The sequence below is a fragment of the Equus przewalskii genome, chromosome 29 (genome assembly GCF_037783145.1).
Source record: "Equus przewalskii isolate Varuska chromosome 29, EquPr2, whole genome shotgun sequence".
NCBI lineage: Eukaryota > Metazoa > Chordata > Mammalia > Perissodactyla > Equidae > Equus > Equus przewalskii.
The window spans coordinates 46,001,408-46,069,379 of record NC_091859.1 but is presented as its reverse complement, the minus strand read 5'-3'; the positions used below and the strand labels follow the sequence as shown (position 1 = coordinate 46,069,379).

Sequence of the window (67,972 nt, the reverse complement as noted above, 5' to 3'; positions counted from 1 at the left end):
CCTCCGTCTTGGCCAGGGTGGCATCCACAGAGTTGCATTTCTTTCCCATGAACATATTCAGACCTCGCAGTCCCATTACTCCTTTGAGTCTGTTTCTGAACTGTTTAGTGTGGGCTCTGTGAGTGGTGGGCTCCAGTGACTCAGCAGCAGCACCTCTGTGCCTCAGGGGCAGGGCCACTGCCTCTCCTTCCATATGCAGAGCTGGCTCTGCGGCAACCTGCCTTCCAGGCAGGCCTTCTCGATTGCACACCTCTTTGTGTTTTGGCTGGAGAAAGGTCCCCGAGGGGAGGCAGCATGAGACCCCCGGCCTGGGGAGGGGCGACTGCTCTGGGCCCCTCAAGTCACAGCCTCACCTCAGTTCTCAAGGCCCTTGGGGGCTTTGATCCCTGGGGAGCATTTGTTTCTGCTTCACCTTCTCTGCCGAGAGGTGTGTCTTTGGTGTCTGGCCATCTTCCTCTGCTTTCCTTCCTTTCACTTGCGCTGGTCTTATGGGTGGTCCCTCTCCTCCTGACACGCGGTAGGGCCGCAGGCCGGACACCTTCCTTCACTTCCCTGGAGTTTTAGCCCCACAGCAACCTCCCGAGAGAGCCCTAGGGTTTGCCTGGGGGCCCCTGGAGTTCTGGGTCCCCCGGAAGCACCCACTAAGCACCTTCCCCTTCCTGGGCGCATTGTCCCCCTGGGGTTACTCCCTCCACCTGACGTATCACCAGGCCTGAATGCCATCTGTCACACCTGGGGACAAGCCATGACCCGGAGCACAGGAGGGAAGCTGGGCTGCTGGCTCCATGGGGCGCAGGGCTCCCCAGGGCTCAGTGGCTCGCATGGGGTCAACTCTTACTGGCCTGAAAGTCTCTACCTGCACACCTGGCCTAGTGAAGACAGCAAATACCTCTCAGCCCCCAGTGCCTGAAAGTGAGACCCCAGCTCCACCGACATCAGGCCAACTGCCCTGCGTGGCACTTAGTCCAGCCATAGTGGCCCGGGCCCTGACCAAGGCCCACCTGTGCCAGTGCAGCCACTTGCCTGTACAGAGCCCTGGGCTGCCATGACCTCAGGGTCATGCCCAGGGGCCCCCAGCGTGCCTTTTCTGTTGCTCATCTTTGAAGAGGGTGATGGGGCTGCTGGCTTGCCAGAGGAGGGGCTCCCCTGCCCCTTTGTTGGCCAGGTGGGACAGCAGCTGCCCACACTCAGGTGCAGCCTGCTCCCCTGACCTGGGCCCCACTCTTGACACCCAGCAGACAGTTCTGAATGTGGCTCAGCAGTGGGCCCACCACTCACCAGGGGGCTAGTTCCCTGACTGAACTGGGGCAAGATAGTGAGGACCCTTCCCCACACTGTGCAGCTCCAGAGAACCACCCCCGCCACGCGACCTCCCACAAAGCCTGACCCCGTGCCAGGGGACCCTGTGGCACTTGCCCTCCTTCCTCTCCCCAGGGAACATTTTCAGCAACTTCTGCCGGCAACCCCCCGCGTCCATGTCCAGGTCGGTCCTGGAGACCCTGACGCTCTCCACTGCCATGAAGTGTGCCCCCCGTAACGGCTGCTCCCTGCTCCTGCGCGTGCATGCCTCCCTCACGCTGCATGGTGAGAGGCGGCCTTGAGGGCCGGGCTGACCGTGATGGTGGTAACACCCAGGCAGTGGGGCGCTGGGCTCGGGGCTCCACAGCAACCTGGGAGGCTGGGCGGGATGGGGACCCTGCTAACTGCACTTGGAAGTGGGGGGGTGGATCTCATCACCATGGTCTGACTAGCCCTGCTGGCCCCTCCCTTCACCCAGAGAGCCTGCGGGGCCTAGAGGCCTGTTCCATGACCCTCGACACCCAGGAGATCCAGTGTCAGATCGTGCGGGTCTCCAGGGCCTCCCGCCAGATGCAGGTGGGGCAGCAGGTGAGGCCAGGGCCTGACTCACATCTGCTGGTCCAGCCCCAGGCTTTGCAGGGCAGCAGAAGCTGTCCCGGCCTGCTCCTCGCTGCCCTCACCTCCTGGCCACCTGCTTCACAGCCTGGCCTGGGGTTCTGCCATGCAAGCCCCAAGGAATGGGTGCCCCTCCTGCTCTGCCCCCAGACTCTGGGTTCCACCTGTGCAAGGTGGAGCTGGCCTGTCCAGGTGTGGGTGGGCAGTGGCCCCAGGTCCACCCGGCTCACACCTGTACCTGCCCAGCTCCAGGTGCACTTTGACTGCTTCGAGGTGAGCGTGGCCCAGAGCCTCTACGTCACCCTGAGGACTGTCCCCCACTTCTGCGGGGTCCAGCTAGACCAACAGTACCACGTGGAAGGTGGGAGCCCATGGAGCCATCCTGGGCACAGCTGCCATCCAGCCTCTAAGGACTGACTTGGGGTGGGACTTGCCCAAGGCAGGGGGCAGGAGGCAGGGCCCCGTACTGGACAGCTCCCAGCAAGCACATTTGGCTTAATTCAGGGTCACAGCCTCCCTGGAGAGGAGGAACTTCTGGAAACCACATGGACAGAGGCCCAGCTGTGGGGATAGCCCCTGGGGGTAGAGCAGGGTAGGTCCACCATTGTCTCTGTCATTTGCAGACTGCAGAGATGAGGACATGAGGAGGAACGTGCCAGACTGCTTTGGTGAGGCCCAGACCTGGGAAGACCCTCGGCTTGCTCCCACTGGGGTCTTCTGCCTCCACTTGGGAAATCTTGATAGGGTCCTCTAGTGGGAAATGCCTGGGTCTAGCAAAGGTCACCACCTGGAGAGTCTCACGTGGAGCCCTGTGTCCATGACCCTGTGTCCGGTGACCTCTAGTCCCACCTTGGCCCCCACTTGCCGCCCTCCTGCAGCCAGGAAGCTCTCCTACTGGGTGGACCGCAGCCGTAAGGTGGTTCTGGTGCAGGTGCCGGAAGCCCCTGGGGGTCCCGACTACTATGTGCGACTCTGCTTCAAGTGGTTCATCTGCGAGGATGCGGGCGCCCTGGTGCAGGTGAGCCCCACCCTAAACCGCGCCCCAAACCACGCCCCGCCCACCAGACGCCCCTTCCGCCCAGAGCGACGCCCACAGCCCCGCCCCCGGCCCAAACAAGCCTCGACCACGCCCCTAGCCCCGCCCACTCCCGTCCCAGGCCGTCAGCCCCAGACCAGGCCCCACGCCCCGCCCTCCGGGCCCCAGCCCCTAAACCCTCCGCTTCGCTGCAGGTGACAGCGAACAGCGTCTCCCAGACCATCTCTCTGCCCTACAGCCAAGAGCTGCCATGTCTGTGCCTTGAGGTCAGTGAGGGTGTGGCCTCGACTGCTGGGAGGGGACAAAGGAATGGGCAGGCCCTGCGCTGACCCCAGCCCCTCCTGCAGGGCTGGTCTGCCACCCCTGACGCAGTGCGGACCCAGACCTGCCCCTTTGAAGATGGCAAGTGCCTTGTGGTGCTGAGGGAAGGGGAGGAGGCAGGGAGGAGAGGAGTGGGAGATGCGCGGGTCAGAGTTGCCCACAGGATCTTCCCACCCAGTCTGTCTGGGAGGGCTGACACTGGGGGATGAGGCCTGGGGGCAGGCCCAGCCTCAACCCTTGAGCCTGCTGTGGACAGCATGCGGCCAAGGGTGTGTCCTGGGCAAACCCCTCCAGGTGGCAGAACCTGTGCATGGACCTGCGTGTGCACAAGTGTGTGCGTGTGTGTGCCTGGTGTACGTGCATGCACATGTGATGGCCTGGCTCACCTGGAAGACCCAAGTCTTGCTGAGCGGGGCTCTCTTAGGGGTACAAGAGAGACACACTGCACATGCACATGCTCGCACACACAGGTTGGGTCCAGGGCCCAGACGCCCATGGGAGAACTGCACCTGAGTCCCTGGACCTGGCCCAAGGGTCTCTCAAGCAGGTGTCAGGTCCTGTGGCCCACTGGCAGCTGAGGTAGGGCCCAGCTGACTAGAGCCTTGGGGGGAGGGTCCCTGCAGACACGGAGGCACTGTGGGATGCCATCCACTACGACCCAGGGAGCCAGGCACTGAGCTGGGAGCCCGCCTGTCCTGTGAGTGGCCATGTGAGTCTGTGCTGGCGCCCAGGGCCAGGGGTCCACTGCCACGAGCTGGAGCACTCGGGCCGGCCTGCACATGGTAGGGTGAGTGCCCGCCAAGGGGGGATGGGGGTGGGCATGGATGGCCAGGGCCCTGACTTGAGCCCCCCTCAGGTGCAGTACCCACTAGTGGACACACAGCCCCAGCTCTGCCTGAAGGTGAGTGGGCCGGGCCACAGCTGCCATGTGCACTACCTGAGCTTGGGTAGGGGGCGAGCAGGCACACAGAGGGGCATTGGGGCAGGGGGCTGTAGTCACACACCCCTATGCCTTGCCCGACCCTGGGGTCCAGCCTCCCAGTGGCCCCTCTAACCCCCTCCTGGTCTGAAGGTGGATAGAGCTAGGACTCAGGGTGGGGAAGCCTCACAGAGGGCAGCAAACAAGGCGCAGCTTATCCCAGCCCCCAACACCCCTACCCAGCCTCCACATGCATATGTCTCGTGGCCTCTCTGCAGTTCTCCACCAGCCTGGGCTCCTGGGTGAAGTGCCCTTTTGAACAGCAGCGCTTCCCAGGTGAGCTCTCCACGGGTCAGCGGGCAGGGGACTGGTTCGGTGCCTTTGCTGTGTGGATGCAACAAACAACGCCCTTTTCTTCGCGGTCAGGGAGTCAGGACAACGGGGTTCTGGGTGAGTGGGAGGGAGGAGGGGAGGCAGGTGGGGTGCTTGCCTCACCCCTCCATCTCTGCAGCCTGGAAGATGGCCGTCCAGCCAGCGTCCTCTCCGAGCCACCTCCGGATCACCTTCTTCTCACCCAGCCCCGCCCGCTTCCAGGTGCACCTGTGTCATGGAAGGAAGATGTGGCCGCCTGCCTGCCGCCCAGCACTCCCGGCCATCCCCCTCCCTCCAGCCTCTGTGAGAGCCGGGTGGGGTGGGCGCCATCCTGGGGAAAGGGCTGACCCCTCACTTCTCTGCAGTCCTCTTAACCTCCCTGGAGGCCGCCTGGCGGGGATGGTGCCAAGAGGGACATGGTATAGTCTGGTCTGCCCCTCCTGCTCCACCTGTGATAGATCCCTCTCCCGACCCAGGGTAACCTCACAGCTGACCCTGCAGTTGCCTTCGTGGACATTCCTGGGGACGAGGCCTGTGCACCTGACACCTGCATCCAGGTGGGGAGTGCTGCCCCACCCAGCACCCCAGCCCCCACCCACCTACTCCACTCTCAGACCTCAGCTTCTACACCCACCCCTTCCCGTCATCAGCCGCCAGGGGAGCTCCCACCTCCCTGAAGCTGCCCTAGGGCCCTGGCCTGCTCTGGGGGCCCCCTTGGCACAGCAGTCTCACTGGGCAGTCCCTCTGTGGGCTGCAGCAGGGTGCAGGAAGGGGCTGCAGGCCGTGCTGACCAAGCTGTCCCACGTCTGCAGGGCCGGAGGACCGATGTGCACTTCTCTGCCCCCCAGCAGCTGTGCGACCTCCAGTGCAGTGAGTGCTGGAGTTGGGCCTCGGGCTGGAGGGGTGCCGGGACAGGCAGGCACTCAGGGGCGGCGGGAGGCCAAGGGCTGGACCCCAACTTCTGCTCTGAGCCTGGCCCCTGGTGTCCCTGTCTCCCACTGTCAGGGTGGGTGTGGTGTGCACTGCACAGGAGACTGGGGGTAGGTGGGGGACAGAGGGGCCACCAGCCTCGGAGTTAGGCCAGGTCTCCAAGCCAAGGTGGAGGCAGGCCAGACAGGAGGCAGAGGCCTGGTCCCACCTCTGACACGGGGTCTTGGCCCCTCTGGCCTCCCCAGCACCCTTCCCTGGCCTCACTGTGTCAGTGGTGCTGTTTCCTGATCCCTGAGTGTCCACCACCCTGACCAGGGCTCTGGTTCTAACTGTCCAGGAACTCGGGATGTCATTCCATCCACCGTCACCCTGCCAGCCACTGAGGCCCAGACTCCTGGGGCCTTGGCTTGGCAGGAGACAGAACTAACCATGGGGGCCTGGGTGTGGGCCTGGGTGTGGACCAGGAGGGTGGCCTCTGCCTGGGAGCCCAGGAGGCCAGTGGGGTGTGAATGGGAGCAGGCGACCTCCCTTCTAATGCAGAAGCTCTCCTGGCTGCTGGGTGGAGGGTGGACTGCAGGAGCCAGGCAGGAGGGGCCGCGGGGTGAGGGGGGCAGCATCCAGGGCTTCTCATGGCCCTTCACTCTGATGGGTGCCAGGGTCTCAGAACCGCCTCGGGGCTCAGCTAGGTCACAGCACCTCCAGGCCAGCCCCAAGCCTACCCTTCCCCTAGAAATGCCCCAGGGCCTGCAGAGGGTCCAGCAGAGGGCCCAGCAGACCTGCACCCTCCATCTCCCCTCACCCCACAGCGGAGCTTTGCAGCCAAGTCTGGGTCCCATTCCCCAGCAAAGGTCACCTCCAGCAGCTCACAGGCCAAAGGGGTGAAGGTCATCCCTGGGGGCCTGGTGTCTGGAGCTCCACTACCTGCCACCCAGGTGACCACCCAGTAACCGGCCACTGCCCAAGCCCCACTGCCGCACTGGGCAAGTCCCAGGGTCCCAGGGACAGGCCTGTGAGCTATAGGAGAGGCTGGGCCCTGCTTAAGTGAGAGGCATCTGGGGGTGTACATACTCCTCTTGTGGTCTGGGCAGGCTGCCCCTGGAGACAGGACATGTGCCTGCTGCCATGGGCACTGGCTCTCCAGGACCAGGTGGCCAGGGAAGGGCCTGCCCAGTGAGCCCTGCATTGGGGTCAACAGCTCCCTGTCCTTCCTCTGGCCCCACAATGGTCCCGGGCTGGGTACAGGTGTGTCCCCAGACAAGGTCAGTACTGGGCCACAGAGCCAGCCTCCATCCTTCTCTTCCCAGCTGCCAGCCGGCGAACAGCAGACTGAGGCTGGGTGTTGTGTCAAGAACAAGCAAGCAACAGAGCTGGACTGCTGGGGTGCGGCAGGGGGCCAGCTCGCATCTGGGCACTCCAAGCTCTAACAGCAAAGGCCACACCTCAGGGCGTGGGAATGGTCTCACCTGGCCCCAGGTGTGGGGCCCAGGCACCTTCCAGTTCTTCAGAGGCGTGCAGCTCCACGGGAGCCCTCAGGCTGGGCCTGCAGCCCCTGCCTGAACCCCCTGGGTGGGGACCAACAGAATGGCTGGGCGGGATGCCCTCTGCCCCAGACAGCCCAGACCCTGACCTGCCCTGTCTCAGCTTGATCCAGGCTCCCTCTGGACAGCCCATGGTCACAGCCACCATCCCTAGCCCTGAGGTCCAGCACCTGGCCCTGCCCCCTGGGTGCGAGAGCTGTCCCCGGCCTCTGGAGTGCAGGTGTGACCCCATCCTTTCTGTAGGGGTCTCAGGACCGTCTCCAGCTCCTGCTTGAACACCCCCTTGCTGGTGGGGGTCCACAAGCTGGGCACTTCCTGCTGCCCAGGCTAGGCTTTCACCCAAACCCCACCTCACAAGGCCCCCAGCTCTCTCTCCACTGTCCCTTCAAGGACTCTGCTAAGAACCCGGGGCTGCCTGCCACCTGCAGCACCCACCCTGACCCAACCTCCCCAGAGGTCAGGCCACCTTCCACGCCCCAGCCCCCAACCTGGCCGGTTCAGTGAAAGCTGGCCACTTCCACTGGCCTCCAGGGCCACCTGCCAGGACATGCCATTCTCAGACATGTCACACTCACTGAAGGCCACCATGTGCCATCTGTGCTCAAGGACCACAGAGGGACCCTTGACCCTGCCGTGTGACTTTTGGACCCCAGGCCAGGGGTCACTAGAAGTTAGCCCACCAGCTCAGCCCTCACAGAACTCTCATGCCAGCTCACAAAGACCACCCAGCTGCCCGTCCAGAGTCTGGGCATCTCTCTACCTGTCTGCAAATGCACTCCTACCTCCAGGCCCTGGGTCACCTGTCCCTCCTTCAGCCGGCCACAGGCCACTGGGCCTCCGGTCCCTCCCTCATGGGCGCCTGCCCCGGCAGACGGGGGCGTGGGAAAGCCAGCTCGCCTGCTCACTCAGTAAACACCTGTCCACCTGGCTCACCTCTTCCCTTGAGGACAGAGAGGGGGTCTGCAGGGCAAGGTAGCCCCTCTGGGCATGTGGTGGGGAGGATTTCGGGGCCAGGTGTTAAAATGGAGCCAAGGTCGTGCCTGCCGCCAGGGGCGGGGGCGGAACCACAGACACCAGATGGAGCCTGCCTCCCCCTGACGTGGGAGCCCTCTAGGCTGTACCCAAGGACATCTGGGACCCCAACGCCCCCCCTACTGTGTGTGTGGGAAGGAGGGGGCGTCTGTCCACACAGAGGCCACCCCCTCCTGCTCAGCCCAAAGCCCCCCCCCCATGATTGATTGGGGGGGACCCGCCCCTTTCTGGAAGCCTTTCCCCTTTCTCCCTGCACCTGTGTGCCCATAAAGAGGCTGATGAGGGGCACTCTGGGTACCGAGGCCAGGGGCTGGAAAGCGAGGTGGGGCCGGAGCAGGGAGGCCGCACCCTCGGACATCAGGCGCCCCCACCCCTGCCCAGGTCAGGGTGGTGGGGCAGGCTGCGGCTCTGTGCTCTCCACGTGTCCTCATTGTGTGGGACAGGACGAGGTCCTCTGGAAGCCCCTGTCCACTCCTGGTGTCTCCTCTTCATCGAGGCACAGGGTCTGGTGGGGGACCAGAGTCCGGGCTCTGGTTGGGTCGCCCGCCTGGAGTTCCTGCTCCCACCCCTGTACCATCCTGGGGCAGCCTGGCCAGGCGTGTAGACCCCGCCCTGACCCAGAGCCACCCTGAATCTTGACCACTGGAGGTGGAGAGCGGGGACAATTTTCAGGAAGTGGTCACAGGAGCTGACCGCGTGCAGGCTCCTTCAAGACTTCAACACAGCCCTGGCCATCCACAGATGCAGGAAACTGAGGCCCCAACAGAAGCAATGACTTCCCTCCTTTCCAGGACTGAGGGTGTTCAGGGCTGTAGGCAATGGGGTGAGGAGGGGCATGCTTGGGCCCAGCTACCCACGTCTGCTGCCACCAAGTGGTGCTCAGTGCCCGGGTCTGATGACCTCCATCCCACCTCCGCTCAGGATCTGGGACCACACCCTGTGTCCCACAACAGACCCACTCACTTGGCCAGTAACTGCCCCCACCCCAGCCAGAGACTCCATCCCCATCTCAGGCCTTCCCTGCCCAGGAGAAAAGTGCTGGTGAACTGGGGCCCAGGATGGGGAGTGACTAAGGGAGGTGGCAAGGTGGCCCAGGCCAGGGTTCGAAGTTTGACTGACACTGTGTGCCTTGTTCACATTCATTCACTCAAGCAGGTGCTGAGCACCCACAGGTGCCGCACTGACCCGGCACCAGGACCAAACGCTGACGAAGATCCTGCCCCTGCAGCTGGGGACCGAGGCTGGGTGTGCTCGTGACTGAGTGGTTCCTGGGGTCAGGATTCCCAGCCCTAAAGCCAGGCACCTGGAGCTGACCTCTGCATGGGGGAGACAGGCCACAGACAGGCAAACACAGAAATTGTGTGGGGCGAGCAGGGCCGGTGTCAGGCTGGAAGAAGGGGGCTGGGAAAGCAAACAGGAAGTTGGGGGGGCCATGTAGAGCAGGGTGGTCCCCGCCTCTCGTGAACAGACTGCAGACTCAAGGGGCGGCAAGCTGTCTGGTTCTAACAGCATCTGAAGGTGAGAGGTGGGGTGTGGCAGGCAGGGGCCACAGGGTGACCCTGCACAGGTCGGAGCAAAACAGATGTTTTGGCCTCCGTGACTGGAGGATGGAGCTCCGCTGGCTGAGATGGGGATGCGGCAGCGGGAGCTGGGTTTGGATTTTGTAAGTTTGAGCCATCTGCTAGACGTTCATTCATCCAGTCACCAATGCTTACATAGTGCCTGCCGTGTACCTACTCCCTCAGTGATCAAAACAGATGCAGATCCCTGCCCGAAGCAGAGGACAGAGGCAGAAACATAAAAAATGAGTGAACTATCTAGGATGTATTCAGAAAGAAAAAGCGGAGCAGAGAAAGGGAAGGAGATGGTTGTGGGGCAGCACGGCAGGGTGGGTCCATGCAGGATGTGATAGGGATGTGGGAGTTAGTGGACACAAGTGGAAAAACAATTCAAAATAAAGATTCCTGCCAACCCAGTGAGTCCTCTCCACAAAGGTCGAAAAGAAACAGTTTTATTTTTGAATAAGCATTAAGAGATGGCAAAGACAGAAATCCCCCCCTTTCATACAAGCCAGGTGCAACCCGTTCCACATGTGATCTCAAGAGAAGTGATAGCTTGTCCTCAAGAGCACTTGACATAGAGCCTGTTTCGTGTGCGGATAGCATCTCCCAGCTCTCTCTGGTTACATTTGCAGAGAATGTCCTATTCCATCCTTTCAACCTCTTTGTGTCTTTGTATCTAAAGTGAGTCTCTTGTGCACAGCATGTAGATGGGTCGTGTTTTTTAATGCACTCTGCCTGTCTCTGCCTTTTAATTGGAGAGTTTAATCCATTTACATTTAAAGTGATCACTAGAAAGAAAGGATTTACTTCTATTTAGTCTCTTGTTTTCTCTATTTCTTATATAGTTTTTGTTCCTCAATTCCTCCATTACTGCCTTTTTTGGTATTTAGTTGATTTTTTGTAGTGTACCATTTTGATTTCCTTCTTTTTCTGTATATTTTTTCAGTATTTTCTTAATGGTTTCCTTGGGAGTTACAATTAAAATCTTAAACTTATAACAACCTAGTTTGAATAATACCAATTTAGTTTCGCTAGTATACAAACACTGCTCCTATACATTTCTATCTCTCCCCCATTGTCACAGATATGTCTTTATATACTGTGTGCCCGTTAACATAGATTTAGAACTGTTGTTTCATGCATTTGCCTTTTAAATCATATAGGAAACAGAAAGAGATGTTACAAACCAAAACTGCAATAGTACTGGCTTGCATATTTTCCTGTATAGTTACCTTTACCAGTGTTCTTTATTTCTTGATATGGCTTGGAGTTACTGTCTGTTGTCCTTTCATTTTAGGTTAAAGGACTCTCTTTAGCATTTCTCGTCGGGCAGCTCTACTTGTAATGAGCTCCATAAACTTTTATTTAGCTGGAAATATCTTACTTTCTCCATTTTTGAAAGATAGTTTTACTGGATATAGAATTTTGGGTTGACAGGTTTTTTTTCTTTCTTTCAGGACTTTAAAGCTGTCATCCCACTGCTTTCTGGTCTCCAAGGCTTCTAATGGGAAATCTGCTGAAAATCTTACTGAGGAGCTCTTGTATGTGACAACTCAGTCACTTCTCTCTTGCTGCTTTCAAGATTCTCTCTTGAGAATCTTGGCTTTTGACAGTTTGGCTATAACGTGTCTGGATGTGGATCTCTTTAACTTTATCCTACTTGGAGTTTGTTGAGATTCTTGGATATATAGATTCATGTAGTTCATCACATTCGGGAAGTTTAGGGCCATTATTCATTCAAATATTTGTATATCCCTTCTCTCCCCTCTTTCTAGGATTCATATGATGTGTATGCCAGTACTCTTGATGGTGTCCCATAGGTCTCTCTAGCTTTTCAATTTTTCTTCATTCTTTTTTATTTCTGCTCCTCAAACTGGGTAATTTCAATGGCCTTATCTTCAAATTTGCTGATCTTTTCTTCTGCCTGCTCAAATATGTTATAGAACCTCTCTAGTGAATTTTTCATTTTGGCTATCATACTCTTCAGCTCCCGATTTTCTATTTGGTTTCTTTCTAAAATTTTTCTTTATTGCTAGTCTCTATTTGTTTGTACTTTGTTCTCCTGATTTCCTTTAGCTCAATGAACATATTAAAGGCAGTTGATTTAACATCTTTGTCTATCAGTTCCAATGTCTGGACTTCTTCAGAGATGATTTCTGTAAAATTCTTTTTTTCCTGTGGGAAAAAAAGTTGAAGAAAAGGAAACACTTCCTAATTCATTCTACAAGGCCAGCATTACCCTGATTCCAAAGCCAGAATGACACTACCAGAAGAAAACTACCGTTCAATATCACTTATGAGTATAGATGCAAAAATCCTCAACAAAATACTGGCAAGCTGAATTCAGAAGCTTATTAAAAGGATTATGCACCATGACCAAGTGGGATTTATTCCAAGAATGCAAGGGTAGTTCAACATGCAGAAGTCAATCAGTGTAATACACACATTTATAGAATGAAGGAAAAAACCATATTGTCATCTCAATTGATATAGAAAAAGCATTTGACAAAATCCAACACCTTTCAAAATAAAAATGCTCAATAAAATAGGAATAGACAGGAACTTCTCTAACCTGATAAAGACCATATACGACAAGCCCACAACTGACATCATACTCAGTGGTGAAGGACTGAAAGCCTTACTCTTAAGATCAGGAACAAGACAAGGACGCCCACTTTCAACATTCAAAAGGGTACTGCACATTCCACTTGGGCGGCCCGGGGTTCGTTGGTTCGGATCCCGGGTGTGGACATGGCACCGCTTGGCACGCCATGCTGTGGCAGGCATCCCACATATAAAATGGGGGAAGATGGGCATGGATGTTAGCTCAGGGCCAGTCTTCCTCAGCAAAAAGAGGAGGATTGGCAGCAGATGTTAGCTCAGGGCTAATCTTCCTGAAAGAAAAAAAGGTACTGCAAGTGCTAGCCAGAGCTGTTAGACAAGAAATAGAAATAAAGGAGAATTATCTCTATTTGCAGATGACGTGATCTTATTTGTAGAAAACCCTAAAGAATCACATGAAAACACTTTTAGAGCTATCAAAACAAATTCAGCAAAATTGCAGGATACAAAACCAACACATAAAAGTCAATTGCATCTCTATACACTAGCAATGAACGATCCAAAAAGGAAATTAAGAAAAACATTCCATTTGCAAGATCATCAAAAAGAATAAAATACTTAGAAATAAATTTAACCAAAGGGGTGGAAGACTTGTACTCTGAAATGTGACTGAAAGAAATTAAAGAAGACCTAAATAAATGGAAAGACCTCTGTGTTCATGGGTTGGAAGCCTTAATGTTGTTAGGATGTCAATATTCCCCAAAATGATTTACAGACTCAGTGCAATCTCTATCAAAGCTCCAACGACATTTTTTGAAGAAATAGAAAAATCTATCCTAAAATTCATATGGAATTACAAGGGACCTGAATAGACAAAATAATCTTGAAAAAAAAAAGTTGGACTCACACTTCCTGATTTCAAGACTTACTACAAAGCTACAGTTATCAGGAGAGTGTGATTCTGGCAGAAAAATATAGCTCAATGGAAAAGGACTGAGACTCAAGAAATAAACTCTCATATATTTGGTCAATTGACTTTCAACAAGGTGAAAATACCATTTCAATGGAGAATAGTGTTTTGAGCAAATGGTGCTGGGAAAACTGGATATCCACGTGCAAAAGAACGAAGGTGGGCCCTCACCCAAGTGTCCATCAAGAGATAAACGGAATATGGTTTAGACACAATGGAATATTAACCAGCCATAAAAAGGAAAGAAGCACTAACACATTATAGTGTGGACAGACCTTGAAAACAGCAGGTAAAGTGAGATAAACCAGTTACCGCAGGACACATGGTCTATGATTCCACTTGTAGGAGCTTTCCAGAAGAAAAGTGATAGCCATGTGAAGTAGAGTAGAGGTTCCCATGGCCTGAGGGGTGAGGGAAAGGAAGTTATTGCTTCATGGATACAGAGTCTTTGGGATGATAAAAAAGTTCTGGACGCAGATAGTGTGATGGTTGCACAGCACTGTGAATATGCTTAATGTCACCAAATTGTACACTTAAAAATGGTTAAAATGGAAAATTTTGTCTTACGTATATTTTGCCACAATAAAAAAAATTTGAAGAGGACTTGACAGCGCCATGTATGATTTATAGTTCATCCTAAATTTACGTAATTGTGGTGGTCATTGTGTTGGCTATTTCTCTTTATTCAAAGGAAAAATTTTAAAATTCCCATATCTCTGTGACAAGCAGGAGTTATAGCTCGGCCAGGCCCTAGGTCACAGTCCCAAGACAAGGAGAGAGGGCGCCGTCTTCCTTGCTGCTTACATTTCAAAGAGACGGATCCCAGACTATGAATGAAAACATTCCTGGGTCGTAAAACTGGCAAGGGATATTTTAACTTTTCAGAAGGTTTACATACATCTCGAAGGGACAGAAAGAATTTTCAAATTTTCTAAAGGAAATGCTCTAAGAAAACGCAGGGTGGGGCGTCTCCATCTTGGATTTGCATTTACTCTTATAACACCTAGAGGAAAGGTGTCCTGGCCAGAGGGAAGAGCCGGCGCAAAGGCCCCGAGGTGGGTACCGTGGATTCACGTGAGAGGAGGGTCCGGCAGAGGGACAGAGAGCGGAGAGGTGGAGGGGGCCTCCTAGCCATTGAGAAGAAGTCGGCTTTTGGCCCCAGTGAGGTGAGGCCGAGGGAGAAGTCTGCGGCGAGGACGGGAGCGGGTGGAGGGCGGACGCGGTGAGAGCGGGTGGACGCTGCTGCGATAGCCCAGCGAGAGGCCGGCGGCAGCCTGGAGGTGGCGAGGCTGCTTGGGTTGGGCAGATATTCCAGAGGCAGGGCCCACGGGATCTCCCGGTGGAGCAGGCTAGCAGCGGAAGAGGAATAGGAGCTGGGCATAACCTCGGCCTTTGATCTGAGCACCTGGGAGCATGGCCCTGAGGCCGCCCGCGATGGGGAAGGGAACAGGGAGCGCCCTGGGGTGGGGCGCCCAGGAATTCTGTCCGGGGCACGGTCGGCTGCGTTTTCGTGAGGAGGCCAGAAGAGCTGTCGCGGCGGCAAGACCCCAGCGTGGGCCCCGTGGGCATCCCGCCGAGGTGCTGGGTGAGGCCACCGGGGAGGGAGGACGGCCAAGTTCCGGGCCACCAAGGACGAGCAGCCGGAGGTGGGGACGGGCCTTGACGAGATGAGCTCTGGGGGAGAAGCCTGACCCGAGAGGGTCTGGGGAGGGAGTGGACAGGGAGGGCGCGCAGACACCTCCGGGGTTAGCTGGGGAGGAACAAAGAAATGGTGGTGCCTCGGAGGTGATGCGCGATCAGAGGGTTTTGGGGTTGGGGTTTCTAGTTTGCAGGAATGACACGTGTACAAGCCGGCGGGCGGCCGCTGCGAACCGGGTTCTGCGGTGAGCGGGGCGCCGGGGCTCGGCCTGGGGCCACCTCCGCCTGGGGACGTCGTGGAGAAGCCGGGCTCCAGGGCCCCAGCCCCGGCCGCCAGGCGCCATCGCAGGCGGGGCAGGGAGCCGGGGGTCCCCGGCAGCGGCGCGCGGGCGTGGGCGGCCGCACCCCCTCCGGCCCGGGCCGCACGGCCGCCCGCACTTGCCCTCTGGCGGCGGAAGCGCGCAGCGCGTGTCGAGCAGGGAACCTGGACCCGTTCAGCTTCCGTAAGACCGCGATTATTTCAACGCTGGTTTTGAATCTCTGCTTGTTACTTTGAGACGACTGGATTTTCCCCTAAAACTCTCCATCGTGTAGATTTCAGCGTGCTGCTGTCTGGGTCTCCTTGGGCGCCGCGACGAACAGCGCGAGGACAGGACCCAGCAGACCGTGGGGCGCGTCGGGCAGCGGTGCGCGCCGTGCGGTGGGGACCCCGGGGAGCCGGGGCGCGATGAGGCGGCGGGCCCCGGGCCCGGGCGTGGGTGTGCGGGGAGCGCAGGGCGCTCATTCCCGGAGGCGCGAGGGAGGAAAACGGGCTGCGAGGTGCGAGAAAGAGTCACACGGACGTGGGGTGGGCGGCCGCGGGATGGGGAGATGCGGGAGGCCCAAGACCGTCGCCGGGCGTTCTGGTCACGGCTGGCTGGGCGGGGACCAGGCAGTGACCACTGGGGAGGGCGTGTGCCCCAGCCATTTGGGGAAGGGGTGCTGGGGGCAAACGAGCCGAGTGCTCAGGGCGGTGGGCACCTGTCTCTCCAGCGAAACCACCGTCACTCGGCGCCTTGGGAGAGCGTCCTCCTCGGTGGCTCCGACCCGCCCCGGCGCCCCAGGAGCAAGGGGGGTCTGGGGCAGGGGGCTCTGTTCCAACTGGAAGGGGCGGGACTGGGCGGGTCCGGGGGCGGGGCGACCGCGTGGTTACCCCCCCAACACCCCGCTTCTGCCCCCACGCCCGATTTCGAGGTCTGCTGTCCCCCAGGTCCCTGTGGGCGGGCTGGGGAGGGTCGCGGTTCCCCTTGGCGGTCGGCAGCGGGGACCCAGGTGCGGTAGTGAGGGGGAGCAGCTGCAGGGGCGGGCCCGGCGACCTCGAAGTCGGAGGAGGGAGCTGCCCCGGGGCACGGGGCTCGGGCTTGGCAGAGAGGCCCTGGAGGGCGAGGGGAAGGGGCCGCGTCTGCTGTGGGGAAGGGCGGCCCTGTGGCTGGAGGTTAGGGAGGGGTTGAGGAGCTTAGCGCCTCCTCCACCGGCAGGGCCAGGGAAGGGGCTCAAGGCCTCCGGCTCCCCTCCCCTCCCACTCCTTGCTTTGGCCTTTATTCGGGGGAAATTCTTTCAGGACACCTCCCTTGTCTTGGGCCCCCAGGTTCCCAGTGCAAGTGTCTTTTGCTGCTGACCGACCTCAGACCCGGCCCTCCTGGAGATCTCCTCTCCCTCGGGATCCCTGTGGCCTCCTACCCAGTTCCCACGTAGCCTGACCCACCAGGACCAGGTTGGGAGGTGAGGGGGGTGCATGCGCAAGGCTGTGCGCGGGTGGAGTCGGGAGACCACAGAGGAGGCGAGCGGGGGAACTCACCCCAGAGAGAAAGCTCGGGCAAACGCAAAAACTGCCTGAAATATATTTTTTGAAGTATTTTATTTATCTAATTTTTAATTATCATACAGTAAAGTTGACTTTTTTGTTTTGGTGTACAGCTTTATGAATTTTAACACGTTAGGATAGCCGTCACTACAACAGGATACAAAATGTTTCCATCGCCCCAAAAAACTCCCTCCTGCTGGGGCTTTATAGGCACAGCCCCCCGTCTGAGCCCCGGCAGCCACCGCTCTGCCCTCCGTCACCACAGCTCTACCTTTTGGAATGTCGTACAAATGGAACCAGACTGTGCGACCTTGGGGACCAGCTTCTTTCACTCAGCGCGATGTCTTCGAGATTCATCTGGGTGGTTGTGTGATCAATAGTTTGTGTCTTTCCGCAACTCCCCAGTGTTTCCTGGTGTAGATGGCCACAGTCTGTCTGCCCATTCATCCATGAAAACATATTTGGGTTCTTTCCAGCTCTTACAAATAAAGCTGCTGCCAGTATTCACTACAAGTCTTTGTGTGAACAGACATCTTCATTCCTCTAGGCTGAATGCCCAGGGGTGGGGTTGCGGCATCCTAGGATAAGCATGTAGCTGCAGTCATAGGAAACTGAGAAACCGGTTTCCAAAGCGCCTACCTCATGTTGCACTCCAAGCCTCAACATGTGAGGGTTCCAGTTGCTTCACGTCCTTGTCAGCACTTGGTATTATCAGTATTTCCTCTTTTAGTCATTCTGATGAGCGTGGTGATATCTCCTCAAGGTTCTAATTTGCATTTCCCTAGCGGCTAACTAACGGTGTTGAACACGTTTTCATATGCTTGTTTGCCATCTGTACATCCTCTCTGGTGAAGGGTCTGTCCAAGACCTTTGCTGTTTGTAAATTGTGTTGTCTTTCTTGTGTTGAGTTTCGAGAGCTCTTTTATGTTCTGCATACAAGTCCTTTTCAGATATTTGGTTTGCAAGTACTTTCTCCCAAACTGTCTCTTCTCCATCATTCTCTTGACAGTGTCTTTGGCTGTAAAAGGGTAAAAGTTTTTAGTTTTGATGAAATGTAATTTAGCTATTTTTTTTCTTTTATGGGTCATGCTTTTGGTGTCATTTCTACAAACTCTTTGATTAACCCCATGTCATGAAGATTTGCTCCTACTTTTCCTTGTGAAAGTTTTATAGTCCATGTTTGACATCGAGACCTGGACTCTCTCTGGGTTTGTCTTTACACAAGGTGGGAGGTCTAGGTCAAGGTTCATCTCTCTGAATGTGGATGACCAGTTGTTTCAGCACTGTTTACTGAAAACCCTTTTCTTTCTCCACTGAGTTGCACTTGCACAGTTGTCAGAGATTTTTGTGGGTCTCTTTCTGGACTATCTTCTGTTCCATTGATCTGTGTTTGCACCTGTCACTTCACCAACACTATGCTGTCTCAAGTCCCGTGGCTGTGCAGGAAGTGTTAAAATCAGGCAGCGAGATTCCTACGACTTTGTTCTTCTTCAAATTGTTTTAGTTATTCGAGTTCATTGCCCTTCCACAAAAATTTTAGAATTGGCTTGTCCACATCAACAAAAAAATCTTTCTGGAATTTTGGCTGGTAATGTGTTAAACCTATAATCACTTTCGGGAGAACTGACATCTTAACTATGCTGAGTCTTCAAATCCATGAACACGGTAAGTCTTTTGATTTATTTAGATCTTTGATTTTTTTCCAACAGCATTTTGTAGTTTTCAGCACACAGATTCTGTACATGTTTGGCTAGATTTACACTTATACATTTTGGGGAGCTATTATAAATGGTAACATTCTTAAAATTTTGTTTTCCAGTTTCTCATTGCTTGCCTATAGGAATACAATTGATTTTTATGTGTTGACCTTGTGTCCTACAACCTTGCTAAACTCACTTATTGGTTCTAGGAGTTTGGTTCTTTTTTTAATATACATATAGATTCCTGGGATTTTCTACATAGACAATTGTGTTGTCTACAAGTAAGGACAGTTTTATTCTTCCCTTCCAATTGGTATGCTTTTTATTTCTTTTTCTTGCCCTATTTCACTGGCTGGAACTTCCATGATAAGAGGGCGAGAGTGGCATCCTTGACTTGATCCTGCTGTCAAGGGGAAGCATTCAGGCTTTCGCGTTAAGTATTGTGTGAGCTGTAGGACTTTTGTCAATGCCCTTTATCGGTTAAGGACGTTTGCTGGATGTAGAAATCTGAATGGACGGTTCTTTCAGCACTTGAAGAATGTTGTATGACTTCCTTCTGGTGTCTGGTTTCTGATGAGAAATCAGTCATTTGAATCCTTGTTCTTCTATACGTAACACATCATTTTTCTCTGCCTGCTTTTATGATTTTTTCCTTTGGTTTTGGTTTCAGCGATTTGCTTACGAAGTGTCTTGGTGTGGGTTTCTTCCAGTTTACCTAGATGGGATTTGCTCTGCTTCTTGGATTGTAGGGTTATGGCTTTCACCAAACCAATAGTTTTCAGCTATTATTCCCTGAAATATTTTTTCAGCCCCATACTCTTTCTCCTCTCCTTCCCAGACTCCAATGACACAAAGATTGGCGCTTTTACTGTTGTCCTACAGGTCCCTGAAACTCTATTCATTTTTTAAAATCTTTTTTCTCTCTATCGCTCAGATTAATTTCTATTGATATGTCTTCAAGTTCATTGACTCTTTCCCCTGTCATTTCCATTCTGCTACTGAATCCACTCAGTGAGGGTTTTTTTTTCAGTTATTGTATTTTTCAGTTCCAAAATTTCCATTTCTTCTTCTCTATATCTTTCTGTGTCTTTGCTGAGTCACTCAATTTTAATATTTATGTCAAGACTGTTTGCAGTTTCTGGTTCAAGCATTTTTATAGTAGCTGATCTAAAGTCTCTGTCAGGCAACTCAGACGCCTGTGTCGATACATCCTTGGTGTCCGTTGTCTTTGCTCATGTCACATTCTTCATATGCCAAGTGATCTGAGTTTCTATCCTGGACATTTTGAGTACCATGTTATGAGACTCTGGGCCTTCCCCTGCCCCAGGGAGAGGGGTGAGCTTCTGTTTTAGTCCCTTGGGCTGTGGCTTCCGTGTCTGTTCAATGTTCAGTCTTTGCCGTTCTCAGCAGGTCTGTCCTGCATGTGCACCACCTAGTGGTCACTCTGAGACGTACGTGAAGTCTACCTGTCAGATGGGTTCTCAGAGGGTTTGATCTGCTCATGAGGGTCAGATTCACCCTGAGGAGTTGTGTGAACACAGGAGTCCACAACTTAAACCTCTGGGGTCATTTCCCCGAGCTTCTTCCTCTCCATTATTTTCCTGGTACTTTCCAGTTACCTGACGTTCCCTTTTCATTCACCAGAAACCGTCCACTTCTGCATTTGTGATGCATTTGCGGACAAATGGCAGGAGGATGTAGAGGAAAAAAGGCTGCCAATAAGCGAGTTCACCAAGGTTCCAGGATCTAAGATCAATACACAAAAACCAACTGCATTTCTATATGTCAGCAATGAGCTACCCGAAATGAAATTGAGAGAACAATTCCATTCACAACAGCATTGAAAAGAATAAAATACTGAGGGGTAAGTTTCACAAGAGGAGTGCAAGACCATACACTAAACCACACAGCATTTCTAAGAGCTATGAAGGAACCTCTAAGTGAACGGAGAGACATTCGATGTTCGCGGATGGGAGACCCAGTACTGTTAAGAGGGCAATACTCCTCAAGTTGATAATGCAATCCCTACCAAACTGTGAGTGGATCTTTGGGGGGTGGGCAGAAATTAGCAATCTGACTATAAAATTTCTATGAAAATGCAAGGACACAGAATAACCAAAACAATTTTGAAAAGGAACCAAGTTGGAGAATTTACAGTTTCCAATTTTAAAACACTATAAAGCTACAAGAATAAAGACAGTGTGTTCTGGCACAAGATTGACATATAGATCAATGGAACACAACTGAGAGTCCAGAAGTAAACCCATAGACTTTTGGCCAATTGATTTTTGATAAAGGTGACAAGGCTTTCAAAGGGGAAAAGGATACTCTTTTCAACAAATGGTGCGATGACAATCAGATGTCCACATGTAAGAGGAACTGGACCCTTACCTCACACCACACACAAAAATTAACTCAAGGGGGCTGGCCTTGTGGCCGAGTGGTTTGGTTCGTGCCCTCTGCTTTGGCGGCCCAGGGTTTCACCAGTTTGGATCCTGGGCGTGGACATGGCATCACTCATTAAGCCATGCTGAGGTGGCGTCCCACATGCCACAACTAGAAGGACCCACAACTAAAATATACAACTATGTACTGGGAGGATTGGGGGAGAAAAAGCAGGAAAAAAAAAGAAGATTGGCAACAGTTGTTAGCTCAGGTGCCAATCTTTAAAAAAAAATTTGACTCAAAATCAACAGTAAACCTAAATGTAAGAGCTAAAGCCATAAAACTTTAAAAAGGAAACATAAGAGAAAATCTTTGCGACCCTGCGTTCTTCGGTGTTCTTAGGTGCAACACCAAAAACAGGATCTGTGACAGAAAAAATAGACATGCTGGACTTGATCAACAGTAACAATTTTGTGCTTCAAACAACAGTAGAAAGAAAATGAAAATTGGTCTAAACCATTTCCAAATCATATATGTAAAAAAGAACTTGCAACTCAAAAAAGAACACTTGCAACTCAAAAATAAGATAAACACACACTTAAAATTGTCATGCATGCTTTACCACAATAAAAAATAAATATAAATTTTAAAATAACAAGACAAACAACCCAAATACAAAAGAGGCAAAAAATTTGATTAGACATATAATCAAAGAAGGAGGGAAGCTGGATACATTCTTTGGCAAAATTTCTAATCAAATTTGAAAAGATGCTCAACATCATTAGTTATTAGAAAAATTCAGATTGAAACCAAATGCCACACCACTTCACACCCACAGGATGGCTGCAACAAAAAGACAGTGACGAGCGTTGACAAGGATGTGGGGACATTGGAACCCTCATACGTTGCTGGTGGGAATGTAAATGTGTAGCCAATTTCGTCAAACCTTAAACACAAATTTACCATATGGCCCAGCAATTCCATTTCTAAGTATCTACCTAAGAGAAATGACAACATATGTCCACATATGTACGTGAATGTTCACAGCAGCTTTATTCACAATCGCCAAAATGTGGAAACAACCCAAAGGTCCATCTACTGGTGAATGGATAAACAAAATGTGGTCCTCCCATACACTGGGATATTATTATGGGAACCAACTCCTGACACAGGCTACAACGTGGATGAACCCCAACATTATTGTGTTCAGTGAAAGCAGCCAGACACCAAATACTACAAGTTGTAGGATTCCTTTTTTGTGAAATATCCAAAAATGGTGAGTCTGTGAAGACAGAAAGCAGCTGAATGGCTGCCTAGGGCTGGGGTGGGAGGGGAAGTGATGGCTAATGGGCACAAGAGATCTTTGAGGTGATGGAAATTTCTAAAATTGGACTATGGTGATGGTTGCACAACCCGGAAAATTTACTAAAATCATTGAATTGTGGGTGGCTCACTGAAATCGTTGAAAGTGGGTGGATTTTATGGTATGTAAATTATACCTCAATAAAGCTGTCTTAAAAATACTTTTCATGGATTTTATTAGATTTCCATTTAACTCTCTGAGAAATGTTTAAAGTGGCTCCGAGTATTAATTTAAGAGGAACTTCGTTTTTTATTAAACACTTAGTTGGCTGAAAGAGAAAGCCTGCCCCGGACCCTGACCCTGGGGCTGTCCCCTGGTGGGGCCCCCATCACCATCCCTCCACACAAGGCCTGGAGCCAGCGCTGCCCCTCAGGAGCTGGGGAGAATCACAGCGCGTTTGGGGACCAGAGGGAGGCTGGGGGACTGTCTGGGGGAGACGAAAGGACCACAGGGAGGTGCTGTGGCAAGGCTGGGCCAGCCCCACAAGTGTCTCCCCACCCCACCGCTGGGCTCTGCCTGTCCATGAGACCCCCGCCCCCAGGCCAGGGCTCCTCCACTCTGTGCTCTGAGCTCCCCAGAGAATAGACCACTGAGGAGTAGCCAGGGTGAAAGATGGCACCACCCCTTCCCACCGGGCAGTGCACACCTACTGCGTGCTGGACCGAGCTCAGCCCTTGCCTTCCTGACACCTGACGCGCCCCATGGCCCTGGGGACTGTCCATCTTCAGCTCCTTTTTGTCCAGGAGGAAGTGAGGTGAGGAAACCAAGGCCCGTAGATGGAAACCCAGCCCGGGTACCCATGGTCTGCAGTGGCCCCAGAGCAGCCCAACCAGGACCGGGCTCTGTGGGCTGGGAAGCCCCCACAGGAGCTTGGACCTGTGATCCTGGAGACAGTGCACCTCTGCTCCAGGGCCCTGGCCCCCTCTCTTCCCTCCTCCCACCCAGGGCCATGGTTACAGCCCAGTCTCCCTTGGCCCACCAGCTGCTGGAGCCAGCGTCCCAGCCGGCGGGCTCAGGGTGCCCACAGCTAATCTGACCGTTAGGGCACAGCGGTGCCGGCAGCAGCCAGGCATGGGAGTCAGGTGCCGGGCAGACAGAGTGGCCGGGCCTGGTGATCATGTGCAGCGAGGACAGGGACAGAATGTCCCAGAGGCTGGGCCAGGGTGTGGGGGCGGGGAGGCCAGTGGACCACAGCTCTGAGTCCTCAGTCGCCTCCAGGCCCCGAGCTCCCCCCTCACCATAGGGCAAGAGGCGACCTCAAGACCAGGGTCAGCACCGGCCCGGCCTGCTCTCCTGCACTAATGGGGGGATGCTTTGGAGAGAGAGGACTCACTGTGCTCTCCCTGGGCTTGCTGGGTGTGTGGGCAGGGTCCTGTCCAGCCTCCATTCCTCCTTGGGGCCGACTGACCTTCTACCTCCCAAACCATCCGGAAGTGACCCCCTCGTGGTCTTGCAGGACTCCCCCTTGCCTGGGCACTGAGCCCCCCACCAGACTCTGGCCCCAGGGTGGCCTGCCCCTGGGCACTCCACATCCCCCTCTGACAGCGTCCACCCTCCCCCTTCCTGGGAGATCTGGCCTGCTGGCCTGGCGGCCTCTCCAGGACCTCTCCTCACTCCAGACATGCTCACCTCTCTGCAGCTGCCCTTGGCTCCTAGACTCCCTCCAGCCTCAGATCTCAGCACCAGTGGCCCTCTGGGGACCCCTCACTTCCCGATGCCCTCACAGTGGCCCCCTGACTGTGGGCTCTGTGGGGGCCCAGGGATATTCTTGACCCCCCTCCAGGGCCTCAGGCAGTTCCTACACATGGGCCGATGTGTCTGTGTGCCCTGACACCAGTACACATGTGTGACTGCACTGCCACCATGGCTGGTCAGTGTCGCAGCCGAGCAGTGGGAGGGACAGGAGGGCTGGTAGGCACACCCTTCCTCCCTCTGCCCCCTCCCAGCTCCGAGCTCCTCTTCTGTCACCAACTTCCCCACCCCCCACTCCCCACAGCGCTGAGTCACAGGGACTCCCCCACGTGCTGCTGTGCCCTTCGAGGAGGCGAGTCACACAGCAGTGTCAGCCACGGCATGTGCAGAAGGACGCCCAAGTCTTGGCACCAGGCTCTGCTTAGACTGGGCCCTACATGGGCGCACACACTGGAGCAGCCATGCACAGACATACACAGGTGCACACACACATGCATCCATGCACATATACACAGATACACATGCATGCACACACATATGCTGGATCACACATACATGTACATGCTTACTGATCTACTTGTGTGGGCACACATGCACATACGTGCATGCATGTGCAGACACAAACACCTTGACACACACGCGTGCTTGGAGCGCATATTTACACACCCACACATCCCTACATGCACACTCTCAGGTACACAGAGATGTGCACGTGCACATACACACTCAAAGACAAGCACCCTTTCCATGGCCGCATGGGTCCTCCGGGCCTTTTCTGGAGGGAGACTGAGGTGGCTGCTGAATGGCCGGGACTGGGCAGGGGCAGAGCTGACACTACAGGGCCCCATAGCAGCTCGGACCTGCTCCAGGGCCGGTACGGTTTACCAGGCTAGCAGGGGGGCTTCCTCTGGCCCCTAGTGTGGGATGCACTCCTGTTCTGGCCTGTTGAGGTCACTGAACCAGCCACTGCACCAGGGTCCTCGACCACCCACACACTACAGATTTGTGACCCTGCTCTGTCCCAACCCCTGTCTCCCAGTAGGAGGAGCAGCGGAGGGCCAGGAGCTCTGTGCTCAGGGCCTCTGAGGCCCCTGCCTCCCTCCCCTCAGCCCACCGCTGGGGAAGTCAGGGCTATGGGGCAAACCAGGAGAAGAGCCCAGAAGACGTGTGTGCTAAGTGGAGACTGCAGGCCTCCCGTGCCTCTCCTTCTGTTCCTCCTTTGAGTAAGCTGGGCCTGGGCTCCTCTGCCTGCCTCAGGGCCTTTGCCTCTGCTGTTCCCCCTGCTGGAGCCCCCTCCCCAGATCTCTGCAGAGCTGCCTGTGCCATCTCTCAGGTCCCACTCAGAAGCCCACTCAGCAGAAAGGTCAATGGTGACCCTAAGAACACCACCTCCACGTCTCTGTCACATCCTGAAACTATCATGCCAATTTGTCTGGGTCACTGCCCATTGGCAGGGGTAAGCCCGAGGGGTCAGGACTGTCTGGTTCTCTCCAGAGTGAAAAGGGCCCTTTGAGCTCCATGAGACAGCTTGGTGAGCAGAAACCAGATGGCAGAGGAGAGTCAGGGGCCTTGGGGCAGACCCCTCTGTTTGCTCCCTGGGGTGGGTGTGTAGACCCCCTCTGCACGTGCTCCGTAGGATGGAGGTGCCTCTGTGGGGAGCTGTTGGGCAGGCCATCCCAGGTTACAGACCGCAATCGGGGTATCTCCAGGTCCCTGGCCTCCTGCACTGCCCACCTGTGAGATGAGAAGTCTCCTAAGGCTTTAGGGTCACACGGCCTAGGGCAGCACCCCAGTGGTCTAGGATCCCTGACCCCCTGCCTGGCCTGGCCCAGTGGGTGGAGCCTCCTGGCCCTCCTGGTCACTGGGTCCCAGGACCTAGGGCATCTGCAACCCAGAGAGGCCCCACAGCCTGACAGGAGCGTCACCTAGTCAGCCTCATGGTCCAGCCCTGCCCCCACAGCCCAGGTCCCACTGAGGGCCTCAAGGGCCACTAGGAGTGGGGAAAACGGCTCTGGGCTGGGCCTGGCCTGACGCTTCTGGTGCCAGCTCCTCTCCTCTCCATCCCTCTGCCCACTGCTGGGGTGGCCACTGGGGTGGGGGTCACTGAGCACAGTATTCCTGCGTGAAGAACCCAAGGAACCTGGCTCAGGGGCAGCAACTGCGGGGTGGGGCGGAGAAGCCCAGAGGCCCTGGGCCAGGTGCCAGCCTCCCCCACAGGTGGATGGGGCCAGTGACATCAGGGCCTGAGCCTCAGATCAGGGTAGGCAGCCTCCTGGTAAGAGGGTGGGCAGGAAGGGCCAGAGGCCAGGTCAGAGCCAGCTCACCTCCCCGGGCCCCATGTTAGGAAGATCCCCCTCCCCAGGTAGGGTGGGCCCCCTTGGCTGCTTGTGACCTTGGGTGGGTCCCTGACTTCCCAGAGCCTCAGTTTCCCCCACCTAGCTCATTCAGGGCTAGGTATGGGTAACCCACCCCCAAAGAAGACCCCTTACTCATTCATATAGGAGTGGACCCCCTACACCACCCTATCCTGGCCAACATCTGGGGCCCAGGCCCCGGGAAGGGCTTTCCTGCAAGGATCAGGCCAGAAGGAGGGCTGTGGACCAGTGCTGGAGGGGCAGGCCCTGCCTCCACCCTACCCAGCCAGGCCTGACTGCCAGGAACTCTGGGGGGTAGAGGGGGGAGTCAGTTGTGTAATCAAAGCTCAGGGCTTTGCCAAGGCTGCCTGGAAAACTGGCCGGCCTGGAAGTCATGTGCTGGAAGCTCAGGCAGACCCCTCCTCCCCATCAGAGGCCTCTGTATCAAGGGGACTGGTCCATTGAGAAACCCCAGGGCCGGCAATTCAGCTTGGGCCCCGCACCCCCTTGGCCATGGCCAAGGGTCAGGGATACACAGGGGCCCAGGGAGCTCCTATCCATCCACTTGCTCCATGGTCAGGTGCCAGACCTGGCTGACACCTTCACAGCCACAGTGCCCATGATTGCAGGTCACACGGGAGATTGCGGCCCCTCAGCCCTGCCTGTCCAGGCCTCCACTGCCCACCTTGGACTGTCCAGACTTCTGCCTGGCATTTCCTTTTAGTGCTGATTTTGCCAGCACAGGGCTCCCTGGCTGACTGGGGTCTGGATGCCCAGAGGGGCGGAAGGGATCCCGGGGTCCTGCCAGGGATCACTTCCCTTTTCCGAGAAGTGCTGGCACCAAAGCAACGCCAAGGTTTCGTTTCTGGGGCTGTGTGGGAGGAGGAAACTTAGCAGGGCTCTGACAGCTGCAGAAGGTCAATTTCGGATCTGTGTCCCAGCCTCTCTCTTCCTGGGGAGCCGGGCCAGCCTCAGTTGTAGGTGAGGAGGCCAGGAGAGGCAGTGTTGAAGGGCGCCTCGCCACCACGTGGGCATGACTGGCACCCCACAGCCCTCAGGGGGCCTGGCCTTGAGCAAAGCAGTCAAAGTGCAGACCCAGATGGGGTACAACATGAGGCTCCCGGGAGGGCAGCGGCGCCAGAGGGAGGCCAGAACCGGCGGGCCGTGGGGGCATTCTGGCCGAGGCCACGTGCCACCAAGGCCGCAGTACATTCAGGAGCCTGGTTCTTTCCACGATGGTTTCTGGGTTGTGCATAGCCCCGAGGAAAGTCCCTGAAGGACGGACACTGTTCAGAACTTGAGCGAGTGGTTAAATTGTAAAGATAGTAAGGATGAGCGGAGTTGGGGGCTAGCCCAGCAGAGAACAGCCAGAGCCTCCTGGGTATGGGGCGGTGGGTGAAGGGGAGGGGAGAAACCCAGGCCTGTCCCAGAGCGGCAGCCTGGAGGAGGCCAGGAGAGGGTTTTGGGGGTCGTGCATTCCACACGGTCTTAGGCAGCCTGTCCCCTCTGCTCCAGCGCCAAGCTGTCCACATGGCCAACAGTGCTAGCCGCAGGGGAGTTGGGGGTCCTGCCGGTGGGTACAGCCTCATCCGGGCCTCAAGAGGCCCTGGGAAGAGGAGTCCCCTCGCTCAGGCCCCAGCCCCCAGCCCACAGACTCTGCAGACGGGGCTGGTTCTGCTGAGAACAGATCCTACTCCAGCAGAGGAGGGTCCTGTAGACACGGGGGACCCACAAAGCTTAGCATGAGTGGCATAGACCCTTGGGGATGGCACAGCTTGGGGCAGCTCCCAGCCCTGAGGAGTGGAACAGTGGGACAGCGGCTCTGCGGCCGGCCCACCCCAGGTCCCACAGGCACCACATCCAGATGGGCGCCCTGCCTTGGCGCACATGTGTGATTGCTTGGCCCTGAGTGCCTGAGGAGGGGCTGCAGCCCTGGGGGCCAGTCCAGGCAGGGTGGGATGGGCCCAACCTGTGGGAAGGGGCCTGAACACCCCCCGCCAGATCCCACCTCAGAGCCGGGAGAGGCCCCTGTGTAGACACAAAGCCTGAGGAACTGAAATGGATTCTGCTGGCCTCCCTCCCCCAGGGAGGGGCCAGACCGGCAGGGCTGGGGGAACCTGGAGGGGCAGGGCCCCACTCGGATCCTGACGGAGCTCCAGGTTTGTGGGGCAGGAGGTGGGGGCACCCAGACATAGAGAAGAGAGCCTAGGGGCTGGAGTGGCCTCAAGGAGAGGACAGGGGATCTGCGTATTTTGTCCCATCCAGCGCCCCAAGCCGAGTGGCCCAGCGGAGCCCCACAGAGCCCGAGGGGCAGCAGGCAGGGCTGGGCCAGGGCTGCAGGTGGGCATTCCAAAGGGGATCCAGGCCTCACAGCCAGAGCTCTGGAATTCTGCTGGGTCTCTGAAACATGGGGATTCTCTGAAATCTGACTGTGGGGGCGCCCCAGGGTCCAGGAAAGCTACCCTTCACAGTGTGCTGTGTCCTGGGCCTCTCCTGTGGCCTGCACCCTGCGCCCACAGCCAGGTCCTGGATGCAGTCTGGACCCAGCCCCCCACCCCCATGGGCCTCAACCACCAGGAGGAATGTCCAGGCTGGCCCTCAGCAGCTCCCTAATCTGTGAGGCACAGCACTCATGCTCTGGCATCTGCATAAGGTCCCTCCCTTTCTGGGCCTCAGTTTCCCCAAGGGCAACCTGGGCAAGAGCCCTTCCCTGGTGGCGCTGGGGCTGGGGCATGTGCACATGTCCAACCCAGGACGGCAGCTGGCAGCGCCCAGCAGCCAAGGCTGGGCTAGCCCTGGCTGACAGGGTGGGAAGGGGTGCCTGTGGGGTGCCCAGGCTTGTGCAGTCAAGCTGAGACAGAAGGGGTGCGTGGCCGTCGGGTGGCCACCCGCTCCCCTTGTCTGTCTCCTCTCTGTCTTTTCCCTCTTGCCCTGCAGGGCAGGCTCTGTGAGGGGAGCTCAGCCCTCCACCCTGGCTTGCATATGCCACGTGGGCTAGCACATACCAGCCCCCCAGACCCTGACCCCGGGGCCCAGCCTCTGGCCCCAGCCCCAGTCCACTCGCCCCGCCGGCCCCGATGCACACAGGCATGGGCTCCCCCTACACCAAGTGGGGCCCTCTCCCTGCTGACCCGTCACTCTTGTCAGAGCCAGGCCTCCCACCCCCAGGCAGGAGAGGAGCTGTCACCTGTGGCAACAGCTTCTGCGTCCCTCAAACCCATCAGTGGTCACCCCCACAGACCTGTCCATCCACTGCCAGAGCGGCCAGCGCCACCTGCACAGGCGTCACTGGACGGGGGCCCAGGGCCCAGAGGCCTCAGGAGGGCTGGCAGAGCCTCTGACCAGCGGTGATTCTGAGGAGGGCCTGGGCTGGAGGGCAGCATTTCCCAAACTGCCTCCATGGCAGGCCTTTGCTGACAGCGGGGGCTGAGCTCCCCTTCCAGGGGCAGACCTCGGGAAACACTGTCCTCTGGGCTGCTCTTAAGAGACAGACACTCAGCCTGCAGTCAGGTGGCCAGTGGCCTTGGGGGAGCCTCTCCGCCTCTCCGCACCTCTGCTTCCCCATCTGTGGAGCTCACGGAGTTGATAAATGTGAGAACTCAGGACCCCGCTTGTGGTGCTGGCATGCGCTCAAGACCGCACGCGCTCACCAAGGCTGCAAGCCTTTCCCCACCTGTCCTGACCACTTCCCTCCTGACTTTGCACAAGCACTGCCCTCCGTCCCACTCCACGAGCCCCTGTGCCTTCCCAGGGCCTGACTCAGGGTCCCACACAAGGACAAGCTCAGTGAGTGATTACCGTATGGCCTGGTGGGTGGACGGATGGAAGGACAGATGGATGGACAGATGGGTGGATGCAGGAGTGCCCAAATGAGCCCAGCACATTCAGCTGGCAAGGAGGGGAGCTGGGATCACTACATGTGGGTAGCTGTCACCAGAGTGGGGTGCAGGGGCCTGAACTTGTCCTCAACCCTCTCTGACGGCTCCCCCATGGAGCTCCAGCCCATGGCCTGGGGTTGCTGCCTGAGGGCTCCATTCCTGGGAGGGGGCAGGGTAAGCTAAGGAGAACCCCAGCCGGCCAGGGTGGCCTCTGGGCAGGCTGGTCAGCCCAGGGCCGTGGGAACAGGCGGGCTGTCTCCCGACAGTCCCCCAACTCCTCTGAGGCATCTGCCTACAGTGAGTGGGGCCACCCCTGGAAATTCCGGGCTCTCCATAGCAGCTCCTCAGGACGTGTTCCAGGCCCAGGCCAGCCGCAAACCCCACTGACTCCGTGAATGGCCGAGACTGAACCAGAAGCCCCCTCAGCGCCTCCGCCTGTCCTTTTCCTTCAGCATCACTTTCCAAAACTTCCTGTCTCTGCTCCTGCCTGTGGGCTCAGGACACTTTGTCTGACAATGTGGTCCCGAGGGCCATTAGCAAGTTCATGGGCAGGCAGGGGTCTGCGTGCTTTGCAGACAGGCATGTGGCCAGACACCTGGGCTGTGGAACAGAAGGACAGGTCTCTGGAGACTCCAAGCCATGTGTCTGGGCCCTGCTGGACCCAAACGGCCTCCTTGCAGGCTCAGCAGGTGCCCTACTGCCCCACCCTGGGGACCAACCAAACAAAGGACCCCATGGGGGCTATAGGGCACACCATCTCCACCAGGCCTGCCCTTCACACAGTGGCCTGGTGCCCACATTTCCACACCTGGACTTGGCCGTGACCTCCACCTACCACCTTGCCCTACACCTGTCAGGCCTGGATGACCACTGGAGCATTTTTTGACCACACCCACCCCAGTTCTCTACACCTGAAGTGCCCTCCACGTCCTCTACCTGGCAAAGCCCTCGTCCTTCAGGACCTCTTTCAGCCATCTGTGGGCTTCACAGATCCCTCCATGCACACGTCTGCCTCAGTGACCTGAGCAATGGTCCTCTGCTCTTCCCACCCTGATGGGGCCTCCCTGAAAACAAGGCCACAGAGATGCTTTTGAGGCCACACCCTAAGCCTCTAGACTAGTGGTGGGAAGGCCAACCCCTGAGCCCAGCTCCCTGCTCCTCTCCCACATGCCCCTGATGGTGAGGCCTGCGGCCCACTCCCCTGGGCAAAGAATGGGGGGCAAAAAGGCCAAGAGCCACACCACACGCCAAACCCTCCAGCCTGGGAGGGAAGAGCCTGGGCCCCTCACGCTGCTGGCTCCCCACAGGAGACCCAGAGGGGGCTCCCCAGCAGCTAGAGGCTCCATCTCCCAGAACTCCCTTCTCCCACCCCAGACCACCCAGCCCAACAAACATAGAAACCCATTAAATACAAAACAATTTAATTGAAATACCATATAAAAAAATATGATCTCCAGACATCTCACTCTTGAGCTGAGAGAAACCCCCAGCTGCGATGTCTACACACCCGGATCATAGGAACACAGCTGCTAAAATAAATTAAAGGCTTGAGACTCTGTCCCCCCTACCCCCCAGCTTCCAGAGCCAACAAGCAGACTGTACAAGGTCAATAATTTAAAACCCGCCCCCTAGGGCACAGAGCCTTGAAGTGGCGGCATCACCAACTCCCTTTAAATTAGCCACTGTACAAGTCCATCTTCCGACAGACACAGGTGGGGGCCTGGGTCCACAGCACTCTCCGCCCCCCGGGCCTGGGGGAGGTGGGGCTGTTGGGAGGCAGGAACCCCAACAAATAAATTAACAATAAATAGCCCTCTGCGGAAGTCACACCATAAATAACAGACGTCCGCACGCACACAGTGTGCATGCGGGCAGCAGAGGCCTGAACGTTGCATTGCTTGTGCATGGACACGCCCAGACGAAGACTGAGAGACCAGGGCGGGTCGGGGAGGTGTCCCCGGGGAGATGAGGCCACAGGACATGGGAGTGCTCCGGGTCCAACACTGTCACACAGGGAGGCGCTGAGGGCCGGCAGGGCTGCCTCCTGGAGCACAGGAGAGGGACAGTCTTGGGTCTAAGCACCCGCCCAAGGCAGGTGGAACCTCACTTGAGGGGAGCGTCTTTGGACGACAGAGCTTGAGAAACCAAGTCCGTGAGAGCAGCGTTCGAAAAGGCACTCAAAGCAAAGGAAACAGCCCAGTGCCCGAGGCAAAGGTCACCAGGGGTCAGAGATCACTGCTTTCGCAAGGAGCAGGCGGCCAAGCAGAGTCGTCTGCGGTCTCTCGCAGAGCTGGGCTGGGGAAGGCGGTCCTTCTGGCTCCCACAAGCCAGGCCAGGCCCGGCCTCACAAGCTCTCGCTGCTGGAGGTGGTGCTGGCCCCGTCCTCCGCGTCCAGGGCGCAGAGCCGCAGGTCGCAGCTCTCCGGGGTGCCCCCGTCTGCTCCCAGCATCCAAGGGTGGGCGCAGATCTGGTCCAGCGAGGGCCGCTCTGAGGGCCGCAGGGACAGACACCACTGAATGAGCTGCTGACACTCTGAGGGGAAGGAGAGAGGGTCAGAAAGGGCCGGCTCCGCTGCCCGCCCCACACCGCGGGCAGGCCCAGTGCCCCCACACACCTGGGGAGACCCTCCTCCGGAAAAAGAGGCGGCCCCGAAGAATCTCCTCGTCGTGCTCAAAGGGAATGTCCCCACACACCATGTCGTACAGCAGCACGCCCAGAGACCACACGGTGGCCGAGCGCCCGTGGTAGCGGTGGTAGCGGATCCACTCCGGTGGGCTGTACACTCGGGTGCCTGTGGGACACGTGAAGATCAGGACGCCACTAAGGGACCAGTGCCCCATAAAGCTGGTACCAAACACAAACACCAACACAGTGCTCCCGGCTAATCGGGAGGGAGCCGCCTCCAATTCCTGCTGGTCATCACCCTGGAAAAACGCCGGGGCGTGGCCTCCCCAGGGCCGCCGGCCCGCCCCGCCCCCCAGCTGGCCCCGCAGCGGACGGAGCGGGTCACATGAGCTAGAGCTCGGGTTTCACAACAAACAGATGTGAGGTGAGGATACGCAGAGGGCGGGGAAGGGAGAACCCGGGAGAGAAAAGAAAGGAGGGAGGAGGGAGGAGGAACGTGGGAGGAGGGAGGAGGCGGCGCGCGGGCGGGGAGCCCCGGCTTCCCCGCGCTCCGCAATGCGGGGATTTCTGCCGCGGCGCCCCCAGCTCTGCACGCACGCACGCAGCGCCCGCCCCCACGCAGGGGGAGGCCCGCGGTAGCGCCGGCTGCGACATCGCGGGGGTCCAGGCACTCCCGGCGCCGTCCCCACCGCCCTCCACCCGCGGTCGCACCCCGACACAACCGGAGGGGGCAGTCTCGAGCCCGCCCCTCGCCCCCACGCCACGATCCGGCTTGCGATCCCGGGCTCTGCCCTCCCCAAGGCAGCGCGTGGCCCACGCCCCCCACGCGAGCATGCCCCAGGCGCGGCGCGCGCGTCCTCCAACAGTCCCAGCTCCTCCGTGGGTCCTCCGCTCCCCACGGACGTTACCGGCCGCCGCTGGACCGCTCCGCCACCCCGCCCGTGCTCACCGTCAAAGTCGGTGTAGACCGTGTCCTTGAGCAGGGCGCCGGAGCCGAAGTCAATGAGCTTGAGCTCGCCCGAGCGCAGGTCCACGAGCAGGTTCTCGTCCTTGATGTCGCGGTGCACGACCCCGCAGCCGTGGCAGTGGCGCACGGCGGCTAGCACCTGCGCGAAGAAGCGGCGCGCCAGGGGCTCATCGAGCGCGCCGCGCTCCGTGATGAAGTCGAAGAGGTCCTGGGCCGGCTCGGGCCGCTCGAGCACCAGCAGGAAGCCGTCGGGCCGCTCAAACCAGTCCAGCAGGCGGATGACGCCGCGCGCGCCGCCCGCCGCGCCCACCTTGCGCAGCAGCACCACCTCGAGGGGCACGGCCGCGCCGCCCTGGGGGACACTGCGGTCAGCGCGCACAAGCCGGCGGGCGGCCCCCCGACCCCGGCCGATAGTGCCCGCCGCCCGCCCGGCCCCCCGCACTTACGATGCTGCCCCACTCGGTCACCCGCTCCTTCACCACGTGCTTCACAGCCACCTGGAGGGGGGGGACGCGAGTGGTCAGGCCCTGCGAGGCTGCGACGACGCGCGCAGTGGGCGAGAATCCCGGGTCCGCCCGGCTGCCCGACTCACCGGGAGCCCGTCGGCGATGCGGCTGCCCGCGTAAACCGTGCCGAAGCCGCCGCTGCCCAGCACGGCGCCGACTTGGTACACCTTCTCGAAGCTCTCCTTGTCCGCCTTGGCTGTGGGGACCGCGGGCGGGGTTGGTGCGGCCCGGCGCGCCCTGGCCCCCGACGCCGCCCGACCCCCAAATCCTGACTGCCGAGACCCCGGACTCGCCCCCGGCCCCCAGATCTCAGCCACCGATCTCCCGGTCCCCGAAACCCCCGTTGCGCCCCCGGCCCCCAGATCTCAGCCCCTGATCCCCCGACCCCAGGACCCCCGACGCCCCCGCCCCGCGCGCACCTGGCTGCAGGATCTTCACCGGGAGGTGGTCCACGCCGCCCGGCCCGCAGAGGTGCGCCAGGGAGCCGAACTTGGAAAGCAGCATCGCGGGCGGCGGCGGGAGCGGACTCGCGGCCTCCGGGCTCTGCGCCGCCTCTCGCCGCCCGGCTCCCCGCGCGGCCGCGGACACGGGAGGGCGGCCTCCCCGGACCGCGCGGAGCCCCGAGCTCAGGACGGCGGGCGGCGGGCGGGCACGCCGGGAGCACCGGCCCTCGAGGCTCCAAGAGCGCTCGGGCGAGGCCGTCGGCGCGGCGCGGCGCGGCGCAGTGGCCCGGCCAAGCCCGCGCGGACCGCGTGGACGCGCCGCAGGACAAGCCGCTCACACGCCGCGGCCGCCTCGCCCCGGGGTTTTGGGCCGCGGCCGCCCGTATCCCTCCGCGGGGGCGGGGCTAGTCGAGACCCCGCCCCCTTCCTCTGGGGTCCGCGTGTCCGAGTGGCCCCGGGGAGCCCGCGCGAGCCGCCGAGGGACGGCGGGAGGCCGAGCGCCCCGGCCGGGGCGGGCGGAGGCCGGTGGACGAGGGTCGCGGAGAGCCGCCCGGGACTAGCTCGCTGTGCTGGAGCCGCGGAGGTGCACGGCGCGGCGTAGCCCCTCCTCTGCTCGCAGACGCCCCGCGCATGCGCAGCTTCCGCGCGGGCGGTGGCCGAGGTGTCGGGGCGGGGCCGCGGGAGCCAATGGGCGCGGGCTTCCCGGAGGGCGCCGTGGCCCAGCCAATGGCGGCGAGCGCGGGGCGGGGGCTCGTGGGCCCCGCCCCAGGCCGCGCCGGGAAGGTCACCGGTTACACGCGCGCCTTCCCAGCAGGTCCGAAGTGGGCGGCTGGAGCTGGGTGCTGGCACGGGGTCCCGGGGGCGGGAGTCCGGGAGGCCACCCCCGGACCTGCGTGTGCGCGTGCGTCTCCGGCCGTCCGCACCCCTGGGCGCAGGTGACCCGGCGCGGGGAGGCGGCACCGCCCCCTTGGGGACCCCGCTCGGCGGCAGCGTCCCGGGACTCAGAGCCCCGGCGCGGGCGGGGGGCCGACCCTGCCCACCCCTGGGCCGCCGTTCTGACCTGGCTTGACCTCACGCCCGCAGCCCGAAGTCCTTCCCTGATCACGCCTCCCCTCCCGGAACCTTTGCCCTGCTGTCCTGGTGCTGGAGCGCCCTCGCCTGCTCTCCACCCACTTGGCTGCCGTCCAGGCCCAGCTCCTGTCCACCTCCACCAAGGAGTCCACCTTCACCGCTACAGTCAGGGCCTGAGCTAGCTCGAGTCCACATGGCCCTGGTCTGGCCCTGAGCCTGCCCTCAGTCTCCTGTAGTATGCAGACTCACCTGTGTGGCCGATCCAACCCAACGTGTTGCCGACCTCAACCCAAGGTCACTGGCCTGAGCAGCTCAGGACTGTGAGGTGCGAGCAGCCCTCTGCCAGCCCCGAGGGCTGAGCCCTGGGCGTCCACTGCCTCTCACATCAGGCCCAGAGAGGGCTGAGGGAGCCAAAAGGCCATGGTGCTGATCCTTCTGGCATTGCAGGTGCTCCTGGTGGCCTGTGGAGGCCAGGCCAGGATCTAACCATTGCAGCCACATCCCTGGGCCTGTCTGGGGTCGCCTTCATGTGTGACCCCCAAGCATGCACACTCACCTGCCTCAGAGGCCTGGGCTGGCCTGCTGGCCCTCAGCACACCCAACCTCCCCCAAGTCACACCCCTTCACTGCCACTGTCACTGTCCCAGGACAGAAAGTGGACCCTCCACTGGTGCTGCTCTTAGGTTCTTGCCTTACTGGAGCTCTGTCCACCACCCTCCTGCAGTGTGGGTCCATGAGGACAGGGCCAGGGCTGGCAGGTTAATCATGGGTCCTAGCCCACTGCAGGGATCCCAATGGGGTCAGATCCAAGGTAGGATGCTGGAGCCCACCCCTTCAGCGGAATCCACACAGCACCTGCAAAGGAGGAGGGGCTGTTTTCCACTTGTAGGTCCTTCCAGAAGGCCAGCAGGGGGGTCCTCAGAGCCTGCCCTCTCCCAGACAGTGGGTGTCTTCAGGTCAGGCTGTTAAGGTTCCTGACCTTACAGCGTGTCCTGGAGCTGGGAAGGATGGGCGTGCTGGAGAGTGTTCCGGGTCTAGATGGTGAGCACATCAAGATGTGGCTCTGAGGGCAGATCCGACTCAGCTAAGAGGGGCTGAGGTCCTCGGTGGCCTCCCCAGTGGGCCCCTCAGCCCGGTGTGTAAATCTCCAGGTCAGTCCTCCTCGGGTGTCTTGGCCCGTGTGCCCGGCTGGTCCCTGGCCTTAGGGGTAGCCTTGGGAGGCCCACGTCCTGGGGGAGGGCACCCCCCTTCGCCCCACCAGCTCCTGAATCTGATCCGATGACCTTGAGTCTCCCCAAACTCAGAGTAGTGTGCACGCACTCCTTCAGAAAGTGGCAGGGTGTGTGTCCCGCTGTCAACAGCTCCTCCTTTCCCAGCCCTGGAGGTAGGCTGGGCCATCTGTGGAGGCCTCCAAGGGCTCTGGGAGTGGGGGGTGTCCCCCTCCTGATCTGGGAGTGGAGGACGGAGCAGAAGGCAGCCTTTTTCCTGTGGGGAGGATTTCCCTAGAGCCCCAGTCTCTCCCAGACTCTGGTAGCTGTGCCATTGTGAGAGCCTGTGTGTTTGTGCATGTCCTGCATTGACTGTGTGCTCCACGAGGGGTCAGAATGGACCTGGACCCCCCCACTAGGGGCTGTCCTGCTGTGAGGGTCTCTTTCAGGCTCCATCCAGCCCAAGGAGGCTGAGCAGGAGGCCTGCTGTCTCTGCCTGTGCAGCCACCCAGCCCCGTGTCCACGCTGGCCTTGGGGGCCCCCAGCACTCCAGACGACCCTGCCCAGGGTGCGGGACTCAGGCAGGGTGCCACCTGTCGCAGTCTGCCCTACCCTGCAGGTGGGCACAGCTCACCCCATTTCTGAGCTTGGCACAGTGAGGCTCTGAGGGGTCCTCCCAGCTGTGGAGCCCCTGCCCTCCTTGTATGGGGGTGGGGGCTGCAAAGCTGAATTTGAAACCCAAGAGTTTTTTGCCCTTCTTCCCTGGGCATGGCCTGTGGTAAGTGACCCCAGGCCACCCCTTCTCTGCAAGTCTGACCCACCCACCCCCAGCCACGTCCCCAGCAGTACAGGATGCCAGTCCCTGCCTGTTTTTTCCTGGTTCCTGGAAGGCCCATCCGGTGGACCTTAAAAATAGCTCTGGGACCCACAGGCAGGCCCAGCCCAGGTCAACACCTCCACGGGCAGCAGAGCTGGGGCTGCTCCTGCAAACAGCAAGGAGAGGCCACCAGGAGGAGGGCTCAGCTGGGGTTGAGATGCCAGGTCCTTGTCCTGCTGCCCCACTGACTGTCCTTTGGCCTTTCACCACCCCTCTGGGTACCCGAGGCTCAGGCCAGCATGGCGCGGGCACCTCTGGGCATTGTGCTGTCCTGCTGAGAGGAGTACCCTCACGCCAGGGCCAGGGGCCTCTTCAAGTTCCCGTCCTCTCAGAGCAGATGTTTCCCAAATGGGGAGCAGAGCACATCCTCCCAGAAGGGCCGAACCGCCACCCCAGCCCTGCCCTGCACAGCTAGCCACACCAGGGCACCCCATCCTGCTGGGAGGAAGGGTGCCCTGTTTCCACGGTGACTGGAGCCAGGCTGGCCTCCCCAGATTAGGGAGGAAGAAGAGAGTAGACAGATGGTGGCCTGGACCACTCACCCTCTATCTCCAATACTTTCACACAGGCGTGTGCATGTGTACACATGCACCCTTCACAGACACACAGAGACCATCAGACACTTACAGACACTCCCGCAGAGCTGGGGCATCACTGCCAGGAACAGGGGTGGGCACATACTCAGGGGCATGCTCCCACAGTCCCCTGGCTTCCTGGGCCTCTGCCTGTCCTGCTGAGCCCCCTCAGGCCTGTCCTGGGCCCTCTTCCCTGTGTCCACCCCAGTCCCCATGCCAAAGACCAAGGCCTTTTCACTCAGCCCTTTTCCAGGGGTAGCTTGACCCTGTCCTAGTCGTCTTGGTGCACCCCAACCCAGGCCATGTCTGGGGGACCCCCACCCATCCTAGCCCCTCGCCCTTCCTGCTCCCCCCCTCATCTCAGCCCCTCTCCATGCGCCCTCAGCCTGCCAGGTCTTCCCAACTCCCACTGTCAGCACGTCGCTCTCCTGCCTCCAATCCTCCAAGGCTGCCCTGGGCCATCAGGGTCAATCCCAGTGACTCGGCCCACAGCCGCAGCCATCACCCTGAGTCTCCTCGGGCCTCTGCTCCCACTGTAGGAACTCCTGGCCCTCCTAGGTCTGCCCCTCTCCAGTCCAGCAGCCTGGCTCGTATGCTCCCAGACAATGCCCAGCTTGGCACTGGCACCCACCTCTGCCCTGACCCCATGCCAAGCCCTGGGAGCTCTGTGACCCTGGTCCAGCCTGCATGCAACAGAGCACAGGCACCCCTGTACCCCTCCAGGGCCCGTACAGGGCCACAGCCTGGCCAAGGCAGGGAGGGGCCTTCCCTCTGACCTCCACTCGCCTCCGTTGCAGCCTCTCACCCGTCAGGGAGGAGAGCCAGCAGAGCTGGGCCAAGATTTTGCAACATTCACCAAAGGCTACCTAGGGTGGGGCCTGGGCTAGGTGGGGCACAAATAGCTGGAGCCAGTGGGCAGCGACCTGTATGAACTCTGGCCTCCCTGCCCAGGAGTCCCCAGCCTGGCCTGCCCGAGGCCAAGGCTGGCTTGTGTTCGAGAGCTGCTGTTCCCTCTCGGCACCCCATCTTCTGCCCCTGTAGAGCCTTCACCCCACGAGCCACCTGCAGCCTGGCAATGGCCACCTGGACTCCTGGCCAAGAAGGCCCAGAAAAACCAAAGAAGATGCCATGGGAGCATCCAGACCTAACCCGGGGAGAAGCTGGGAGCTTTGCGGAGCTGACCACAAAGGCAGCTGGACTGGAGCCCCCAAACCCAGCCTTGGTGTGGCAGTGATGGGAACGTGACCACCTACCCCATCAGGATCTGTCTGGGCCTGCAGAGGTCCTGACCTCACCCAGGGCCTCTGGCCTGGAATCGGGGCCAGGCTGCCCCAGGCGGTGGGCACAGTGTGTGCCCTGGACCAGCTCCCCAGATACTCTTCTGTGGCCTCACACCCCCTTTGCCGTCTCCCCCTCCCCTGTTCCTTCTCCCTGCGGTGCCTTCTCCCACCTTCTCTTAGGACCATCCTCTAACCTAGCCTCAGTACCCCCAGCCTGGGCCCCCCCGACCTCCTGGCCAAAGCCTCACTCTGCCACTGACCCACAGAGCCATGGGCACGTCCCTGACCTCTCCCAGGCTAAGTCTCCCTGTCCGTGGACTCTGGTCGCCCCTGCAGCTGGGAGGAGGATCCCATGTGGTGTCTGTGAGTGCTTCTTGCCACACAGTAGGTGCCCGCTAGATGTGGCGGTGGGGGCTCTGGCTGTCCTTCTGGGCACAGCCCCCAGAGTTCAGCGATAGAATCTGAGGGGCTCCCTGGGAGGGGGAGGGCTGGGGCAGGGCCCATCAGACCCTGGCAGCTCCACCGGCTCTGTGCTGAGACCCTCCAGGTCCAGGAGTCCAGCCTGGATAGGACTGGGTGGGCTGCCCCCTTGTACCCTTCCTGCTTGCCCTGGAGGCCAGTCCACAGGGGGCTGGTACAGCCAGGCTGCCCTCTGCAGGAGTCCCACACCCTGACCCCAGGAGCTGGTGCAGCCCCTCAGACCCAAGGCAGGGAGTCAGGCGGCCTCTGTAGATGGTGCCCAGGCTGGACAGTCCCCTCGCCAGCTCTGCCCCAGCCCCCAGCATGCAGATGAAGATGAGATGTGGAAGGGGCAGAGGAGGGGGATCCCCAGGAGCCGGAAGCTGGGCAGGCCTCTGTTTGCCTCTGATTTGCATGTGACTCCCACAGGCTGGGCTCCAGGAGCCGTGCAGACAGTTGGTCCCACGTGAACCAGAACAAGGGAGGGCATAGGGGGCTCTCAGCACCTGTGACCACCAGGGGCCGGGCTGGGGCCACAGCAGGGCCAAGGATCAGGGCTGTGCCATTTGGAGCCAGCCAGGAGGTCTCTCTAGAGGGGAAGGGGCTGATGACCAGAGTCCCAGGGGCTTTGGGGGCCTGGGGCAGCGATGATGTTGTCTGAGAGAGTTTCATTCAGTCCCAGGGCTGGCCCAGGCCACACTTAGACCACACTTAGGCCATGGAGGAACCGCCCCTACAAATGGATCCTCAGGGTCTCCAGAGCATGGACCTCCGGAGGGCTTGGTCACTGTAAACATGGGCTCAGGATGCAATAACGGCCTTGGAGACCTGCATTTAGTGAATACTTACTGCATACTGCCCAGGACACTCATGTACCTCCACCTCCGCCTTTGTTGGGGTATTGCTTTCACACCATGTCACAGAGAAAGCAATGGCCCGCAGGGATGTGGGGGTGAAGGATTAGCCCCCGGGTAGCAACTGGACTAGACAGGCAGATAGGAGAGTGTCGCTGCCAGGGCATGAGCCCTGCCAAGAATAGGACAAGTTTGGACAGAAGCAGGGCAGGATGGCTTCAGGTCAGGCTTGATCTGGCCCCACTCTGCCAGCCCCAGGTAGCACCCACACGGCTCAGAGCCTGCAAGCCTGGGTGCCCCAGTCCCTGTGGGTCCCCTCCTTTAATGGTTCAGAAACAGAGATCCGTGAGGAGAGTCGCCCACGCCTGGGCAGGGGGTGGGGGTGGGAGGGTGTCAGTGGTTCCAAGGAAGGTCCAACATGACGGAAAGTTCTGCTCATGGAGAAAGGATGAGAACTGCATTGGCCGAGGTCCGTCTGTACTCAGCACCCTGGAGGCACACGCTGGTGCGCGAGGCTGCCCAGCCCCGGGCCTCAGCTGGCCCTTTCCTGCTGGGAGTGGACCCAGGCCTGTGGGCAGGGGCTGGATCCTGACAGCCACAGCCTGGACATGGAGCCAGGCCAGGGCAGGAGGCAAGTCTGCCAGACGAGCCCCAGGAGGCCGAGGCTCCCCTCCAGCCTGTGGGACCTTCTAGACTCTCTTCTCTGTGGCTTTTGCCAGAAGGACCTGGTCTGGCTCCCAGGAGCGTCCACAGCACCAGCCTGGGCCGGGCGCTGAGAAGCACCCGGGCATTCAGATCCCAGGATGTAGCAGGGGCAGGGCACAGGGGCTTCAGGGCCCTCAGCCCAGGAAGCAGGGTGATGTCAACATTCAGAGGCTAGGCCTGTGGGGGAGGAAGCAGGGAGTGTGGTGACCCTGAGCCATGACCCCAGGCTGGAGGCCTTCTTGGGGGCGAACGGAATCCAGAATGGCTAAGGGAGGAGGGGTTTAGGGCTGCTGGAGCTCAGGGCCAGCCCCCTGAGTCTAGGCTCCATTGCAGACTAGAAGAGACCAGAGCGCCACAGAGGCCCAGGGGAGGGGCCCTGCCCTGTCCCGTCTATGCCCGAGGTTCTCCCAGGTGTCCTGACCTCGGAGCCATGAGGTGGCCAGTGCAGAGCATCCGGTTCAGAAGAAGTGGCCAAGCTAGTTTCCAGCCTCAGAGCCACTTCCCTATTCCCTGGAAGGGCTGGGGTGGGGGTGGGGGGCAGCCCAGGAGCCGAGTGGGGCTTTGGCAAGGAGATTGTTGCCTGGTTCATCCCTAAATGCCCCAGACTTGCTCCTACTCTCCCCCAAGTGGGACTGTGCCACAGAGGGGCTTCCTGAGGAGGTGGTGGTGCCATGGGTGCTCCAGGGCCCAGGAGCGGGGTGGGGCCCAATCTGGCTGGGAAGACATCCCAGAGCTCCCCAGTGGTTGGTCAGGGCCCAGGCAGCAACACACCTGTGTGCTCACCTGTGAACACACCTGTGCGCTCACCTGTGAACAGGCACATGCACACACAGCCAGCTGGCCCGTGCGAGCTGGGCAGGTGGTATGCAGATACACACAGGGGCGCCCTGGCAGGCACGCCCTTCCTGCCACCCCTGCTGCATGTGCTGCCCTGGTGCCTCCTTCCCCGTCCTCCCAAGGGCCATCCCACCCAGATGAGATACCACAGCCATGGCTGGACGGCCTCTTGACTTGCAGCCCCGGCCCTCTGGTCCCCCAGGGTGTGGGGGAAGCCTTCCCACTCCTTCTGGAGGAGGGAGTCCAGTGGGCTGCACTGAGTGTGGCCAAGGGCTGGAGGCCTGGGGTCTGGCCTAGTTGTCCACTGTCCAGGTGGGGAGCCTGAGGCCTGGGGAGGCCATGCTGTCTGCCCCACCCACACTACAGTCAGGCACACTCCTGGGCCTTCCGCAGGACTGCGGTGCAGGGTGCAGCTGGTGGAGCTGCTGAGTCATCACAGAGAAATGGGAAGAATGGAAAGAATTCTGCACTTTCACTCTCTGGCTGGGCTCCCCCACCCCCAAGAAATTCCTGAGCCACTAGCACCTCTCTGCACAGACCCCCTCCGTTTCCCACTGCCCAGCGGGGGCCTGGCTCCCACCTCCAGCCTCTGCCTTGGACCTCCACCTCTGCCCTCGGAGAGCATCGGGGCCCTGCCACACCGGACCCGGGGCGCTAGGCGATGCAGAACACAGGTCACCCTCCTGTTGACTCGGCCCTGGTTCCCAGGGGGCAGTTTCCTCCGGCACCAGAGAGGACCCTACTGGCCTGGGTGGGGGTGTGCAGTAGCTGGGGTGCCAAGGGCCAGCCCAGGTGCCAACCTGGCTCAGAGCAGACCCTGTGCCAGCCTGCTCTGCCTCCTTCTGGGGGCCTGGGCGGGCTCAGAACAGGGGCCCAGAGTGAGTTGTGCCTGAATGTCCAGGCTCAGACACTCGTGTGTCTCCTTGATCAACAGCATGTTGGGCCCTGGGGGGCAGGGCATGGCCGGGGTCCCCGTAGAGGCACCGAGCCATCTTCCCATCTGTGAAATGCAGCCTCAGTCACTCCCCAGTGCTGCCAAAGAGGATCTGACGGGGGCGAGGGGACCCAGTGTTTCTCCCCAGGCCCCCAGGCACTGGCCCTCTGCCCTCCCCTGCCATCTCCCTGTCTCTGCCACCCCCCGTTTGTGTGATCCTATTGTGGCTTCATTGGCCCTTCAGCTGGAGGGGAACTGCTGACTCCCGTTTTCTGGGACGCGCCAGCCAGCACAGTTTCGACCCGGCCCTGGAGTCCCTCCCAGGCAAGTCAGCTGCTCTGGGACCATGGCTGAGGCTGCCCCGCAGGCAGCAGGAGATGCAAGCTCACCCAGGGCCACCCGCCCTGCACTGACTCCGGTGTCCATCCTGCGCCCCTAGGCCCTCCTACTTCTCGATGTCCTCAGGAGCCCTCTGCACCCCTCCCTCTGGTGCAGCTTCTGGAACCTGCTTCTAAATGTACCACTCCCCTGCTCAGGAGCCTCGCGTGGCTCCCTCCTGCCTGTGGAAGAAAGGCAGAGCTGCTGGGCCTTTGTTCTCTTAGCTCCAAAAGGGGTCTCCAGGGAGCACCTCCTGCCCCCGCAGGACTTCTCAGGGAAGGTGTGAGTGGCAAGGAGGTGCCTGCGTGCGCCAGGCAGGGAACGGGTGCCCGGTGGGGCCTCGAAGCCCAGTGTGACCTGTTCCTGCCTCTTCCACCCCTTCCCAGCATGACAAACCCTCGGCCAACCACCCTTCACCTTTAGGTGTTGGCATGCACTCATCCCTGTGCCACCTCTCAGCCTCGTCTAGGCTTTGCCTTTTCCAAAGGCCCAGAGTCTCCGGGCTAGGTCAGGGCTGGCTGGGCTAGCGATGGGATGTGTACCGGACTGTGCTGACCTTGGGGACAGCTGCAGGAACTAGCTTAGGCCCGGGGGTGTTGTTCCAGGTCCTGGATCTCAGTCGCTAGCATGCCTCCTAACGCCGTGGCTTGTCCCATCGGGGAGCAGGAGAAGGACAGGGAGGGGAAGGGAGAGAGCCCACCCGCATGCTCAGGACCTGCCCACCACCCCTGCCCCCAGATGGGGCTCTAAGGGCAGAGGCAGGCCTGTGGTCCTCCTCTTGATCCTCATTTACAGATGGGGAAACTGAGGCTCAGAAATGCAAAGTGGCTGGCCAGGCCCCAGCTGCCAGCTCAAGTTGGACAGCACTGCCCAGCTCACAGGCTAGAAAACCAAGGCTGGGTGTCACCAGGATGGGAGCTGCTGTGGGCAGGGAGGTAGGGGAGCTGGACTGGGCGGCCCAGAGCCCAAGGCCAGGCCTGGGCTCAGTCCAGGGCCAGGAGGCCAGGCAGGAGGGGCGGGGCGTGCCCACTCCCTGTGCAGGCACTCTGAGGGCAGAGGTCAGGGTGTCTCTTGTGGGGAGGATTTGAGATCAAGGGGGTGGGGAGGGGAGGGGAGGGCAGAGGGACTGCACCGGCCAGGCCAAGGGTGCACGGAGAAGCCGAGCCTCAGAGGAGGGACGGAACAAACATGGGGGACAGGAGGATAGGGCTGGGCTGAGTGGGGTCAAAGGGGCCTCGGCAGATGCTCTGCTCTCCTGAAGTCCCACCTGCCAGGACCCTGGGGCTCCCAGCAGAGGTGACTCAGCTGCCTGCCTGGGGTGGAGCCTCTCAGAGGTGGGGCTAGGGGCCAGCATCAGGCTGGCCTGGCCACAGTCGCCCTGGATGTGCTGGAGCAGGGAGCCTGTCAGACCAGCACACTGAGATGGGCCCTGCCCTGGGCAAGCTCAAGGGCTCTGGAGGGCACTGGACAGGCTGCCCGTGGGCTGAGGGTGAGGTGGGCAGACGTAGGTGGGGCCGCAGACCTGGGTCTTGGCACAGCCCAGTGGCCAAGCCTGAAGCCAAATTTGGCCTCCCATGTCCCCATCTCTGTGTCTGTGAAGAGGAGAGGAGCAGCCCGCTGGTCTGCCCATCCCCCACCCAGTGGCCCAGACTTCGAGGCTCTGTCACTGGTACCTGCTCTGCCACCCGCTGCTGGGCAGGTGCCCCAGGGTGCTGCCTATGACGCAGGCTGTGGCCTCTGTTCCGCCTGCCTCCTGGCCAGGTCCCAACCCACATGCGCACGTGAACACGTACACACACACACACACACACACACAGCTGGTTAAACCAGTTCTGCATGGCCAAGCCTGCCCCGTGGCTGTCCTCACCCTCCCCTGCCTCCAGCCTCGGTTTCCCCACCGGAGGCCCTCGCTAGGCTGGAACATGAAGGAATCTCACAGCAGGGGGGTGGAGAGCAAGAGGAGGCTATGGAGGTGCAGCCGCCCCCTCCCCGAGGCCCTTCCAGCCAGGTCCAGTACAGCAGTGCACCCTCCACCACCTCCTACTCATCTCGTCACTCGGCCCATGGGGCCTTCAAGGGGCTTCCGAAGAGCCCAAGAGAGAGTCGTGGAGTAGGCCTAGCAGGCTGCCCTGTGGGACCCCGAGGCAGCTACCAGCAGGCACCTGTGCTGGTTCATCCCCAATACTTAGTTGGCTGGTCACATGACTCTTTCATCAACAGCACAGCCCAGACCAGCCCCACATCCCACTCTGTCTCTGTGCTCCCCTGTGATTGGTGGTGACACCTGCTCCCACCTGTCACTGGAGCCGTTGGGTCATCCTGGCCCATGGGTGCCCTTCTTGACCTCTTCCAACTCTCTGCCCAGCAGTTTGGGCATGTCCTACGGACACCTGGGAGAGCACACTGTGAGAGCCCCAGAACCTGCCTGCGGTGCTGGACATGTGTGGGCACCTGTGTGGGCAGAGGAGGAGTGGGTGCCTGTGCGGGGGCGGCAAGCACGCGCAGGTGTGGAAGAGCTGCGCTCGAGCCCAGGTATGCCTGTGTGCAGGATGGTGGGTGTGGATGCCTGTGGGCCTGTGTGTTATGACCTGGGTGGGCCCATGTGGTGCTGAGTCACGATCAGGAAGGGCCCATATGGATCCTTGTGTGTGCCCTGATAGTAGCCCATGTCCTGCTTGACCAGCCGGCCTGAGAACTGGAATCCGCAGAAGGATACAGGTGGCCCTCCCTGAATCCAGCTCTCCACTGAAAGGTCCAGCAGCCTAGATGCCTGGGCAGCTGTGGCCCTCACAGCCTGGGAGCAGCCTTGCCACAGGCTTCATCTCTGGGCCAGTGCAGCTGGGCCACCACCGTCACTGGGCAGCTTTGTGGCTCACCAACCAGAGGGCCACAGCCCTGGCCTGACAGTGGGGTCCCAGGGCTGTACCTGCCTCTAGGATACTCAGACCCACCCAAGGGATTCCCAGCACCCATGCCACCTCCTTGGCCATCGACCATCCTTCCTCCAAGGCCTCCTCCAACAGGAAGCCCGCCCCTACAGCCTGAGGGGGCTCTGCTCTCTGGACACCTCTCAGTCCACCTGGGGTGGTTGGCAGGGAGGGTGTCTGGCCCTGGGTTCATCTTGTCTGGCCCCTGGAGCATGAGCGTGAATGTGTAGGCTGGGCCACATAGAGGAGGGGGAGCAGCTCCAGAAATCCCGATCCCATGACTCTGGGAAACCTGGCCCAACAGGGCGGCCGGGAGTCAGGGGCGCTGGCAGCAGGGATCCGGGCTGGGTGGGCAGGCTAGGGGGCGCGGGCAGGGAGTGTGGTGGAGGGGCAGTGGGCAGCACAGGTCTAGGGGGATGAGGGCGGGGACAGTAGGTCGGGTAGGGGGAGTGGGCATTGTGGGGACTGCAAGGACGTGGGCCAAGAGGCAAGGTGGCCAGGAGAACAGAGGGTGAGTGGTGGGGTGGCTGAGGTTGTGGGGCTGGGGCGAAGGGGGAGAGGTGGGGGAGTGGAGGATGGGGCTGGGGGGTGGCCCTGATGGCAGGGGCGGGGCAGTGGGGGTGGGGTAGATGGGGGCTGGGGACACAATGGGCCCTTGTCCTGAGGCCACAGCTCCGGGGCGCCGTGTGCGGGCTGTTGGGCACCCTGAGCAAACACACGCCCTGCTCCGGCTGCACACCGTGTCCTGGACTGCCGGCTGTGGCGCTCGGCCAGTGAGAGGGCTGCAGCAGGGCCAGGGCACATGTCATCGATGAGCAGCCAACCCTGCCTGCCTGGTCTACCTCATGTGCCTCCCTGGGCTCCCACCAGGCACCCTGGGCTGTGCCTGGATGGGGAGGGAGCAGGCAGGGGGCAGACACATCCTGTGGGAAGAGAGCCTGGTCAGGCTCAGCTCCAAGAGCTGGTGGGCTGCAGAGGGGCCTAAGCAGGCCTGTGCCCTGGCTCTGTGGGGTGGGGCAGACACAGGGCTGAGCACCCCTACCTCTTGGCTCACAACCCTGGAGGCAGCCAAGGAAAGAGAAAAAGACTGCCTCCTCTGACCCAGGGGTGTTCCAGGAAGCCAGGAGGGAGCCTGGTGGCCCCAGGGCTTCTGTGAGTGGGGCTGGGCAGTGGCCTAGGCACTGAGGCTGTAGTGGAGGTTGAGTCCCAAGCCAGTCTGGGTCTGCAGCTGGGGCCCCTCTGCCGGGGGCGTGGGGGGTGGGACCTCTCAGCTGCCACCCGTTGTGAGGAAGGGAGCTGCATGACCCACTGGGGCCCATACTGCACAGGATAGGGCTCTCAAACCCCCTCAGGAAAGCTGGCAGGGCCAAGGGGGCTGGGGGGGAGGGGGGGGATGGGGGGAATTTGCATGACAAATAGATTCCCTGGAAGGCTGCTCTGCCCAGGAAGCCTGTGTGTGTGTGTGTGTGTGTGTGTGTGCACGTTAATGCCTGGGGGCACCCAGGCCTGACCACACTGCACAGGCCCACAACACCCCCTGCATTAGGCTGCACAGCCACCCCAAGCTCGGTTGTCCTCACAGGCTGGCCCTTCCCATGCCTACACCCCCAGCTGATGACAGCCTGCTGCTCACAGGGAGAGCCCCATTCTGGGCCACAAAGCTGAGGTCCTATACCCAGCCAGGCCTCAGAACATTTCCTCGTCTCATCCAGGTCGAGAGACATCACTGCCCAATGTCCTCGGTGTCCCTCGGCCCTGGTGATGGTTCTACACGTCAGTGGGACAGGAAGTGTCTGCCATGCGGGCCCAGGCCTTCTCTCCCCTGCCCTCACAGGGCCACAGCCCCATGCCGAGGGCCTTCAGGGCTATGGGGTGGGTGGGGGCTTCTAAGCAGACACCCAGGGCTTCTGCCCAGGTTCTCTGTCCACTTCTGGGATGGGCTTGAGATGGCTAGACTTGGCTGGGTCAGGCAAGTGGAGGTGGGAAGGTGGGGAGAGCGTGGGCGGGTGGTGTGGCAGGACCTGGGGAGACCCAGGTGTGGAGGACCCTTGCCTGGTGGGGAACTGGTGGAGGAGTGCTGAGGGGCAGGTGGCCGTGAGCCTGGGTTGGACTGGACTGGGAGGGGATCTGGCTGCTGGGGGTGGGGTCAGATGGGGCTGAGGGACCAGAGGGGAGGTAGAGGCCTTGCTGTGTTCTAGAGAGGGTGGGCTTGGCTCTAGGGCACCGCCCCCCCCCCCCCCCCCCCCCCGCCAGCCCTCTGCTCCCTGGCAGACCCCTCCGAAAGGGACATAAAAAAAGACAAAGATCTGATGGTGGTTTGTGCTGGCAGAGAGGAGTGCTCTGGACAAGCACTGCCCCCTCAGAAGCACACACCGGCCACAGCCGCAATCAAAAATAGCAAGAAAGAGATGAAATTAATGTTAACAATTCATCTTATTTAACCCCGTCTCTCCAAAATGTTATCGTTTCAACCTGCAGTCCCTGTAAACGGACCTTAAGGAGGCAGCTTACATCTTTTCTCCTCCTGAGCCCTAAGACCCCTGTGCCTCCCACACTGCGGGCAGCTCAGTTCGGGCAGCCCTGGAGGGACCTTCTGGACAGTGCAGCTTGGACCCTTGCTGGGGACCCTCCTGGAGCCTGTTGGACACTCAGAAAGCCCACTAGAGACCCACGGGTTGCCCCTGGTGACCCCAGGACATCTCTGAGTCCGGGGCTGGGGCCCTTGGGAGGTGGTGGTGGGACATGCCCTGGAACTGTCTTTTTTTAAAAAGGACACAATTTAATATTGAAATTGTCAAATGCAATGTACTTGGAGGAAGGAGCACAGAATATCGTGCAGTTTAAACAACAGTGACGACAAGACACCACGCGCCCCCCAGGTCTCCCAGCGGGGCCGGCCAGGACCTCAGGCCGGGAGTCCCTCCTGCAGAGCGGCCCTGTCAACCACCCCCAGCGGCCTTCACGTGGCGCCGCGTCAACACAGTTCCATGGCGTCCCTTCCCAGAACCACGTCACTGCGCGGTTCCGGGTTCCAGCAGGCACGCCAAGCCAGGGCGAGGCCGGAGGCTCCAGCCCTGTGCGCCTCTCCTTCCCACCGGTGGGCCCGGCTGGCCAGTGGCTACGTAATGAACGCAGGGCCCCTTGCTCAAAAGGCAGGGAGAAGTGACATTGAAGGAACTAACACACGAAGTTTTTCCTTTTTTCCGTTGTCTCTTGTCATGGTGTTGACAAGTGTTGTCACAGTGTTTTTTGATTATTATTTGATGTTGTTATAAGTAAAAAAAAATTAAATTATAAAATCACTATCATGAGTGTTGCCATTTATCTTTATTCTGTGCACGGCGCTCTCTGAATGCAAACGTCAGGGCGTCGAGCTCAGTGCAGACCCTGAGCCCACGTGGTTCAGACACAGATCCTGTGGGCCTGTGGGCCTCGTTCTCACCACAAGAGTGAAACACTGCTCCACACTAACTCAGCTGTTTTTATTTTCCATTGTGGCAAAATCTACTAACACAAAATTTACCATGTTAACCATTTTTAGGTATACGGTTCGGTGGTATTAAGTACTTTCACATTGTTGTGCAACCATCCCCACCATCCATCTCCAGAAATTTTTCATCGTCCCTGACTGAAACTCTGTCCCATTAAACACTAACTCCATCCTGGTCCCCAGCCCCTGGCACCCACCATTCTACTTTCTGTTTCCATGAATTTGATGACTCTAGGGACCTCATATGAGTGGAGTCATCAGTATTTGTCCTTTTGTGACTGGCTTATTTCACTGAGTATAATGTCCTCAGGGTTCATCCATGTCGTAGCATGTGTCAGAATTTCCTTCCTTTTTCGGGTGAATAATATTCCGTGGTATGGATGGACCACATTTTCTCTATCCATTCTCTGGTTGATGGACATTTTGGTTTTCTCCACCTTTTGTCTACTGTGAATAACATTGCTATCAACCTGGGCATACTAATCTTTGTCTGAGTTCCTGCTTTCAGTTCCTTTAGGCATATACCCAGGAGTGGAATCCTCAGTCATATGGCAACTCCTCATGTAGCATTCTGAGGGCCTTCCAGACTGTTCTCCACAGTGGCGGCACCATCTTGCGTTCTCATCAACAGTGCACAGTGTGCGGTTTCTTCGCATCCTGGCCAACACTTGGTATTTCCCGATTTTTTGCTAATGGCCTTATTGATGGGTATGGGTGGGATCTCAGGATGGTCTCCGTCTGCTTTACCCCCAGGTTTCCCCTGCCCGACTCCCCCTCCTTGTCCGCACTTTCCTCCTCACCCAGCCCAGATCCCCAGCCACCACCGACTGCCCCTTTCCCCCCAGCCCCTCTCGCTCCTGACTCGGGGCAGCTAGATGTGGCTGGAGAAACACCCACTCAGCTGCCCACTCCTTCCGCGCCATCCCCCTCCCTTCCCAAATCCTGACACCCCCTCCCTGTCCTTCCCGCCCTTCCCTCTGCCCATGTCACAGCAGACCCCCCAGCCCCTGCCAGCTCAGTGAGCCCCTCGCAGAGTCCTCTTTCTCTCGTTGTCATTTTCCCCGACAGTGTCTGACAGATACCTTCGTGGCATCCTCTCTCAGCCTACAAGTCTCTCTGGGGCCCCTCGCTAGCCAGGGGACTTTTCGGCCTCTCCTGGGGGGCTGGTCTGTGTCGCCGCCCCTCCTCTCCTGAGCGCCCTGGGCTGCTCTTCACCTCTCCCTGCGGTCTCCCTCCCAGACCTCCTCCTTTCCTGGGGCTGGAGGCCCCACAGTCTCAGGCCCACCTTATCCCTCGCCATCTCCTCTGTGGGATTTCCTTCCTCTTCTTACCAGAACGTGGCCCAGGACTCAAGGCTGGGATGGCTGCCTTCTCCCCGGTCCTTCTGAGGGTCCTTCCTGGCATTTGCAATGGGTCCCTGGGCTGCCAATGCCACCCTCGCCTGGCCAGATGCGCAGGCCCAGCACCTGTGTGCACTCCATTGAGATGCCAACCAGCAGCTCCCAGCAACATGGGCAAACCCAGCGCCTGGCTCACCCTCCTGTCTCAGGCGCTGCCGGTTCCACCCGCCAATGCCTCAGGCCGACGCTCTGGAATCACCCTTGACTTCTCACACCCACAGCTAGCTCCACCTTCAACACTGCGTGGCTGATCCTTTGCTGTGTGACAAATTACCCCCAAACATTAGTGGCTTAAAACAACATAGGTTTATTGTCCAATGGTGTCTGTGCGTCTGGAGTCCAGGTGTGGCTCAGTGGTTTCCTTTGCTTTGAGATGGTGGGCAGGGTTGCGGTGTCATCAGAAGGGTCGACAGCGGTGGGATCGCTTCCAAGCTCACTCAAGTGGTGCAGCTGATTCAGGGCCTCACTGATGGGGCTTCCCTCAGCTCCACCATGAGGCCTCTCCATGGGCAGCTTCCATCAGAGCCTCAGAAGTCAGCCACCAGGCCCGCCAGAGGGGAGGGATGGCTGGGGTGCGAAAGGAGGAGGTGGGGTGCAGAATCTGCCCAGCGCACCACCCGCCCCTGGTCCTTGTCACGTCCTGTCTCACCTGGATGACCAGATCACCTCTCCTCGCTGATCTCTCTGCCTCCACCCCTGGCAGGGCAGCCAGAGGGCCTGAGACGACCTGAGTCCCATCCTGCCACCACTCCGCCCCCAGTCCTCCTGATGGCCTTCTCGCATTGTTAGCGCTGCCTCCAGCTGAGGCTCCCAGCAGCTCCCAGCCAGCGAAGGAGCAACGCAGTGGTGGATGGCTGGCTCACCAACTGAAGAGGCGGCTAGTGCCGGGGGAAGGATGGTGCCGCCCTGCATCATGACACACTCGATGATTCCCCACCCCTTACGGGGGCCCACAACCCTTCACCCCAGTGCTGTACCCTGGGGGGAGGACACAGGGTCTGTGTTGGCATGGGTACCTGGAGACCTGAAGCAGCTTCGCAGCCCCATTAGAGCTGGGGACGTGGGGTCAGGAACAAGTGGCGCCCTGGTGACGGCGGTGGGTCCACAGACCGCAGTGGTCATTACCCCACTCCCCGAATGTATAACTGGGGTTGATGCACTCGGCCCCTGGGCCGCCTGCACCGCAGGCTCAGCCTGCCGGGAAGAGCTGTCATGGTGGCTCAGCCAAGCAGGGACTCCGGGAGCTTCCTCCCCCGACCGCCGAGATGGCAGATGACAGAGGCCACGTCCCTGGCGGCGATGCAGCAGAGATGAGTGCCACTGGGCAGCTCTGAAGGATGCAAGGCTGGTCCTCCTGCAGGCCCATTTAATTCACCGGCCCCCGCAGGCCTGCTGGGTCCTGAAAGTGACCAGATGGGTGCAGGCTCAGCGCAGACCTCTGTGGAAGCAGGGCTAGAGCCCCCACAGACCTCAGTACCGCGTCCATGGTGTCAATTTGGTGAGTGTGTTCTCGTCTATGCCGATCAAGAAAGAAGACCAGAAATGGCACTCGCAGGGAACAGACCATGTAGACAGTGCACTTCTGCTCCAGGACCATGTTAACTCTCCTGCATTCACATGATAAGGCCTGGGGTCTGCAGCCCTCAGGACATCCTGCTGACCTCACAGAGGGAGAGTCACAGCAGGGTGCTGGTTTCCGGGGCATTGCCACCCACAGTGGGACCTGGGTGGCGCTGTGCCCAGGGTCCAAGGGGTGGGAGAATGAGTGGCCCTCGCCGTGGAGTGACCACACAGAGATTCTGTGCTCTTGTCCACACAGCTCTGGGCTCTGCAGGTCCACGGTCCTGGTGCCCCAAGCGGCCCAGTCTCACCAAGGGACACACAAGGTGCCAGAGAAACACAAGCTGAACTGTCGAAGAACAGCAGGTGAGGAGAGTGGCCGCGTCATTAGGGGTGGCCAGTCCCACAGGGTGGGAGAGAGGGCTGCTTTCACCCACTCCCCAGCGTGGCCGTGAGTGGACGTGGTCACCAAGGCCGGATCCCTCAGGGATGAAGGCTTGGGTCAGGGAGGAGTCACAGACCAGGGTGTCCCAAGGGCAGGGATCCTTGTAAATGGAGGAAACTTCCCTTCTCGATAGGCCTGTGGGTCCTTCCCTGAAGACGCGGGGCACTGGGGCCCAAGGGCTGCAGGCATGGAGGTCCTGGAGCCATGTGCCCCTCCAGCCCCACGGTGCCACCCACTCGCCAGCCCCCAGGCACGGCTGCTGCTTCGGGGGCTCTGCTCTGGGTGTGCGGGTTTTGGGGGCAAGACCTGAGGGTACTCTTTAGGGACAGCGATTTTCAGACAAAGTGTTCAAAGTTCCCGAGATTGTTCGAAGGGCCTCTCTGACCTGCACCCCTCCAGTTGTGAGGAGTCGGCCCCTGAGTCTCCCTGGGCCCCCCCTTGGTCTACACCTGGGTGGGCAGCAGCAGCCTACCACCCACGCAGGGGCCGTCCCCTCCCCGCCTCACCTCCTGCTGTGACAGTCAGCCCAGACCTGAGTGAGGCCGACTCCAAGTCTGGGGGTTCCGGTGGGTGACGATGGGCCCTCACATCACTCAGCCCATGGTCCAGGGCAGAGGGGTCCCTGGTGGGATGCCTCACACCCCTCGGAGCCCAGCCTGGGCCCGGCTGCCCTGGGCAGGACTCAAGGTAGACCGCCGCCCAGCCTGGGGCCCTCTGTGGCAGGAACAGCTGCGGCTTTGTGTCCTCAGCAGGCGGGAGGCAGGCGGCCTCAGACACCCAGACACCCCGGCGCTGCCTGTGGCTTCGAGAAGTTCATGCACAGCATTTTGGGCCATTTCCCCTTTCCCACACGCAGCCTCTGTTTGCTTGGGAGGGTGAGCCAGCTCGGAAGGCCCAGGGTCAGCAGTGAGCAGATGCAGGGCTGGGTGGCCAATCCATGCCTGCCAGTTCATTCATGTGTGCATTCATTCACTCTCTCAGTCACTCATTCATTCATGCCTTCACACATTCATTCACCTACTCATTCATTCATGCCTTCACACATTCATTCACTCGCTCATCAAACAGTCCTTCACTCACTTGTTCATTCAGTCATCTGTCATTCAGCGAGTACATCTTCTGAGAGCCGCTCTCTGCCAGGCCAGGTCAGGCTGCTGGGAGGGAGGGCACCAGCTAGATGGAAGGGTGGGTTCATTCATTTATTCATCATTAAACAAACCTTTCTGAGTGCCTATGAGTCTGCAGCACTGCAGATGGCTGGACGGATGGACGAATGAACAGGTGGACAGATGGATACATGGACAGATAAATAGATGGACGCACGGACAGATGGACACATAGACACACACATTCCCTGGTGGGGGTTCCAGCTGAGACATCCTTGATGTGGTCTCCTGAAGCCAGGCCCCTGGGTGCCCTCTTCTCAGACACAAGCAGACATCCGGCTGGCCAAGGTGGCACCTCTGGGGGGGCCTCACTGCCCCTCACCAAGCAGGCACCATCGAGGACACCTCTGCCCCCTCCCTTTCCTCATCTGTTACAGGTTTCTGAGTCTTCAGGAAGCTGCTGTGCCCTTTCCAGCGGCCCCCTCTAAGTGTGCTCCTCTCCTGGGATAGGAGGGGCCTGCCCTCCACGTGGACTCTGTGGGCTCAGGAAAGATCTGGAGGAGGAGTGGGGCCCATGCAGGTGTCCCTCCAAGCCCAACACAGTGGCAAGGTCACTTCCCACGCCGCCCTGAGCAGCTGCTGTATGCCTGGCTCAGTGGGGCTGCTGGGTCCCATTGGTGGGAGAGCCAGAGCCGCTCCCCTGCAGGGGGCCCAGGCTAGCGGACAGTAGCCTGGCCTGTGGCCTGTCAGCACGGCCATGGAGGACATACCCGTGTCAGCATGCCGAGACCTGGACACAGGGACATGACACTGGACCCAGACCATGGGGAACACGTCCAAACTGAGCCCCACCCCGAACCTGGCCCTCCGACTCAAACCTTGGAGCTGCCCTACTCTCACAGCCACCCCAGGCTCTCAGCAAATGCCATGTTAAAATACACGCAGAATCCCATCATTGCTCGCCCCTCCACAACGCTCCACACCCCCTCATTCCGGGCCAGGAATTTCACTATGCTCGGCTTGGCAGCAGAGGGGTCCCCCAGCTTTGGTCAGATCACGCCCCTCTGTGCAGAACCCCGCCGGCTCCCACCCCGTGAGGTGGAAGCGGTCCTCTGTCCACCTTGGATCTGCCCCATTTCCTCCCACCTTCTCCTCCCCATGCTCTGCTCCTGCCGTCCTGGCTCCAACACACAGGCTCCTACCTCGAGGTCTGGCACTGTCTGTCCCTCCACCCCCGTCAGTATCCCACATCTGTGTGGCCCCTCCCTCACCCCTAAAAGGCCTCCCTGGCGCCCAGCACTCCCCAGGGACTGAGGTGGGCAGTAGAGGCAGGGCAGGTGAGGGAGGGGTCTCCTGGGGGGACCCTCAGACCTTGGAGGCCCAGCTGTCTTCCGTGTCCCATACTCTGTCCCTCAGCCCTGACATGCCAGGGCCAGAGCTGGGCGGAGGGCCACCTGGTCGGGGTTGTGAGAGCATCTTACCTCCCCCCATGCCTCTGAGCCCCTACAGTGGCTGTTTCTGATGGTGCAGACCTAGGGATCAGCGCCGTGGAAGTCTCTGCCACCTGCGAGCTTGGGAGGGTCACTCTCCAGGCCTCAGGCCCCAAGCCCAGGGCCTGGAATGAACTGGCTGAGCACCATTCTTTCATCAGCAGACGGTTGAACAAAAGAAAGAACATCCAGAATGACTTTGGGGGTCCAAACACTGGCCTCCTCCAACGTGGTGGAGCTGCAGTATCAGGACCCAGGGACTTGGGGCCAGCATGGTGGAGCTGCAGTATCAGGACCTGGGGGCTAGGGGGCAGTGGCCCAGGCCTGGGCAGAGCCCGGCTTGTGGGAGCCCCCCGGCCCAGGGCCCTCCCTCTCTGGACAACATCACATCTTGCCCACTCCCAGGGACACAACCGGGCATGCAAAGGGGAGGAAGGGTGAGCAGGGGTCAGAGGCTGGATTACACGCGGGTGCCAGGCAGCAGCCAGGGGACCAGGATCCCAGGGCCCACCCAGCCTCCTGTGCACCCGACTTCCTTTCTCTCCTGACTGCCAGGTCCACGGCCCCTGGGCCTGCCTGTACCCGTACGCACCCACCCCAACACACTGAGGTCGCGGTGGGACCAGTGGAACCGACTCTGACCCATGGGAGCTGACCGGGCACATAGCAGGGGGAGCGGCTCCAAGGAGCAGAGGCCTGGGCAGTGGGAAGGGCAGCTTCGGGCTGCGTAGTGGGTGGGGAACGGTCACCCTGCCCCAGCGCCGGCCCAGCTCCCACCCAGCGCCAGGTGCCCTGTGGCACTTCACAGCTGCATGGGACAGGGCGGCCGGCGTGGGCCAGCTCCGGGCCAGTGCCCGAAGTCGGGGTGGGGCTGGGGGCAGCCCCCCCATGCTTCTTGCGCCTCCTCCCAGCAGATGCTGGTTGGAAGTGGGGGCTGGGGGTGCAGCTGCTCGTGTCCTGCATGTGGGGACGGGGTAGCCGTGTGTGTGTGACTGCACATGTGTGTGCTTGTGCACATGAGCGCGTGTGTGTGCATGCATATGTGAGCACACACACGTGCACACTTGCCCATGCTGTAGCAGGTCCAGCTAGTAAGAGTGTGTCAGCTATGGGCTGGATGTTGGCCTGTGTGGCAGCGACATGATGACCACTGATCCCAAGACCCTACCTGGCCCTCAGGCAGGGAGGGAAGGTGAGGGGACAGAGCCAGGAGGCAGGAGGGGCCTTAGGCTGTCAGCCTCCTCACCCAGCCCCACACCTCAACCCTCCTTCCCCATGGCTGGCACTGCCTTTCTCTGTGCCCTCAGGGCACCCTGGTTGTGGTGACCTGACAAGACCCCCACCCACACGTTTCTTGGCTCGTGGCCAGCTCACAGCGTGGGGCTGGTCTCTCAGTGGGTTTCTGCATGAGTCTGCGGCTCCAAGGTGGCGATGCTCAGAGGGCCTGGCCGGGGCCACCGTGCTCCCAGCTCTGCCTGAAGCCAGGCGCCAGCGGGTGCTTCTCGAGTGCTTTCTCTGTGTGACCAGGGAGCACCATGCAGGAGAGAGCAGCCTCCAGGTGACCCCCTACTGTGGGGTTGAGCATCGATAGCAGCTTTGCCCCAAAGCCAGAAGCTGAGGCCTCGTGGTCAGAGGGACACACAGACAAGTGGATGGACAGACAGGCAGCTGGTGGCCGGCAGAAGCTGCTGAGAATTGGCGGAAGCTGGGCGGGCGGCCGGCGGGTGGCCCGACGGGTCCTGGAAATCCTTGCTTCCTGTTTTCCCAACAAAGGGCCTCTGTCCCCCAGGGAGGCCTGGCCAGCAGCAGCGGACGTGCCTTTTCCGTAAACAGTGTTGTTTTCCTTTTCTTCTCTTGGCACAATAACAGAGGTCTCCAAGCCCCTCATCCAGGCGCCGGGCACCACCAGCCACAGGGTCCTCAGAGGAGGCTCTCCTGGGCCAGGGGCCATCCTGCCATCCTGGGAATGGAGTCATGGCTTGGCTGCCTTCGACGAGGCTCTGGGCAAGCAGGGGACAGGACTTCAGTGGTGCCCATCCCATGGGGCTGGTGGGATGCCTTGGGGTCCACTCCTTGAGAACCAGAGAGTCAGAGTAAGTGGGGCTGCGCTGAGCTGGTGCCCTTTACAGGTGGGCCTAACCCAGAGGCTCTGGGACAGAGAGTAGGGCTGTGTCCAGCAGCGGCTGGGCCTCCCGGGGGGTGGGGGGGCAGCAGGGGCTCTCCAGGGAGATCTCCCTCCTGGCTGGCTGGGGTCGCCATGCTGGCTGAGGGAGCTGACCCTGGATGCTCAGCCAGGTAGACACTATAGTGCCTGCTCCACAAATGAAAAGCTCGAGGGTCAGAGAGGGCCTGAGCCGTGCCCAAAGCCCTGAGTGGGACCCACGGGAGCAGACCAAGCACACCTGGATCCCCAGGAAGGGAGGCCAGGCCAGGCCCGACAGAGGAGGAGGAGCCAAAATGCCTGCTCCAGGCCCTTGGCCTCAGGCAGTGACTGACACAGGGACAGAAATGACACCCTCCTGCTGGCCCTGGTATGAGTGGACCCACAAGGGGTGCAGGGACTGCCTTGACCGAGGGCAGCTGGGGCGGTGTGTGCAGCCCCACACGGCTGGCCGTGGACCGGAGCAGGAGTGGGCTCGGTGCCCAGGCGTGCACAGCTCTGAGTGGGCCAGTGTGCGGGCATGTGTGGGCGATTGTGTGCGCCGGGCAGCAGGCGCCTGAAGGGCCTATGTGAGGGGCTGGGGGGCTATTTACAGCGGCTCCACTGAGGAGAGGAGCTGTCAATAGGGAGGGTGGAGGGTGAATGAACAATACCCTCCGGGTGGGATGGGAGGCGGGCGCCATTCTCTGCCCGAGACACCCCGGGCTGGTACCCCAGCCCCCACCCAGGCGGCCAGACAAGGGCCACTGTTATCTGGTCAGCGGCTGATCCAGGGTCTACGGTTCACCTGGGGCAGCAGGCTGGGGGTTTCCAGGCTGGTGCCCACCCGCCCCCACCCTCCCAGGGGGCCATTTGCCAGGCACTCTTCACTCTAAGGACGGATGCGCTGATGGCGGGGCACATGAGATGGTGGGGGGGGGCGGGTAAGCTAGCAGATGGGACTCAGGATGGAGGAGGCACGCTGAGATCTGCCTCCCACACCTGGTTCTCAGGTGGCAGCAAACAAGGTGGGGAGGGATGAGAAAGGGCTTGTGGGGTCCACAAGGGACCCTGAGCCCTCACGCCAACCATGTGTTCCTTGCAAAGCACTCATTTCTAGTGCACGACGAGAAGTGGATTTGACACAGGGTCCGGGCTGACCTTGCAGGCCCCTCCCTGCCTCTGGCAGGACAAGCAGATCAGTAGACGGCTGTTCAGCTGGGCTTTTGGGCCACATCAAGGGATGCAGGTGGTGGGAGGGGGCAGGCTTGCCCAGGCCTGGGCTGGCGGGTCACCCCCTGCTCAGAGGTTCCTTCTCTGTTTTTTGAAACTACAAAGGGATGCCCAGCTAGTGGTAAAAAGATCAGGCTCGGGGGTCTGGTCCGTGGCTGAGTGGTGGCCTGGGGTTCACAGGTTTGCATCCCAGGCACGGACCTGCTCCACTCCGCAGATACGCTGTGGTGGAGACCCACATACAAAGTAGAGGAGGACTGACACAGATGTTAGCTCAGGGCAAACCATGCCCCCCCCCCCCCACACACAAACAAAAAGATCAGGCCCAACTCCTCAGAAGGCAGCGTGAAGTTAGGGCCCAACCTTCCAGGCCTTTGCGTCGTCCCCACTCTCGAGCATCATGGCCCAGTCAGAGGTCCCACCAGATGCCCTTCCAGAAGGTGGGCTGTGTCCAGGGGTCCACTGTCTTCCTGAGGAGGGGAGGGTGAGGAGCTGGGCCAGAGAAGCTGTGGGGTCTCAGGCCTTGCTGAGACCAGCGCTGGCTTGGCTCTCCCACAAGTACCAGGCCCTCCCAGAAGCACAGGCCTGAGGTCCTGGGAGACACGTGGGGCGGAGGCAGCATCCCTCCCTGCCTGGCTGTGGAGGGCAGCGGGGCAGGGGCTGGAATGGACACTGAACCGCGGCGCCCATACGGCACTGCCTAGGCGAGGGGCGCTTCAGGCCACCCCGGGCAGTAAGGGGCCCCCACGGAAGGAACACACTTTCATTCTGGGCCCGGGGGAGGAGGCTGGGGGGCGGGGGGCGGTGTTGCGGGGGTACGAGTGCGGGTCCCCCAGTCACACGTTAGGCAGGAGTCCTGGGGCCCCACACACCTGCGGGTGGAGGGAGCGCTTTCCCAGGCCGAGACCGCCCTCCGGCCGCCCCACCCTCACCGGCAGGGACCTGTGGGGGTCTGCCGCGCTCCCCACCCCTGAACCTGCACCTTGTTCACCGGCCTGCTTCCGCCGGGCTTCTTTCCTTCGGGAACCTCCCACTCCCCCCGCCCGCAATGACGTAGCGAGGGACGCGAGCACCCGGTCCGTGGCCACCTGTCGCCAACTGCTTTCCAAGAAGGTGGTGACCCACTGCGCACGCGCTGCGCCTACGACCCGAAACCTCGGGCTTTACCATCAGCGTCATCACCACGCATTATTGTTGCTCCGGGAACGGGGGTGGTTCCCAGTGCCCTGACGCGCGGGCTCGGGGGCCGGGGGAGGGGCGGGGCGCGGCTGGGCCGCCGGCCCCCCCCCCGACGCGACGCGCGGACGACGGCCCCTCCCTCCGGGAAACCCCGGCCGCACTTCCGGCGCCGCCTCCTTCCCGGCACGGCCGCGCCCGGCTTCCCGCCAGCAGGGTGCGCCCCCTCCCCGCCCCGCCGCCGAAAGCTGCCCTGCGACGGCGGAAAAGGGGCGGCGGCCAAGCCCTCCCTCGGCTGCGGGAGGACGAGGCTGCGCGCTCTCGGGCCTGGGCGGCCGGGGGCGGGGGGCGCAGGGCCGGGGGGCCGGGGGCGGAAGACTAGTAGGGGAGGAGGGGAGGCGGGAAACCGCGGGTAGGGAGGTCTGGGGGGCTGGGAGCGGGGGACCGGGGGATGGGGAGGCCTGGGGAGCTGGGAGCGTGAGACTGGGGGATGGGGAGGCCTGGGGGGCCAGGCGCAGGGAGGGGGCCAGGGCGCGCCTTCCGCGTCGTGGGGGTCTCGAGGGGCTGAGCTGCCCCGAGGGGACCGCCCTCGCCGGGCGCGGTCTCGCAGGGTGCCCCGCTCCCTACCCACCACCACGGCAGGGGCGGCGGGCCACGCGCCCAGGTCCCGAGCAAGGACACTGCGCCCACGGACGACCCCTGCGAGGGCAGGGCTAGGGGGAGGTGGCCCGGTGGCTGCTCTGTGGCCTGTAGGCCTCCGGGGGCGCTGCCCTCGAGCCGGATGCGAGCCCCCTCGGCCTTCAGGGGTGAGCGGAGGACGTAGTCAGCTACCGGTTCCCGCTTCGTCCATTCATTCCCGACGCGGTCTCTGAGCGCCTGTCTGCCGAGCTCTGCGGGAGAGCCTTCCCCGCTGCCGTAGGTGGGTGGGCGCACAGGAGCCTGGCTTTGGACGCTGTTCGGTGGCTGAGGGGCCTGGGGTGCCCAGGCTGGAGGAAGACAGCCCGTGCTCACTGCCAGGCCCGCCCTGGGGATGTCACCTGGAAACCCTCTCCAGAGGACTTCTCTCCACGGGACTTGGAGGGCTCTGAAAAAGTGGGCGGCCCCTCTCCCCGCAGCCCTACTCAGGACAGGACAGGCCCCTTGCCTCACACTGCTGTGGACCAGTCAGTCTGGCGTCTGGGATGACTCCAACCACAATGAGGGCCTTGAGGGGCCTCTGGACCGGGAGAGGGACACGTGGCCTGAGTGACAGGCTGTCCCCGCAGAGGCTTAAATTTGGTCCCACCCAACCACAGGGCGAGCCTTCAGCCCCCATCGCTGCCCATAGGAGTGAGGCCTTCTGTGCCACATGCCTCCACCCTTACCCCAGACTCCAGTATCCCCTCCCCACAGTCCCTGACATCCCCCCACCCCAGGTCCATCAGGCTGGCTGCCGGTGGTACACCCACGAGAATGACAGCACAGCAGGCCCAGACCTGACAGGGACAGGATGACGCACCTGGCTCTTGGGGCCAGGTGGACATGGCTCTCTCGTGAGCAGCAAGGTTGGGGTGGGGCTGAAGGCCTCAGATGCCCCAGGCTGTGGTTACCAGAACACAGTGTTTGCAGCACAGGACAGGCGGCCGCGGAGGAGAAATCAAGGATTCATGACCAGGAGGCCCCATGAAATGTTGTGACCCCTTGCCCAGTTTCCAGGCCTGAGGCAGGTTTCAGACCCAGAACCCACTGACTGAAGGGGGCTGGGTCCCCAGGCGGCAGTCTGCACCACCCAACATGTTGGTGTCACAACACGAGCTTGGCCGGAGGCCAGCAGTGCACTGCACGCATAGGTGATCCAGACCTATGTGCCCCACCCCCCTTGTGTGGTGCCCACTCCCCTGCACCTTTACCCACCTTGCAGCTCCCCTCGTGGCCTCCCAAGGGTTCCTGTGACCGGCTGAGGTGGGGAGGAGCCCAGTCGAGGTTCAGGGATGGTCAGTGCAGTGTGTGGGTACAAGGTGACAGTGGACAGTATCTGGGAGAGATGGGTGACGGGCGACCCTCCCAGGCTTCGGGGCTTTGGGTGGTGGACCTGGGCATCCATTTCAGTGGAAAGAGAAACGGACCCATGGCCAAGCAGCCTGGCTGGTTGGTTGGGGGGCTGGGAGGAGAAAAATGGTAATTTTCAGGGACAAGGGGGTCTGAAGAGAGGCGTGCAGGGGACTGTGGGGTGGACACAGATGGAGATGTTTTAAATCCCCTGTAACACCCACCACAACATACTCACTGTGCTCGAGGTAGACAGAATGACTCAGGCAGGTGACAGCGGCCAGCCTGTCATCAGCCCTGGGCAGCACACTGGCACACAGACAGATGGCAGAGATGAAGGCCACTCATACGCCCGTCTATGGGGGAGCTCAGGATGGCCCACCCCTCAGGAGACAGCTGGCAGAGGAGCCACCCATACTTACAGGAACAGACCTGTGTCCACAGGATGTCCTCCCCAGGGGACAGAGGCCCAGGCCCCAGGCCACAGTCCGAGGGCTTCAGTCAGCATCTCTCTGCCATGGCTGACCCTTGGGGCCGGGTCATTCCCTGTACGGGGCCATCCTGGGCACTGGAGGGTGTTGAGCAGTGTCCCTGGCCTCCACCCTGTTGAGCCAGTAGCATCTCCTCACCCAGTTGTGAGAAATGTCCCCAGACACGGCCCCGGGTCCCCTGGTCCACGTGTTGAGAACTGTTGGCTTACAGAATGTTTGACCCCACGGCACAGGATCCTACGTAGTGATGCGTCAGACCGAGGGACCCGCTTTACAGCAAAGCCAGGGCAAGGTTGGGCTGGGACTATGGGACTCACTCTGCACTTCCAGAAGATTCTAGCCCCACAGGACATGCAGCGGCCTGCTAAGGCCAGGTGGAAGGCCATCCTCTGTGGGGATGGAAGCCATCCAGGACCTGCGTATGGGGCTGCATCCCCAAAGGATGACACCTGGGTCCGGGAACCAAGTGTAGGGTGGGAGCAGCCCCGGGAGTCAGTCCTGGCCCTGCAGAGCCGAGGTCCTGGCTCCCCCAAGGGACACGGCAAGGAGCCCCCGTCTGGACCTCCAGGCCCCTTGTGCCAGGACCCAGAGGGCGAGCAGAAGCGCCACCAGGAGCAAGGGTCGTTGACCTGACTCGCAGTAGGGGCAGGCTGCCCGGCTCGGGGGGCAGCGAGGATGGAATTTGCGCCCCGTGGTCCTGAGGAGATAGGAGGTGTCCAAGTGGTGAAGGTGGGCCGGCTGGGCGCTCCTGAGCCCCTACCCCGACAGCACCCAATGTGGGATGAGGGAGCAGAAGTCATGGCCCGCACGGGAACTGGGTCACTCCGAGGGTCATTAGGTTTGGGGTCCCTGTGGGGCCGTGAGGCCTTATGTTGGCTGTGTCCTGGGCCTGCTTTCTCCCTGCCTGTCCCCTCCAGTTCTGACCCTGGGAGCACCACACTCTCGTCAACACTGGGGGCTGGTTCCTGGCCACAGTGTGTCCTCTGGGACCTTGGCCCTCTGGGCCCAGGGGCATCTCACCCAGTGCTGCCTGCACCCTGCAGAACTCTGGCCAGAAGCACAGTCCGGGCAGAGGGCCACCGGGGTGGTCCCGCAGTGCCACCTGCCGGCTGTACCCAATCCTCCAGCCAGGCCCAGTGGCCGCTCCACCCAGGGGGCCAGACTTGAGGGGTGTGGTCCTGGCTATCCATCCGCTTGGCCTGACTTGAGCCAGAGGGAAGGCTGCAGGTCCTGGACAGGAATGCTGCTGGAGGTAGGGGATTGGGCTGAGTTCCTGTCCCGTCTGCACTGCGCCCCCTGCGCACCAGGCAGAGCTGGACTCCCTGCAGAGGCACCAACGTTCAAGCCCCCAGCGCCCTTGTCCCCATAGCTCGGCACGTGGGCCTCAGCCACCGTGGGCCAAGGTCCCGCTGGGGTCCATTCCACCCTTCCTGCCGGACTTGCACCCCTGTCCAGCCCCCACCGTGGGCCAGGCAGTGCCCCCCGATCTCATCTGGCCCCACATCTCTCTGCTGGGAACATCCGCCTGTTTTCAGATGAGAACAGTGAGGCTGAGGGAGCCGCACCACTGACCCCAGGCCCCAGCCTCAGAGAAGGAAGTGGGGATCCCCTGCTGAGAGTGGCAACCCTCCTTGGGGAGGGGGTGGGAAGGGGGTGGGGGTGGTGCTCAGCCGAGCAGAGACCCCAATGGAGGGAGGGAACAAGAGGTGCCAGACCTGGGATTTGCTGGCAGAAGGGACAGCAGTGCATGGGCCCTGAGGTGAGACCAGCTGGGCACATCTGAGGAACCGGGTCAGTGTAGCACTGAAGGGCCCAGGGGGCCCGGAGTGGGGGGTCACAGAGCAGGCCGAGGTGAGGGCCAACGGGGCACCCTGGGCCTGTGGCCGCAGCTGCCATCAGCATGGAGATGCCTGTGTCGTCCCTTCCCAGGCCCCCCAGGCCCATGGAGCCCATGGAGGTGCCCATGGCAGAAGGGCAGGGGAGGGGCCCAAGAGAGGACCCCCCCAGGCCTGGGGTCACCAGCTGCAGGCCTCAGGCCCACGGTCTGGTGTCCTAGTGTCCAAAAAGGCAAGGTCTGCCCCCGCCCGTCAGGTGACTGCCTGGCCCCTGGGGACACCTACTGATGCCACCTGTGTGGGGGAGGGGCCGCTGGCGCCCACAGAGCCCCAGTGGAGGCGGAGCAGCCACCCAGGTGACGCCTCCATGCACAGGGAGACAGCGCCACCCGGTGGCTCAGTCGCCATGGCCTCAACCCCACAGCCTGTCTTCTTCCTGGCACTTCATTCCTACGTGAGGAACTGGCCCTGAGGTTTACAGCTGACTTTTATCTCCAGCTCAACCCTTCAACATGGTTGTCTCCCACCCAAGGGTCCCTTACTCTGTGTGGGTCCCTCGACAACACTCACTCTAGAGGCCGGTCAAGACTTTGAGTGAACTTGCAAGGGAGGTGGGACTGCTCCGGGGAGGTGGGGAAGGGAGCCCCACCAGGGACGGCAGGGCTGCGTCTGCCTCAGCGTCCCTGTCGCATGCATCTCCTGGCTCTTGCCCCACAGGTGCTAGCTGAACGAGCAAACTCCACTTTAAAGCATCCAGCCTTTTCCAGTGAGACCCAACACGTGTTCTGTGCCTGGCTGCCTTCAATGGTCAATTTTATTAGAAAGAATGGTATGAAAATAGACAAATCTGCTTAAGAACAACCAAAAAATGCAGTTTTTAAAGGGCCAAATGAGCAGTGACCTCTTCAAAGGCAGCTTCTCCCTCCAGCGGTCCCCTGAGGAATGGGGGCAGGGTCACGTTTCCAGGATGTTAGTCTCAATAACTTAAGGGGCAGGTCTGGCTCCTGACGCTGGACGCGCGTCATAGATCCTCTCGGGAGGGCAGCTCTGTTGGGCTTTCTTGTGTGACTTCTGTCAGAAAACAAATGCAGGTCACTCAGTAAATTCCCAGGACAAAAGGCCCTGAGGACATGGCCACGACATTTCCACTGGGACAACGCAGTGCAGGGGGTGGACTGCTCACCCAGGGCCCTGGGGACGGCACCCAGGCTCCCTATAGACACTGTGGCCCCAGGCCCCCCACAGCTAGGGGTGTCCACCCAGGTGACGCGGCCAGATGGCATTTCAGAGCTGCCACACAGCACCGGGTGTGGAAGGTGGGAGGTTGGGGGCTGGTGAGGCGCCCTGAGCCAACCTGGTGAGACAAGAGCCTGAGTGAAGATGAGGGGTGGGTGAGGAAGGGCCACCCCAGGAAACGTGGGGGCAAAGGGCGGGTGGAGGCCCAGGAGCAGCCAGGTGACGCTTGGCCACGTCCCATCCTCTGCCATGTCCTCACTCTCCGCCGACCGTTTGTCTGTGGTGTTACATGGTTTACTACAGCACATCTTGACGTGGATTTGCTTCTTTATCCTGCTCAGACTCAGGGAGCTTCTGGAATATGAGCCACGTCTTTTTCATTCTGGAAGATTCTTAGCCATTGTCTTTTTGAGCATTGCCTTTCACACCCCCCATATTCTTCTATGAGACTATCATGGGAAGAATTATTTCCCAAAAAGATGGCACCCAACCCCCAGGGCCTGTGAACGTGACTCTATTTGGAAATAGGGTCTTTGCAGATGATCAAGTTGAGATGAGGTCATTGGGGTGGGCTGTCCTCCAATGGCTGGTGTCCTTTAAGAGGGAAATTTGGACACAGACAGAGACTGGAGACATGTGGCTGCAAGCCAAGGAGCTCCAAGCTGGCAGCCACTGGAAGCTGGAGGAAGCAGGGAAGGGCGCTCCCTCCAGGTCTCAGAGGGAGCCAGGCCCTGTGACACCGGATCCCAGACTTCTGGCCTCCAGCCTGTGAGACAGCACCTTTCTGTTGTTGGAGCCGCCCAGGAAGCTAGCACAGAGACAACCTGCAGGCCTTCCTGCCATCCTGACCTCCCCCCACGTCTGTTTCTCTGCAGCCATCTGGGTGGCTGACCCTTACATCTCAGTGACTGCTTGCCGTCTCCCCACCTTCTGGGCCGTGGCCCCTGTCAGGACTTTGTCCCAGGAGCAGTTTTACCCTCTCGTCTTCCCGGAATCCCCAGGCCACTTCTTGTGTGAATTTCTTCTCTCGGGGGTTCCCAGTGCAGGCAAACCCCACTGCAGAGGGAGGGCAGGCCCCATCGAGAATCTTCCCTCTGTGCCAGAGGCAGGAGAGCCGACCACTCACCGTCCCCCGCTGTCTGCGTCTGCACACAAGCGTCTTCTGTTTCTTCGAAGCCTTCAGGACACACGCACACATAACTCCCGGGGGTATTGTAGCAGTTTTCATTTTCTCTCACACACGCTTTTTCTGCAAGTGAGCACTCATCTATATCTGAGATAAAAATACTCCACTGTAACAAATCACCTCATTTAGCAAACACACACGTGTCATGGATCATGAGAGTCACTCACTCACAAAATACGCACGTACAGAAAGCACAAAGACCATACACGTCACATCAGAGAAAGGAGCGAGATGGGGAATGTAACACACGTCTCTGGAGTCAGGCCCTGGACAGGCAGAGAAGCGGAGAGGACAGTCCAGGATGCATGAAGGCGGGAAGCGCAGTGGACACCCATGCCATGGGGCATCAGCAGATTCGCTGCCTCTCACCAAGCAGCTTGCAGCCTGGCCTCCACCACAGAGGCCCCGACGGCCAGCCCTGGGGCCCCGTTGCCCAGGACCTGACAGGGAAAGGTGGGCGGGAGGTGGGAGGCCTGGGCACATGAGGCTGGACCAGGGCAC

At 60.0% G+C, this 67,972-nt stretch overlaps 3 protein-coding genes and 2 long non-coding RNA genes across 8 annotated transcripts in view; 1 reads left to right on the top strand and 4 right to left on the bottom strand.

Annotated features, from left to right (window-relative positions):
* IL17REL (interleukin 17 receptor E like) overlaps positions 1–12,170 on the top strand; it is a 31,821-nt gene extending 19,651 nt beyond the window's left edge. Inside the window, exons 3-16 of one of the 2 annotated variants that reach the window (XM_070600341.1) lie at positions 1,435–1,584; positions 1,778–1,887; positions 2,161–2,275; positions 2,538–2,582; positions 2,793–2,932; positions 3,145–3,216; positions 3,298–3,352; positions 3,895–4,058; positions 4,128–4,172; positions 4,469–4,526; positions 4,702–4,865; positions 5,039–5,119; positions 5,375–5,432; positions 6,797–12,170. In XM_070600341.1, the coding sequence (XP_070456442.1) occupies positions 1,435–1,584; positions 1,778–1,887; positions 2,161–2,275; positions 2,538–2,582; positions 2,793–2,932; positions 3,145–3,216; positions 3,298–3,352; positions 3,895–4,058; positions 4,128–4,172; positions 4,469–4,526; positions 4,702–4,865; positions 5,039–5,119; positions 5,375–5,432; positions 6,797–6,822 (1,283 nt within the window). In that variant the 3' untranslated portion in view covers positions 6,823–12,170. The remainder of the gene's footprint in view (positions 1–1,434; positions 1,585–1,777; positions 1,888–2,160; positions 2,276–2,537; positions 2,583–2,792; positions 2,933–3,144; positions 3,217–3,297; positions 3,353–3,894; positions 4,059–4,127; positions 4,173–4,468; positions 4,527–4,701; positions 4,866–5,038; positions 5,120–5,374; positions 5,433–6,796) is intronic. The other variant, XM_070600342.1, reaches the window with a different exon arrangement.
* Positions 12,171–31,413: 19,243 nt separating this feature from the next.
* On the bottom strand, positions 31,414–35,182 carry PIM3 (Pim-3 proto-oncogene, serine/threonine kinase). The gene is made up of 6 exons (XM_070600343.1): positions 34,527–35,182; positions 34,194–34,303; positions 34,048–34,098; positions 33,584–33,953; positions 32,624–32,800; positions 31,414–32,541 (listed from the first exon to the last, which is right to left on the bottom strand). Exons 1-6 carry the CDS (start codon positions 34,609–34,611, stop codon positions 32,354–32,356), a joined length of 981 nt encoding a protein of 326 aa, XP_070456444.1. The 5' UTR covers positions 34,612–35,182; the 3' UTR covers positions 31,414–32,353.
* A 16,650-nt stretch (positions 35,183–51,832) lies between these two features.
* On the bottom strand, positions 51,833–54,239 carry LOC103565593 (uncharacterized). 2 transcript variants are annotated; one of them, XR_011534678.1, is made up of 4 exons: positions 54,057–54,239; positions 52,562–52,944; positions 52,195–52,451; positions 51,833–52,112 (listed from the first exon to the last, which is right to left on the bottom strand). It is a non-coding gene; the product is annotated as an uncharacterized lncRNA (long non-coding RNA). The 2 variants fall into 2 exon arrangements; XR_548328.2 differs by lacking the exon at positions 54,057–54,239 and having other exon boundaries at positions 52,562–53,190.
* Positions 54,240–54,735: 496 nt separating this feature from the next.
* On the bottom strand, positions 54,736–60,647 carry LOC139080291 (uncharacterized). Its single transcript, XR_011534679.1, has 2 exons — positions 60,502–60,647; positions 54,736–58,218 (listed from the first exon to the last, which is right to left on the bottom strand). It is a non-coding gene; the product is annotated as an uncharacterized lncRNA (long non-coding RNA).
* A 5,185-nt stretch (positions 60,648–65,832) lies between these two features.
* The window catches only part of CRELD2 (cysteine rich with EGF like domains 2), a 10,922-nt gene continuing 8,782 nt past the window's right edge, over positions 65,833–67,972 (bottom strand). For both annotated transcript variants that reach the window (XM_070599994.1, XM_070599995.1), the window contains 2 exons: positions 67,412–67,558; positions 65,833–66,120 (listed from right to left, as the gene is read on the bottom strand). In XM_070599994.1, coding sequence (XP_070456095.1) covers positions 66,071–66,120; positions 67,412–67,558 — 197 coding nt within the window. In that variant the 3' untranslated portion in view covers positions 65,833–66,070. The remainder of the gene's footprint in view (positions 66,121–67,411; positions 67,559–67,972) is intronic.

Coding starts and splice junctions, on each gene's coding strand:
- PIM3 (XM_070600343.1), bottom strand. CDS start 34,611: ATGCTGCTTTCCAAGTTCGGCTCCCTGGCGCACCTCTGCGGGCCGGGC. Junction 34,099..34,193: donor GCATCGCCGACGGGCTCCCG/GTGAGTCGGGCA, acceptor CCCCCCCTCCAG/GTGGCTGTGAAGCACGTGGT. Junction 32,542..32,623: donor CCGGAGGAGGGTCTCCCCAG/GTGTGTGGGGGC, acceptor CCTTCCCCTCAG/AGTGTCAGCAGCTCATTCAG.